Genomic DNA, 66,752 nt, shown 5'->3' with positions numbered 1-66,752 from the left:
GTGTATCCGAAAACTGTCTTTGGTAAGCAGTTTTCTGCACATCCAATACACACTAAAATGGCAATCCCAAAGGGTCTAGGAAGAATAATATGCTTAAAAGAAAATTACTATGTAAAACAAAGAAATGTATTAAAAACAAAAAGAGGATACAAAGAAAGAATTATAGACACAGAGTTAAGAAAAGTGGATAAACTAAAAAGATGATCTACTAGATTATAAAAATAGAGATAAAAAGGTCAAAAGAGCCCCATTAGTAATGACTTACTCTGAACTATTTCTAAGATAGTTTGGAAACACTTGCGGACTCTACATAATTCAGAAAAATTGAAAAAAAAGTATTTCTTAAGGCCCCAGTTGTAGCATTCAAAAGAGAAGCTAATTTAGGTGATATTTTAGTTCACAGCAAACATAAAAGAATAATTGATAGAATAGATTCTACAAATACTTGCACTAGTACATGTAAAGTGTGTAAATACATGGACAAAAGTAAAAATATAATTAAACATAAGAACAACACATATCCACTAAAAACTAATACCTACTTTAAAAATAGCAATGTTGTTTGTGGAATAGACTGTGCAAAAATGTGATGAAATAAAAAATGTTGGAGAGACTGGAACAACTGTATATAAAAAAATTCAGAACCACCTTTAATTAATTAAAAATAAAAAAATGAACCAATAGTACAGCACTTCACCAGTCAGGGACATGACACAAATGATGTAAAGTTTGTAGTAATAGAACAGCTAAAATTAGACAATGCGACTGTGACAGGGTGGACGAGTGGTGATGTCAGGTCAGAAACCGAAAACAGTGACACCAGTACTGCAGTCAAAGGTGCTTGCGCCTTTTTATTTAAATAATACAAAAATAAATAAAAGGTTTAAACACAAAACACTTGCTCGCAGAGCAAAATAAAAAGATTAAACAAAAATAATCACAAACACAAAAATAATACGATCCCAGGTCAGGCTGGGCAGTTGCTGTCACTGTTCCTGGAATCTTTTAAGTTTTGTTTTTCTCTCTCGTCTCTCTCGTCTCTCTCCGCTCTCGCTCCTAACAACCACACTGAACTGAGAGCGCTGCAGGTTTATATGCAGGTGACCATCTCCCGATTAGCAACAAATTAATCACTTAATTATTTCGGGAGATGGCCACCTTCTGCACAAGGTTTTTAAATTACTGTTGATGGGACTGCCCATCCACGCTACTAAACAAAAACAAACATTCGGCTACAGCGTTAATACTTTTTTTAAATAAATACAAATAAACAATAACAAAACCCGCGGAGCTTCGCCATCATAAAAATACACTTACAATAATAAACAAATCATAATACAGAAATACACAATAACCCAGGGGTGGAGGGGGAGACCCCGTTCTAAAAATAAATAAACAAATCAATGTAGAGGGCTCCTCGCCCTGTTACATATCCCCCTCCTTGTGCGAAGCACACATGGCCCTACGGCCACCTTACCCCTCAGTCTCATAGTCCCGGAAGAGGGGAAAGCTAGATGTTTCTGGGGGCGGCCATGGTGGAATGTCCTCCACCCACCACTTCTTCGTGACTAGCAGCTCCCTCTTCCAGGGCTTCAGCCACACACTATCAGGCAGCGAATATGCTGTGGGGGGAGCGGGTCTCCTGACCACCCCCCCTTTCTTCCTGGCTGGCAGCTCCCCTTTTTGGGGCTCCAGCCACACGACCCTCGGCGACCCCAGGCGAAGCAGGACCCTTGGGAGGCGATGGCAGCAGCAGACCCTCGGGAGGCGAACTTGGGAGGGGAGCCCCTGGCCATGGAGGCGGCAGCAGGAGCTCCACTTCTCCCTCGTACCCTGTAACTGGTGGCTCCCCAGGCGATGCGGAGCAGCAGGCAGCCCCAGGCGATGCGGAGCAGCAGGCAGCCCCAGGTGATCCAGATGTGGCATCCCTGAGCGGAGCGGGTGTGGCATCCCTAAGCGGTGCGAGGCAGGCATCCTTGGGCGGTGTGAGGCAGGCATCCTTGGGCAGTGCGAGGCAGGCATCCCCGAGCGATGGCGAACTGGCATCCCCAGGCGATGCACGACAGGGCAGCGGCGGTCCCTCAGGAGGCGACGGCGGCAGCGGACCCTCGGGAGGCGAGGCGGCAGCGGACCCCACCTTGCAGGAGGGGAGTCAGGACCAGCGGTGGTGCTGGGGTTGGCCCTCTTCTCAGCCGCTGCGACCCGGCGGTTTTCCCCCTTGCTCTGCTTAGCAGCCTATGCAAAGGCAGCTGCGGACTGCCAGCATCTTGTCCTGGTCCATCCTGTCTTGAAGGGAGAGGCAGCTCCTGCTCCTCTCCCTCGGGTGGTGGTGGTGGAGGCAGAGGCAGCTCCTGCTGCTCTGCTCCTGAAGGCGGCAGGGGCGCCCCCCTTCTGGCTGCGAAGGCGGCAGGGGCGCCTCCCCTTCTGGTTGCGAAGGCGACAGGGGCTCCTCCCCTTCTGGCTGCAGCGGGGGAACCAGCAGGCATGCTCCCTCTTCTGGTAGAGGTGGGAGCGGCAAGTCGTCCTCCCACAATGGTGGAGGCGGAACCAGCAGGTATTCTCCCTCTGCTGGTGGATGTGGGAGCGACACACAGTCCTCCCACGGAGGTGGAGGTGGCACCAGCAGGTATCCTCCCTCTGCTTGCGGGGGTGGGAGCGACACACAGTCCTCCCACGGCGGTGGAGGCAGAACCAGCAGGTACTCTCCCTCTGCTGGCGGAGGTGGGAGCTACACACAGTCCTCCCACAGAGGAGGAACCAGCAGGTATTCTCCCTCTGCTGGCAGATACCTGGGATGTGGACATTCGGCCTTCCCCCTCTTGGGTTGTGGTACAGAAATTATTGTGTATTTCTGTACATAATACAGAAATACACAATAACCCAGGGGTGGAGGGGAGACCCCGTTCTAAAAATAAATAAACAAATCAATGTACAGGGCTCCTCGCCCTGTTACAGCGACATATAGAAGATTAAAAGAAAGTAAATGGAAAAATAGACTGAACACGATTATGCCAGCGGGACTCAACAGAAAAGAATGAACTAATTAACTTCAATAAATATATAACATTTAAATAAATAAATAAACAAATCAAGGCTGATCCCAGAGCCAGCATTGCATGATAATATAAATATAATTTTATAGAAAATAATAATTAGAATTCATACAGATTTAAAGATAGAATTAAAAATGATGTCACAATATATAGAACACCATTACATCATGTAAGAATAAATCATGGATTTGAATATAAACAATAACAAGTAGTTGTCATGCCGTCAAAAACCTATAAATACCTCCAATGTTTTGATTCAAACACATGCCTTGAGAAAGATATGTACAACATATTGAAATGTTGGGCACCTGGCTCTTTGAGCTAATATATATATATATATATATATATATATATATATATATATATATATATATATATATATATAATACTGAGTGTATTATATACCTGCTCTTTCCATCAAATAGACTGGCGAGGTGAATCCAGGTGAAAGCTATGTTCCCTTATTGATGTAACCTGTTAAATCCACTTCAATCAGTGTAGATGAAGGGGAGACAGGTTAAAGAAGGATTTTTAAGCCTTGACACAATTGAGACATGGATTGTGTATGTGTGCCATTCAGAGGGTAAATGGGCAAGACAAAAGATTTAAGTGCCTTTGAACGGGGTATGATAGTAGGTGCCAGGCGCGCCGGTTTGATTGTGTCAAGAACTGCAACGCTGCTGGGTTTTTCACACTCAACAGTTTCCCTTATTTGAGTGTAAAAATGACCATTGAATTGTTTTTCCTTTGATCGTCATTTTTACACTCAAATAAGGGGTGTTAGCATGGGAACTAAAATTGGACCATCATATGCTTGCCTTTTTGTGGGATCGGTTGAAAACAAATTTTTACAGCAATACAATGGAAACACACCTAAACTATATCTTAGGTACATTGATGACATCTTTGGAATTTTCACCAACTCCAGTGAGGATTTAATTCAGTCAGTAACACATTTCCACCCAGCCCTGGATTTCACATGGAACATATCAGAAACTGGAAATAGTGTATCTTTGTTAGACATTTCCATCACTGTTTTGAATTCCACCATTAACACCACTGTGTACTACAAACCAACTGATTCTCATTCATATCTGCAGTATGACTCCTCACACCCTATGGCTTGCCGTGACTCGATTCCCTATTCTCAATTTGCAGCGACGATCAAGATTTCTTTGCCAAAAGTGAGGAAATGTGTGTGTTTTTTTGGAAATTTTGGCTTTCCGAAAAAGATCATCACTAAAGCTAAATCCTGCATTTCAGACGCCCTGGATAAGAGCGTCTGCTAAGAAACAAATAATAATAAAATAGAAAAAATGCTTTATATAATAACAATATACAACACACAGATGATAGAATCCCTCTGGTCCTCACTTACCACCCTACCAACAGAAAGATACAGGCAATTGTGCAAAGAAACTTTACAATTTTACAACAAGACCCATCTACAGCGCCTATTTTCAAGACTCCCCCCTTGATGTCATATAGAAGAGACAAGAATATAAGAGAATATGTGGTACACAGTGCTATTTGTCCTTCTGGGGAACCTCTGAAAGGCACATATCCATGTAATAGACCACGATGTAATACCTGTAAATACATTCATTCTGAAACAGAGATTAGAGGCATTAAATATTAATTCAACATTCATGATCATTTTACATGTACCTCTAAAGGAATAGTCTACTGCATATCTGCAAGAAATGCAACAAATTGTATATTGGGCAAACTAAAAGGCGTTTAGCAGTCCGGTTTATAGAATACTTAAGAAGCATTTGCATTAACACCACTGCATTTCCAGTAGCTTATCACTTCACAGTGATGATCACACTGCTGAAGACATCACAGTGGCGGTGTTTACATGCAAGTTTTAATCGCGCTACTATAGTGCATTCATTACGTGTCATGGGCAAATGACGCATGATTGTGCTCGTTCGGTAAAGTGCGCGCTAATTGGCCTCATTAGTCCCATAGCAACAAACTCCACAGTCGTGCAAAATACTTAACGATAGACTTTCATGAAATAACACGATACCTCCTCCACTTCCACTATGTAAAATAACGCTCTTCTCTGGGATACGGTCTTTCTGTCCTCCGCTGTAGCGTAAGTAAGATTTTCCTTATCCCAGTCTTACTAATACAAATCAGTTAAATATCCATCCATCCATTATTATCAATCCGCTTCTCCTGATGAGGGTCGCGGCTAAATTATATATAAATTGCATATAGAGATGTTGATTTATACCATTATTTATTCATTTCGGTGTATTATGAACGATGCATGAGAACTACTAGATCGTTATGACCAGCATTATTATCATAATAATAATACTACGAATAATGTAGCTTTTTTCCCGCAGGATGTTTCAAGCTTCCACCCCTTCTGACAGCAGCAACACCAGCTCCGCTGGACGGATAAGGAAACTCGTTCCCCCCTCCAAACTATTGCGGACCTGGGGGATATGGATGAACTCGATCGACCTCGCCAAAGAAATGCCACCCTTTTCACCAGTATTACCGGTGCTCTGGTTGAACTTGGTATAAATAGAACGCTCCTGCAGGTATGAGATAAATTCAAGAAACTGAAATATCTGTACCTGCAGGAGAGAAAATGCCTGCAGTCCTGCGGTCAAAGCTCGAGGTCCCAATTTCGGTTCTGGGAGGAAATGCACAGGTTAATGGGTGACCGGCCAGTGGCAGTGGCATCGGACCATTTGCTGGAATCCTCATCCTCACAGACGTCCTGTGAAATACCAGCCCCATCAATACAATATGGTAACTGCGCCAGCCATCATTTACTTTTCTAAACTAAAATATGCTACCGCGGTAAAGTTAGCTTGACGTTTGATATTCATTTGATATTCGACTCAAGCTAACCCGACATTAATGAAAATTAATGTATCTCGCCAACCACAGAAGCTAGAGTGCTCAAACCAACTTTAATTTAAAGGAGACCAATTGTGAATTGTTTCACAGTCTCTGTTTTACATGTGAATCCTAAGAATAATTTCTGGAAAATAATAACATACCGCACATACGCACACTTAGCCTCACCAAGCGTAAAATGGCTTTATCTCCTCAACCACAGTAGCTAGAGCGTCCAAACCAACTTTAATTTAAAGGATGCCAAATGTGAATTGTTTCACTCACAGTCTGTGTTTTACCTGTGAAGCCTAAGAATAATTTGTGAATACAATAAAATATAGCATATACACACCACCGTCCCAGCGTCAATTAAGTGTGATTGATATCCCCAACCACAGCAGCTAGCATTTTCAAAACAACTTTAATTTAAAGAAGACCAGTTGTGAATTGTTTCACAGCTTCTGTTTACATGTGAATCCTAAGAAAAATTTGTGAAAAAACAAATGGTTGGGGATATCAAGCCATTTTACGCATGTCGGGCTAAGTGTGTGCGCATATGCGGTATGTTTTGTTTTTCACATATTATTCTTAGGATTCACATTTAAAACAAAAGCTGTGAAGCAATTCACAACTGTTCTTCTTTAAATTAAAGTTGGTTTGAACGCTGTAGTTGCTGATCCAGGAGCATCGTCTGATGCGCCTGGAGTACAGAAGGATGTACCGTCTGATTGCACGCACCGCAGCCAGGCAGGATCTTTACAGCCACCTTTTGGAAAGGCTGGACCACGCTGATCAACAGCACCAAGAGGTGGTTGCGTTGCACACCGAATTTCTGCGCACAATACGATTCCTTTCCTGCAAACGCATTGCATGGGACTGAAGGAGTTCTTCCCATAAAAGACTTAATCTAGCCAGTGTTTGTCTGCGTCTTCTCCATCCATCAATTTTTGTCGCAACTACGTTGTAAGTAGGCCTATGATTTTATATACCCTTATAACTAATTAGCAAATACACACAAATTATGTATTTATTATATTAACAGCGTTTGTGTAAGTTTCCACATTTTCTGCATAATTAATTTTAATATTTCAACAAAGTACCTGTGTTTGAAACCAACACATCATGAGTTGTTTTTAATATATTTGTTCCACATTAACGCATATTTGTGATTATTGAACGCATAATCCTTTTGTTTAACACAGTTACGCAGTTGGCTAAGACTAATATATATGGGTGTGTGAAAGGACATCAGTAGCCTAAGAAGCATAAGAAAAGCAGTAATGGGAATTGGTGAGTGCTGTCGGTTTTTGTACACATGATACGTCTACCATTTCTAGAACAACTAATTCTAAACAGTAATACTAATAACTATTATTATTTTCTTCTTCTTGGCAGCATGAACCGTTTTAACTGCAAGCGTTTTGCATTCTAGACAAATGGGGGGTAACTTTCTCTTCATCTCTGCCTAGCGCGTAAAGCCTCATGTAAACCCCTATGCATTATTTGAACAATATCCTTTATCGCGCAGCATCTCTTTTCAGCGCGTTTGGTGATATTTCAATAAACCCTCCCATTATTGTATTATTAATGAGGTCGTTTGCATTTGGACGACTAAATTCTCTCTCTAAAATAAACTCTCATGTAAACGTGGAAGCAGAACTGTCATGACCATAAAAGCGCGAGAGATCTGTTGTCACGCGTTTCAGTTTATGCTTGTAAACTGCCCCAGTCTGTGTGATCAATCAGTGCTATGGAACAAATGTTGCTCGGAAACAAAAGGAACGAGAGTTTACCTTCAAACGGGGAACTTTGGAACCTCTGGGAATGAACATTCTATTCTAATAATCATGACATCATCCACAGAATTTTGGTATAATTACAATTCTTGAGTAACAACAAGTTTACTGCACTGCGTTTACTTTTCTTTTTAAAAAGCTGAAAATGGGCTTTTGCCCAAAACGTCCTGAAAATATATATTTTTTAATCTTTTAAACTGTTTGTACACATCTATATATATATATATATAGAACACCATTACATCATGTAAGAATAAATCATGGATTTGAATGTAAACAATAACAAGTAGTTGTCATGCCGTCAAAAACCTATAAATACCTCCAATGTTTTGATTCAAACATAGGCTCCCTTGAGAAAGATATGTACAACATATCGAAACGTTGGGCAGCTGGCTCTTTGAGCTAATATAGGGCAGCTGGCTCTTTGAGCTAATATATATATATATATATATATATATATATATATATATATATATATATATATATATATATATATATATATATAACATACACACATCTGTACAGTGGAGAGTCAATTATCTGATCTTTGATCAACCCTACTGTCTAATCAACCAAACGCACCTGTAATCACGTGATGAATTACGTGTGGTGTATTACACACACAGCTTCTGCTGCTAAAACAGCTACGAGATTTAGCTGCCAAAAAAGCACCAGCAGACTGAGGCAAATGAAAGTTACAGAATTATTCAAACCACCAAAACCTTCGGTGTAGCATTGTGTGCTTTAATTGTTGCAGTTAAGCAAATTAAAATAGTCACCTCGTTCTTGATTTTTCATGCATTTTGTCAGTAAGGGCTGGAGATCATGTCTATGTTTTTTAGCAGCTAAGAACTTTTATTGTATTCATTTCAATTGCACGTTATTACAATGCCTTAACAGCAAGTATCAAAGTATAGAAATATTTTACTGAATTTTTGAAGTTTAATGATTCCTAAAGTTTTGTAACTTGTCAAAGTTGTACTGAATTGTATTCTTTGAAGTTTTGTGTATGGTACGTTTAATTACAGTATTTCTTTGCCTTAACTGTAAAGCATTTAATGATTTTTTTTTAATGTGATAGAATAGGTTACTAGCTCTATATCATCAGAGCTTGTGTACTAAGTACATGGGTATGATAACTTTATTCTATACATTATTAAACGTTTAGTAATTGGTATTAATACCTGTTCGATTATCCATACAAATCAATTATGCAAACTAGCATCGGTCCCAATTAGTTCAGATAATTGACTCTCTACTATGTGTGTGTATATATACAGTGCCTATAGAAAGTCTACACCCCCTTTCAAAATGTTCACCTTTTGTTGCCTTATAGCCTGGAATTAAAATGCATTAAAATAGTTTTTTTTTTTCATTTATCTACACATCCTACCCCACAACTTCCAAGTGAAAAAAAATATTCTAGAAATTTGTAGAAAATTAATTAAAAATAAAAACTGAAACAACTTGGTTGGATAAGTGTCCACTCCCCTTGTAATAGCAATCCTAAATTAGCTCAGGTGTAACCAATCACCTTCAAAATCACACACCAAGTTAAATGGCCTCCACCTGTGTTAAATTGTAGTGATTCACATGATTTCAGGATAAATTCAGCAGTTACTGTAGGTTCCCTCTGCTGGGTAGTGCATTTCAAAGCAAAGACTCAACCATGAGCACCAAAGAGCTTTCAAAAGAACTCTGGGACAAAGTTGTTGAAAGGCACAGATCAAGGGATGGGTATAAAAAAAAAACATCAAAGGCCTTGAATATCCCTTGGAGCACGGTCAAGCCGATTATTAAGAAGTGGCAGGTGTATGGCACCACCAAGGCCCTGCCTAGATCAGGCTGTCCCTCCAAACTGGATGACCAAGCAAGAAGGAGACTGATCAGAGAGGCTACCAAGAGGCCAATGGCAACTTTGCAAATTTGTAGTTTTTAAATGTGCACACATTTGTTTTAACCCTTTGCGGTCCATTTATTAAGTGCCTGTCAGGTGCATCAGGTCCAATTTATTTTCACACACGCTGTTTAAAAGTAATTTTATTCACAGTAAAACAGGTTTAAAAGGCACTGCATATCAACAGGACACTCAGTACTGCATCTCCAGCCCTGCCCCACTCCTTGTTCGCTGTATTTATCACATAGCTCTTCATAGTAGTGCATACTGATTCCTCTCCTGATCACTTGTTTTATCACCAAACTCCTTAATAATCTTATCCAAGTCATTATTTTATTACTATAACATCTCAGAAAGCTTGGCAAATGTCCATGACATTCTTTGAGCGCTGGATGTGGAAGCAGCTATCTTGTTTGTTTATGTCCGTTATGTCTGTGTGGAAGGGACTATGCGTATTGCTCAGGCAATTGAAAGCTTTTCTCGACATTTTTTCCGGAGAAAAAATGACCAGGGACCTGTGCCTGTGACGTCTTTTTGATGATGTCGGACCGGAAAGGAAAAACTGTAATGTCGGACCTGGTCCAACATAGGACCGCAAAGGGTTAATACATTTGCAGGTTCTACAGATCTTTTCATAATGAAAAGTGTGACTGTCCATCTTGAGCTTCTGTCTAATCCCATGGGACACCTGAAGTCAGGTTTATTTCAAGACTGAAGAACACAATAGTGATTTAACACAGTGTAATCATTAGGGTGCATTTAAATGTACAGGCCACTCCATTACCATTGATAAAACTTGATGTTAGGGTAGTATTGCCTTGGATGAAGGCATCTGCCAAATCAATCAATCAATAAATAAATAAATAAATACATACTATTAGACAGCCTGATGTGTCATTGTATATATTAATATTCCAAAAGTGTGTTTCTGTTTTACTTTTTTTTTTTACTTTATTAATATTTACCCAGAACTTATGAACAGGTCTTTAAATAACCGTCAATTGAATTAAACAAATAACAATGCAAAATTTAAATAACATAAACCCTAATAACCCTTTACATGAAAATCTGATTTCACTTCTACGGTTTGATTAATACAACAATCACCAATACAACAAATATGTGGTACTTGGAAATATGTAATACTGTTAACATTCTCTGAATGCTGGGAGTTTATGAAGGATAAATTAAAGTTTCCATAACACTGAAAATATAAAGTCAGTAAGTTTACATTGCAAATATTATACAGTGAAAGGATAAACAGGAGGGATCCTCCAACATGTTAATTTAATTGTAGCTTTCAATAAATACCCTGTTCACAATGACTTCTACTTTACCACCCCCATGAGAGTACAAATCAAGAAGAAAAAACAGATTTTTATCCTCCAATGTGGTTGCTGTCTTCATGATGTGATCTACAAGAAAAAATAAATAAGTGAATACCGGTATACATACTGTAGGTGGTGTCTAGTACCAATATCATCTAAATCTAACTTAAATTCAATATTAATAATCAAGGTATGTTTTCCATGTAAAAAGCATTGTGACAAAAGGCCAGTTATATTTAATCAACCATGGTGTACCTTTACCCTTTACCCTGCAACCCTTACCACAAACCCTCAGCTCTATACAGATTATTAATATACCTACTTCACAATGGACAACTATCAATCTGATCATGTAAACACTCCATCTCTCTACCTACCTGGCTCCGAGTAAGTTGTGAAAAGTTCTCTATAGCCTGATGTTGGAGTTCCTAGGATCTGCGCTGCTGGTGAAGTGTACAGTGGTGTGTCTGTGTCATAGACTCTGTTGTTTGGTAAACAGGCTGGTGACAGACAAACAACATCTAGTGCACACTTTTGACTTAGGTCTGTACAAAAAAGAAAAAAGGCAAACTAAGTATGAGAAGAAATAAACTATTAAAATATTGCTATTCATTTGTGCAGTCTTGCATATTTTGCTGATATTGCAGCTTTATATACATCTGTATTTTTCACTAATTTAAGTACTTAATAACAGCAGCATGTTGTTGATGACTACATATCTTTCCAGCTTTCTGTTTAGTAAAACTAAAAGTACATGAACACAACTAATGATATATATATATATATATATATATATATATATATATATATATATATATATATATATATTAGCTCAAAGAGCCAGCTGCCCAACGTTTCGATATGTTGTACATATCTTTCTCAAGGGAGCCTGTGGTTGAATCAAAACATTGGAGGTATTTATAGGTTTTTGACGGCATGACAACTACTTGTTATTGTTTACATTCAAATCCATGATTTATTCTTACATGATGTAATGGTGTTCTATATATTGTGACATCATTTTTACTTCTATCTTTGAATCTGTATTAATTCTAATTAACACTACTTTATATAAACTTATATTTTTATTATATCATGCAATACTGGCTCTGAGGATCAGTCTAGATTTGGCCTCCCCAGCGCATCAGCATGCACAACTTTTGAATGAATTTTGTTTATTTATTTAAATGTTATATATTTATTGAAGTTAATTAGTTCATTCTTTTCTGTTGAGTCCCGCTGGCATAATCATGTTCAGTCTATTTATCCATTTACTTTCTTTTATTCTTCTATATGTCGTATTGTCTAATTTGAGCTGTTCTAATACTACAAACTTTACATAATTTATGTCATGTCCCTGACTGGTGAAGTGCTGTACTATTGGTTCATTCATTTTTTTATTTCTAATTAATGAAAGGTGGTTCTGAATTCTTTTATATAAAGTAGTTCCAGTCTCTCCAACATATTTGATTTCATCACATTTTTCACAGGCTATTCCATAAACAACATTGCTATTTTTACAGTAGGTATTAGTTTTTAGTGGATATGTGGTGTTCTTATGTTTAATTATATTTTTACTTTTGTCTATGTATTTACACACTTTACATTTACTGGTGCACATGTTCGTAGAACCTATTTTGTCAATTATTCTTTTATGTTTACTGTGAACTAAAATATCACCTAAATTAGCTTCTCTTTTGAATGCTACAACTGGGGCCTTGAGAAATACTTTTTTTAATTTTTCTTGAATTATGTAGAATCCGCAAGTGTTTCCAAACTATCTTAGAAATATTGGGCAAAAGTTTAGAGTAAGTCATTACTAATGGGACTCTTTTGACCTTTTTTTATCTCTATTTTTATAATCTAGTAGATCATCTCTTTTTAGTTTATCCACTTTTCTTAACTCCATCTCTATAATTCTTTCTTTGTATCCTCTTTTTTAAAGATTTGTTTTTAATACATTTCTTTGTTTTACATAGTCACTTTCTTTAGAGCATATTCTTCGTATTCTCATTTCTAGACCCTTTGGGATTGCCCTTTTAGTGTGTATCGGATGTGCAGAGGACATGTGTAAATACTGGTGCACGTCAGTAGGTTACAGAAGAGGTCAGTCTCAATTGAACCTTCGTCAAGTTTTACTATGGTATCTAAAAATTCTATTTCTTTCCTTGTCCATCGAAGGTCCACCTTAATATTACTGTGTATTTCATTTGCCATTTTATGAAACTGGAAAAGACTCTTCTCCATGTGTCCAAACCCCAAAAATATCATCTACAAATCTAATGTATTCTAAAGGTTCTCTTTCTGATTTTCTAAGTAATTGTTCTTCCCATTTCCCCATGTATGTACTGGCAAAATGCATTCCTAATTTAGATCCTATTGCTGTACCATCGTTTTGTTTGTAATTCTTCTCAACAAATGTAAAATAACTGTTTTCTAAAACTATGTTGATCATGTTCAGCACCTCTGCTGTAGGTATTGATTTATCTAGTCTATTATCTAGTGGTTTTTGACAAGCTTCTAAAGTTTCTTTACGAGGGACACTTGGGTACAAGGATTTTACATCCATGCAAAATAAAATTGTATTCTCTGGAAGGTTGTGTTTTATTGATTCAAGTCTTTTTAAAAATTGTGTTGTATCCTTAACATAGCTTGGTAATTTCTCAACGTGCGACCTAAGTTGTTTTTCTGCTATTTCAGCTATTATGTGTGTTGGATTATCAATTGTACTGACTATCATTCACATAGGGTGATTTTCTTTGTGCATTTTAGGATTTCCTCTTGCTAGGCCTGTTCTTGCATTATGTGGCTGCATGTATTTTTTTAATTCTTTTGATATAATGCCTTTATTGTATAGTCTCTCCGCAATTTCCTTAACCTCTTTTACCGATTTTTTGATCTTATTGCTTTTAACTTCTTCATATGTATCTGTATTATTTAATTCACATTCTACAGATTTCATATAGTCATCTGTGTTCATTATCACTATTCCTGAGCCTTTATCTGCTGGTCTTATTATTATATCATCATCATTTAACAACTCAGTCATAGCTTGTTCTTCACTATTGGTTAAATTAAGTTTACATCTTTTCTTTAGTCCTACTATTATTTCTTGTTTAACTACTTCAATATACATATCTAACCATTTATCTCTTCCATCCGGAGGAGTCCATGTGCTTGTACTATTAACCTTAATCCCATGCTCATAATTACCCTCTGAATCTGAGATATTTTCATTGAAAAAATATTCTGCTAATCTCATGCGTCTCTCCCACTCCTTTAATTCAGTGGCCAGTTTATCTTTATTGATGTATCCTTTAGTCGGTATAAACTTAAGTCCTTTACTCAGTACCACTTTCTGGGATGTGGTTAAAGTTTTACTTGATAAATTAAATACTATGTCTTCTATCTTCTCTTTTGTGTATTTGGTACCATTTCTATTTTTGGGTCTCCTATCTTTCTGTTTTGAATTCTCTGTCTTAGTCATGTTTAATTCTCTATTTTGCATTTTATTATTTACTTTAACCTGGTTTATTTTTACTGTTTTAGATTTATTTTGATTATCTTTCTTAATTATGCCACAGTATTCAGATTTTCTTCCGGTTTCATTGTCTTTAAATACAATAACTGAGAAATGGTTATTGTTGTATAAAAGATTAATTGGATCGTTCTTATTTTTAATATATTCTATTGTGCCTTCGTATTTAAAACAGTCCTTATTCTTTAAGTCTATGTATACGTGTATGGGCCTATTTAGGAGGTCTACAGCTGCCATAACTTCTGCCTCTGTAGCCCAAGAATCTATACTCCCATCACTTAATTTCATTTTTTCAATATGGGTCACTGAGTCGATGTACATTTCATATTGTTGTATATTGCTTTCCATTAATTCTGTTATATCATGTCTAATTGTTCGATGGTCATTTTGTGAACTGTATAAAACTACACCTAAACATCTAAAGAAACAGTTCCCGTCCTTCTCTATTTGAACTATGTTGTAGTCGTCATAACTCTTATACTCGCATTGCTTAAGCATTCTATTCGAAAGTTTTTCAGCATTGTTTTCCTTATTCTCGGAATTGTTATGATTTGAAATTTTAATTTTTTCTAGACCTATTCTATTTTGTAATCCCGGTTGACCTATTAATTTATGTAATTTCATTATCTTTTTGTTGTTCAAATGTTCTAGTGTTTTGTTCTCAAGGTTGTCTACTTTACAAAGTAACTGTCTCATTTCTGATGGAGGGAACATGCAATTTATGTCATTTATTACTATCTCTATTTCATTACTTATTTCTCTCATTCGTCTTGCCGATGTCAATTTAGCTTCCTGCATTACCTTAAACGAAGTCTCTTTTAATATCTGATTTACATTTAATCTTTCTGCTTCACTAGTAGTCTTCATGTTTACGTATATATATATATATATATATATATATATATATATATATATATATATATACTTTTATGTTTTCAGGAAGCCTTACAGAAGAAGTTTGCACAGATATTTTCAGGAAAGGTAAGACATACCGGTACATTACATTTGACTTTTTTACTCTGAGAACAGCTGCTTCCTCTCTGCTCATGCCAGCAGTCAGGAATATAACATAAGGGACACACTAAAATCAGTGTATCGCAAACACGTTTTTTTGGTGGCCTCATATGAAAAATAAAGAAAATAGACATCTGCACCTCTAAACCAAAGTGTTTCTCATTAAAAAATATGCAGCAGCCCACCTGAACACTCTACTGGATCTTAATTCCCAGACTGCATGTAAAACAGTAGTTAAAGTTACACATTTTGTCTTGTGTGTATTTCAGGCAGAAACAGTACAAAAGTAGACATCACGTTTATATTATTATTTTTCCTGCCACTGTAATTTCTGCACAGTAAACAAAGTGGCAAAAGACACATTTTCATAAAGTAATACCTTTTTTTATAGCTGAAAACTCAAATTGAACATAGAGTAAATAGCGTTACATGTACCCAGGTGTTGCTACAACTGTTTAAATAACGTACCGGCCATTTTTCTTTTCATTGTTAACATCCTGACAAGTTTTTACACTTATAACTTTAAAGTCTGTTTCAAAGCTCTTTTCAAAATGGCCGCTCTAGTGCACTGATAGTGTAAGGATTATTGCCCACATTGTCAGAGGTAACACAGCAATAACAATCCATGATGTGGTATGGAACAGAAAAGGCAGACCACTTGTGTTTTTTTTTTTTTTTTTTGTAATCACTTCCTGCAGTCTCAACCTCTCTAATGCACTGGGGGTTTAAGATCTGTCCTCCGAATTCACATGCAGCAATGTTTGTTCAAATATTCAGATAGTTTCTCTGCACTAAGGAAAACAATATTACTCCATACATGCTGTTTTCAAGTCACACTACTAAAGCCTTCTCTTGTTGATCAACCAATGAGCACTGTCATTAAGCGAAATGGCCGGAGATTTGTGATGCATGCCAAAATAAAATCTGATCAGAATGAAAGCTCGGACAATCAACGTGCAAATGATTACACTGACATTAATGCTGGCCAATATCAGCTAATAGAAACAGAAGCAGTATGAGGAATCAGAATGCAAGCAACATGGACTGTGCTGAATGAAAGCTGGATAGCGACGCTGTTTAAGATAAACATTGATTGAGAGGATTGCTGGGGCCTACTGGGGTTTGGCTGCACAAAATCCTGCTGGTGGCCGCATTTGATATATGCTGCACTAAATACATGACTTTCATATGTCATTTTGTAATCGGCTGCCAAGTGTTCCTAACTTTCTGCCTTTAATGAGGTTGTTTAACCCTTAGCGGTCCATTTATTCAGCTTGTCTCAGGTGCGTCAGGTGGTCCATTTATTCAGCTTGTCTCAGGCGCGTCAGGTCCAATTTATTTTCACACACGCAGTTTATTTTAGACACACTGTTTAAAAGTATTTTTTTTTACAGTAAAACAGGTTTAAAAGGCATTGCATATCAACAGTACTGCATCTCCAGCCTCGTCCCACCCATTGTTCGCTGTATTTTTCACATCCCTAGTAGTGCATACTGATAAATCATCTCCTGATCACTCGTTTTATCACCAAACTCCTCAATAATATGATCCAAGTCATTATTTTATTACTGTAACATCTAAAAAAAGCTCTGCAAATGTCTGTGATATTCTTTGAGCGCTGGATGCAGAAGCAGCTATCTTGTTTGCTTACGTCCGTGTTATCTAGCCCATGTTCCTATACCAATTTGGAAAAACACCTACCTGTGATTGTTAGAGAGAAGTACCCTGAAACAGTCTCTTTGCTCTCAAATAAACGATAAAGGTCCCGGCTATACTTGGAAGGCTGGAGGTTGTACAACTTCAGTTGAGCATCCAAGCAGGAGTAATCAAATTTCTGAGGATGGCTTTCAGGTAAAAGATGTCCAAACTTTAAGTGCTCTTGTAGCTGTCCTGACAACTTTGACCAGTTTTTATACTCCCATGCAAAGGAAAAGTTGCTGCCTTCAGGCTCAACAGCAGTAGGTATTGACAATTCAGGAAAATCTGTAGTGCATTCACAAAAAACATTATTTATAGAGAATAAAGATGATTTTACAGGTATCTTGTATGTAGAACACTGCATAACAATCTCCAAAATTCAGGCAAATGATTCTCATGATATGGCCTTAATTAGCCCAACCAAGCAGAAGTAGGTTACCATTACCTATAGTCTAATCAAGGAATGTCCATACCAGATTTCAACATGAGTGGTTCAACTAAACTACTGCTAGATTATATGAAATGTATGTATAGGTGCTTGCATTTTATTACTGGGATATACAACCCCACAGTCATAATAAACCCTTAGCAGCTTACAATTGATACATTTTAAATTCTCCCCCTTTCTGATGTCTGCATCTGCCTGAACAATTTGTTTAAGTCTCAAACTGTCCTCAATTCTTATGGTGATGTACTTTTATGCTAGTGGTATTTTTGGATCTTGTTTACTACAAATATGGAATAGTAAAATAAAGGATTTGTTTGAAAACAATGGTTTCTGAGTTCTGTTGGCTCTAGCTTTCTCTAATTAGTTATACACTTCTAAAAACATATTTGGCTTCCTCATACCAGAAAGACTTAAAGCAATAGCAGCAATGGTGGAAAATGATTACAATTTAACAGAATGATTGAAAACATAAAAATAGCATTTATGCCACTGAATGAAAACATTTATTTAGTTAGTGTTACAGAACCTCCTGCAATGTTTACAAGAAACACATTTCTTTACCTTTGCTGTATCCTGTGTTGTGCATATCACAAGAAGATATTTTTCAACATAATCCAGAGAAATAAATCAATTAGAGAATTATTTTACTCAGGAACGTTCATTAGGAGAAAGATAATTTTTCTTCTAAATATTGCAGTGTACCCAAATCATGCTCCCTGTTGAAATCATGTTGGTCTGTGGTCTGATTGAAATGAGTGGTGTATTGTGGGAACAGAAAAACAGCATTGCTGCAGGAGGGAGCATGATCTGCATACACTCTGTTCCTTATTAGAGAAATTCTTTCTCTTGGCAAATGCTCCCTAGTAAATGTTGAGAAATCTATTTGCAGTTGACTTATGACCATGATTAAAGCTGGGATTTTGTCATGAAAAAATCACAAAGCAGTCACTGTAAATTTGTTCAAAATCACAGAGGAAGGGGGAAATGCTGTGCTAAGTAACGGGAATGAAAATTCAACTATATATTCTTTTTAAAACAATATACCTACAGAAAGATAAAATTAGTCTGTCTATATAAGTAGGAAAAAACGAAAATTAATATCAATATTAATTTATTATGGTTTATTTATTTATTATGTTTAAATCCTGTAAATTAGGTTTCACAGCATATACATCTATAAACAAAAATGTTCATTTACATAATATTTGGTGGGTTTTCTACAGGACTGCAAACAAAAACTATAGGTTTTACATACCTTTAAAAACTAACGTTTGAAGTTCAAAATGACTGTCACTTTGTCTGCATCTGTTGCTTCTGCTGTGGTACAGTTTGCAGTTATTTTATGTTTTCTTTGGTTTGTTTGTTTTACATAATATTCTGATACAGCATGTTGTGCATTGAGAGGTTTGATGCCTTTATGGAGCGCCGGTCATCCCGTTTGTGACACAATGTCTCCAAATGTTTATCACAGCTTGCTTTACAACTGTAATCTACTGGTACGTTGTACGTTGCACGCTGAACAAAACAATAAACCTCTGCTTTCATGAAATACATTTTTGGGGTATTGTGCAGCTCATAAGTGGGCGCTTGTTTTTGCTGTTTTGCTAATTTTAAAAATGTTTGCAATGTGGCAAAGTGGTTACCACTGTGCAGGTGCAGGTGTGCAGCGGTGACAAATAAACAGACAGACAACGATAATCCAGGTGCAATGGTGTTTTATTTTTAAATCCAAGTGTCTGATGACACTAAACATGCAGTAAATAACAATGATAACACCGTGTAACAATTTTTTTTTCCTGGGTAGTAAGTGTTATTTCCTAATTGCTTATGCCACAAAAGTATATAAAATGGCTATTATTCCCCACAAACTTTGCTTTTGTGACCAGGACAGTGATATTTTGAAATTTACCTATTTTCCAGAACATTCCAGATAGATTCAGTGCTGAGTAAACTTGGAGTAACTTTCCAGTAATAGAAATAGTAGTATAAATACAGGGGCCTTAAGCCCACCAGTTTAGTTCCAGCTGCCTAAGTGGATACATATCTGCATTTTTCTGAGATGGCATCAAGGTCATAGGAGACTTCAAAATGGTGGCATTCCTGATGGGTCTCCAAGGCGGTTTTACCAAGTTTCCCTGCTATCTTTGCCTTTGGGACAGCAGGGACACCAAGGCGCACTACCACAGGCGGGACTGGCCACAGCGGACCGAGTTCTCTGTGGGGAGGAACAACGTCAAGTGGGAGCCACTGGTGGGCCCCCGGAAGGTGCTGATGCCACCACTGCACATCAAATTGGGCCTTATGAAACAATTTGTCAGAGCTCTAGATAAGGAGTCGGCAGCCTTCAAGTACCTTCAAGACTTCTTCCCTAAGCTGTCTGAGGCAAAGGTCAAAGCCGGTGTCTTCGTTGGACCACAGATAAAGAAGATCCTGGAGTGCAATGAATTCCCCAAGAAGCTCACTAGTAAGGAGAAAGCGGCTTGGAACAGCTTTGTCGCAGTGGTTCGGGGCTTCCTGGGCAATCACAAGGCTGAAAACTATGTGGAGCTGGTTGAGACTCTGGTGAAGAACTACGGTACAATGGGCTGTAGGATGTCCCTCAAAGTCCATATCCTTGATGCTCATCTTGATAAATTCAAGGAGAACATGGGAGCGTACTCGGAGGAGCAAGGCGAGCGCTTCCACCAGGATATACTGGACTTTGAACGCCACTACCAAGGACAGTATAACGAGAACATGATGGGAGACTACAATTGGGGGCTGATTCGTGAAAGTGATTTATAGTATAATCGTAAATCTCGAAAAACTACTCACTTCTAAATCTTTTGCAGTCACTTTTGTATTACTTTAGTTTAAATACATGTTAATTTGGATTCATATGTTGTTTTTTTCTGACTTTATGTGAACGAAAAGACACAAATTCATCCGTTTTCTCATTGGAAATAGGTAAATTTCAATATATCACTGTCCTGGTCACAAAAGCAAAGTTTGTGGGGAATAATAGCCATTTTCTATACTTTTGAGGCATAAGCAATTAGGAAATAACACTTACTACCCAGGAACAAAAATCGTGTTACATAGTGTAAGCAATACAGCGGCGTGTATTGCTTTACTGTAATCTGCGGGTTGGTCCTGAAATAATAAACAGTCCCATTCTTTAAACACCCACATGAAACACAAACACAGTCCACAGTGAGTGAGTTAGTGCTTGTGGTGTAATTACAGTTTATTGTGAACAAAGGTGCAGTGTTGTCCAGATTCGTGCTGGCCTTAAGCGACAGCTCCTGGATCGTTTTTAGCCATCTAATAAATCAATAACAAGCACAGTATTAGACACAACAAAAACAAACAAACACTCACGGTATCACAAGACATTTTTCCTTTCGGTTAGCATTAACCATAGCAAAAGGAACAGATCACCTCGCTCCGTCCCCTTTTGTACCGTCTATCATGACCCCTTGGTTAATGAGTGCAACGGCTCCTCCAATCCGCGGCTGCCACATCATTTCCCTTCCGAGTTGATGATTTAGTATACTGGAGCTCCGCCCCCTTTCTGGATGACCAACTTCCGCCTAACCCTGGGAATGAATTGTCTGGCCATCCAGTCCAGGGCACTCTGTTCCCTTTACACAGCTCCCTCACAGGTCGGGAGGGAGATGTATCACCAAGAATAATTTTGTCTCTGTCACAGGCAAATTATTGAGTTAAAGTGTGAACGGCTACATTACAAAGTAAGGCACCTGAGCTAGTTCAACATTGTGACAGAATACCGAGTGGTGACGTCAGGCCAGAATGCAGGAAGCAGCAGTCAACCCCAGGCGATGTGGAGCAGCAGGCAACCCCAGGCAATGCGGACGTGGCATCCCTGAGCAGAGCGGGGGCGTGGCATCCCTGGGCGGTGACGACGGCAGCAGACCCTCAGGAGGCGATGGCGGGAGGGGAGACCCTGGCCATGAAGGCAGCAGCGGGAGCTCCACTTCTCTCCCTGGTGAAGGTGGAGGCAGCTCCTGCTCCTCTCCTCCAGGTGGTGGTGGTAGAGGAGGCAGAGGCACCTCCCCTTCTGACGGCGAAGGCGGCAGGGGCTCCTCCCCTTCTGGCGGCGAAGGCGGCAGGGGCTCTTCCCCTTCTGGCGGCGAAGGCGGCAGGGGCTCCTCCCCTTCTGGCGGCGAAGGCGGCAGGGGCTCCTCCCCTTCTGGCGGCAAAGGCGGCAGGGGCAGCTCCTGCTGTTCTTCTCCTTCCGTTGGAGGTGGTGGAGGCAGAGGCAGCTCCTGCTGCTCTGCTCCTGGCAGTGGAGGTGGTGGAGGCAGAGGCAGCAGGCATTCTCCCTCTGGTAAGAATACGGCGAAGGAATAAAAATAAGCCTGTCTATAGAAGGAAGATACGTAGTTTGCGTCGCTTGCATTGTGCAGTAGTTCATTTAAACAAGGTTTCTTTTTTTTCTCTCCGTATTTCTCCAGTATGCATTGGCCCCTAAAAGAGGTTAATTTCGCGGTGACCCCTCAATTTCCCGATTTCTGCAAAATCGCGATTTTAGGTAGACCTCTACCCATGATATGTGATTAAAATGTTAAATAGAGATGGCAATATGTTTACAAATATAGCACTGCGATACAGACAACACAGGACACACTGCATGGTGTTCTGTAACACTAAGCATAATTGGAAAGACAGTTTCAGACAAACCAGTATCAAAGTATTACATTACCTTCTTGGGCAGAATAGTATTCTGAGTCTTGGGTGGAGGATAGAGTATGTTGTGGTGAAGAGCACGCCTCTTTGTCTAACTCACTGAAATTATAATTTAGAAATGTAATTATAAGTCCTATTCATAAAATCAGAATATATTGGACTGCAACATTTTCAACAGCAAGATAATACTATGTGACTCACTCATTGTTTTTCTTGATATCTGGAAAGGAGTCATGTTTTACATATGAGATGGGACACATTTGTAATTATTAGCACCCACATCATGCAAATAAACTGTCTCTACATGACTGATACAAACATTTTAAATAGGCAGGAATAATATTTATTACATAATGGAACACAATAGCAAATTCAATTATGATACAGAACATGGGGGGGGGGGGGGGACTAACACTACCTGAAGCTATAGTAAGAAGTGTGTGGACTGTCAGTGTCTGATGTAGGTCTGGTACCAAAGTACGATCCCACTTCATCTGAAAGTTCAGTAGAGTTACCATCTCTACTTCCAGTACTCAGCTTCCAAGCATTTTCCATTGCCTGCAAAACAAAACACACTAGTGCTAGATTCTCAAAGCTTTTTATACCAAATGTTTTTCAAAAAGGAAAAAAAACACCCACTAAAGTCACCAAACAAAAAAGAACCCAAGGCATTTAATGTAAAGTACATAGTGTGCTACTACAATTTCAAGTAAAAAGATTTGAGAATGTCACCCAAGTTAACAGAATATAATCTGTACTGTGCTAAACAGCTTCTATAGTCTTTGTTTATGTTTTTGTAAGTGCTTTACAGATTTATCATATAAATTGTCGTGGAAATTATTCTAAGTGGCTATCGGGCGCATGTAAGAGCCTGTGGGGGGTGGTCATAAGCTCGGTTTGACCCGCCTGCCAATCATGGCATTGACACAGAGAGGTTGAGCGAGGGTGTGTTGCGTGGACCCCTTTGATTGGTCGGAGGGGGGGGGGGGCTGGCAGGGCAGAGAAAAAAAAAAAAAAGTTCTTGTAACAGGGTGAAGGAATATGAGCGTGGAAAAGCTGGCCTCCCGACAGACGGAGCGCTAGATGGACCGAATGACGTGACCTCAACAAGATGGCACATACGGTAGGTATAGTCCAGTTGCAAACGGCCATCTTGGGGAGGTCAGCTGCTAAGGTGTACTGAGTTCCTGACAAATTAATACCGCGATTACTGGTCGAGTAGCGAGTGGCTCTGGCAGATTAATGATGAGGGGACTAGTATATATAAGGGAACTGTGTAGTTGAGTCGTTTGGTCCGTTTGGGGAGTGTTTGGTGCGGGAGTGAGACAGAAACAAAAAAGAACAAACAAACCACGCAGAGTGCTGAGTCTAACTGCCTGCCTTTTCAGGAGAACTAAAAGAGCTCCTGCGGAGATCCAGCCAGAGAAGAGGTTTGAGGTACAGATGCGGAGCTCCAGTCAACGAGCAAGGAAACTGAAGGTGGGCTGCGGGGCAGCTATTGTGAATACTTGTGAGGGTGCTGTGTAAAGGGAACAGAGTGCCCTGGACTGGATGGCCAGACAATTCATTCCCAAGGTTAGGCGGAAGTTGGCCATCTAAAGGGGGCGGAGCTACGGTACACTAAATCATCGACCCGGAAGTAAAACAATGTGGCTGCCGCGGATTGGAGGAGCAGTTGCAATCGTTAACCAAGGGGGTGTGATTGACGGTATATAAGGGGGCGTAGCGAAGTGATCTGTTCCTTTGTATGGTTAAATGCTGAACTGGAAGGAGAACGTAAAATATATTGTGAGTGTTTTGTTTGTCTAAAATCTACTTGTTTGTTATTATTAGATGGCTAACACGATCCAGAGCTGTTGCTACAGGCCAGCACAAACCCAACACAAACACAAATTGTATTTACACCACGAGCACTACAGCACTCACTTTGGACTTGTAACCGTGTTTTGTGTATTCGTGTGTGTTTGAAAATACTTTGTATTATTTCGAGACTGAACTCGTGGATTTAACGGAGCAATACACATTGCTGTGTATTGCCTCTTCTCTTTATTGTTTACTGTTGTCATCAGACTTATCAGACTTTGGATTATAAATAAACCATAATTTCACCAGTACTTTGTTTGTCCTTGTCTTGAGCACTGCATCACCTCTACACCTGCGCACTGCAAACCACTTTGCCACATGTGGCGTCAGAAATAAGGGATGGATCACCCTTCACTGTCGGCGCTGTTGGAGGCGCTGGATGGCAGACGGGAGATCGAGGAGAGACCGAGAGAGGAAAGGTACACGGCACTGATCGAGAGGGTCGGTCTGGCAACAGAGGATGACCCGGAAGCTTACCCGCTTACCCGCTTTTGAGCAGCTGGCTACCACCACGTCACAGCCACAGGAGTTCTGGGCGAGCCAGCTGGGACCCTGCCTGATCGGGAGGCTCAGGCAGCATACCAGGCCATGACGGACAACGAAGCTACCCAATACGACCTGGTAAAGCTAGCTATCCTCCGCAGTCTCAATATCACGGGTGAAACACACCGTGTACGGTTCAGGGAGTACCTAAGATCCCCGGATACACGCCCCAGGTGGTTGCGCAGAAGTTCTGTGACCACATGGTACAGTGGCTGAACCCCACCAAGAAGACGAGCTTACAGATGGGCAAGGAAATGGTGGTGGAACAGTTTTGCCATATGGTCGGCCCCGGAACACAAGTGTGGATACGGCGCCACAACCCCGACACACTGGAAGCTGCAGTGAAACTGGCAGAGGACTTTGAAGACTCCCTGGTCTCCGCCAGGACCGACCTACTCACCGCCGCTCCAGTACCGCAGAGCAGCCAAGTACCGCCTCCTCTCCCAGTACAACCAGTCTCCGTACCACCTCCCGGACCCGGATGGAGACCTCAGAGACCGCCGACCCCAATGGGCAACCTTGCCTCCCCTCCATGGAGGCCAAGGATGGCCCCCAGCTGGGGTAGTTGCCATACCAGCAAAGGGAAGGTCATACCCATCTGCGATGGAGTGTGACGTGGCGACTTGCAATTGGGCATCAGAAGCAGGTAAGTGAGGGAAAAATTGCCAGGAGGGGCCTTGTATTGTTGACGTGGATTTGGGAAAATGTGAAAACCCACGCATTAGTGGACACAGGGTGTTGGCAAACCTTAACACTAGAAGCCCCGCGGCAGTCATTTTGGCGGTTTTTAGTTTTAAAATGTAATTTTCTTCATTTGTGTAAAACATATAGGGCAGCGCGTTCATGTACCTTTCTGTCCGTATGTATTAAATAATCTCACAAAGCATGAAATGCGCGAGTGCAGAAATAAAGGAGATACATTACATTATACCTAAAAGCCCCGGGAGCAATCACATTGACAGCCACACAGAAAACAATTGTATTTTGATTATACGGAACGGTATTCTACTTTATTATTTTTATTTACCAGTCCATAATGTGTTTAGCTGTAATTAGATTAGTCTCTTCTCTGCCTGAGTGAATGGCTGACAGTCTATTGTTTTTAAATCAGCCTTTTCAAAGGCTGGCGCCAGCTTGCCAGGTGCGCTTTCTTGGTCAGTCAATTAGCATCTGGACTCGTGAAAAAAAAATACCAGAGACCGTAGTGTTTTACAGCATAAGAAAATAAGGACTTGATGTTTTGGATCAGATGGCATGGAAGTATTCTGTGAAAGCTGGCTCCCGACGGTGGTCTGTTCAGGTGTTTTACAATGTATTGTACCTAGCAGCCATCAACTCCTGGGTACTTTACAAAGAATGCACGGAGAAGAATTTACCAAGGAGAGAATATACTTTACAGCTAGCACAGGAACTTCACAAGAAGCATTTAGAACAGCGGGAGACTGCCAAGTGTGTACCCACAGCTGAAGCTGGCAAACCCACTGAGGGCCGCAAGAGACGCCAATGCCAGGTTGGCAAGTGCAATAAAAATAAAACTTCGGACAGCACATGTGGAGAAGCACATTATCTGTATTTAATGTGAACAGCCTTAGACTCAAGGTAAAGGAATACCTTTTTGTTGAAAAAAAGAAAAGAAAAATAAATTAGACTTTTCTTATAACTTCTTGTGCTGCTGCGCTTCTGTAAAGTTTTCTTCTAAGTTTATTTACATTGTTCAGTTGCTTTTGCGCATCTGATAATAAACCAATTTGTGTTGAAAAGTTAAAAATGTATTGCTATCGTTTCAGTTTTATAAATATTTATGTTGTAAACCGATGTCTGTTCAGATGTTTATTTATTTACATTTTCTTGTTTTGATTTGTAAATGTTCATATTATATATATATATATATATATATATATATACAGTACTGTGCAAAAGTTTTAGGCAGGTGTGAAAAAATTCTGTAAAGTAAGATATGTTAATAGTTTATATTTATCAATTAACTAAATGCAAAGTGAGTGAACAGAAGAAAAATCTACATCAAATCAATATTTGGTATGACCACCCTTTGCCTTCAAAACAGCATCAATTCTTCTAGGTACACTTGCACACAGTTTTTGAAGGAACTCGGCAGGTAGGTTGGCCCAAACATCTTGGAGAACTAACCACAGTTCTTCTGTGGATTTAGGCAGCCTCAGTTGCTTCTCTCTATTCATGTAATCCCAGACAGACTCGATGATGTTGAGATCAGGGCTCTGTGGGGGCCATACCATCACTTCCAGGACTCCTTGTTCTTCTTTACACTGAAGATAGTTCTTAATGACTTTCGCTGTATGTTTGGGGTCATTGTCATGCAGCAGAATAAATTTGGGGCCAATCAGATGCCTCCCTGATGGTATTGCATGATGGATAAGTATCTGCCTCTACTTCTCAGCATTGAGGAGACCATTAATTCTGACCAAATCCCCAACTCCATTTGCAGAAATGTAGCCCCAAACTTGCAAGGAACCTCCACCATGCTTCACTGTTGCCTGCAGACACTCATTCGTGTACCGCTCTCCAGCCCTTCGGCGAACAAACTGCCTTCTGCTACATATTTCTAATTTTGACTCATCAGTCCAGAGCACCTGCTGCCATTTTTCTGCACCCCAGTTCCTGTGTTTTCGTGCATAGTTGAGTCGCTTGGCCTTGTTTCCACGTCGGAGGTATGGCTTTTTGGCCGCAAGTCTTCCATGAAGGCCACTTCTGACCAGACTTCTCCGGACAGTAGATGGGTGTACCAGGGTCCCACTCTTTTCTGCCAATTCTGAGCTGATGGCACTGCTGGACATCTTCCGATTGCAAAGGGAAGTAAGCATGATGTGTCTTTCATCTGCTGCAGTAAGTTTCCTTGGCCGACCACTGCGTCTACGGTCCTCAACATTGCCCGTTTCTTTGTGCTTCTTCAAAAGAGCTTGGACAGCACATCTGGAAACCCCTGCTGATGCAGTATAACTACCTTGTGTCTTGTTGCTGTGCTCAGTCTTGACACTGGGCAGTACGTTTCACTCCAGAATGCCTTGATAGTCTTGAGATTTCATTGTGCCCTGCACAGATTCAAGGCACCCTGTGCCAGGCGCAGCAAAGCAGCCCCAAAACATAACCGAGCCTCCTCCATGTTTCACTGTAGGTATGGTGTTCTTTTCTTTGAAAGCTTCATTTTTTCATCTGTGAACATAGAACTGATGTGACTTGCCAGAAAGCTCCAGTTTTGACTCATCTGTCCAAAGGACATTCTCCCAGAAGCATTGTGGCTTGTCAAAATGCATTTTAGCAAATTCCAGTCTGGCTTTTTTATGTTTTTCTTTCAAAAGTGGAGTCCTCCTGGGTCTTCTTCCATGGAGCCCACTTTCGCTCAAAAAGCGACGGATGGTGCGATCAGAAACTGATGTACCTTCACCTTGGAGTTCAGCTTGTATCTCTTTGGCAGTTATCCTTGGTTCTTTTTCTAGCATTCGCACTATCCTTCTGTTCAATCTGGGGTCGATTTTCCTCTTGCTGCCGCGCCCAGGGAGGTGGCTACAGTTCCATGGTCTTGTAGCCTTTACCTTTACCATGCTTGTCTATTATTTTCTTTCTGATCTCTCTTCTTTGCTTTCTCTGGTCCATGTTCAGTGTGGTGCACACAATGATACCAAACAGCACAGTGACTACTTTTCTCCATTTAAATAGGCTGAATGACTGATTACAAGATTGGAGACATGTGTGATACTAATTAAAGAAACTAATTAGTTTGAAATATCACTATAATCCAATTATTTATTATCTTTTTCTAAGGGGTACCAACAAATGTGTCCAGGCCATTTTAGAATATCTTTGTAGAATAAGCAATAATTCATCTCTTTTCACAGCTTCTTTGCTTTATTCTATGACATACCAAAGGCATGCAAGTATACATGATAGGATGAGCCCGTGCATCCAGCGCCCAGAGGGGGGGAGCCGGTGTGGCCACAGCCCAGGAAGGGGAGGCCCACAGGTCCAGAACCCAGGTCTCCAGCAGCAGAGGAAGGGTGTTTGCTGTTCCCGCCTCAGCCAGCAGAGGGAGGATGCCTGCTGGTTCGGCCCCCATCGCCAGAGGGAGAGCAGCAGGAGCTGCCTCTGCCTCCGCCACCTCCACCTCCAGGAGCAGAGCAGCTGCCTTTGCCTCCAACACCGCCAGGAGCAGAGCAGCAGGAGCTGCCTCTGCCGCTTCCACCTCCACCAGCAGAGGGTGACTACCTGCTGGTTCCTCCTCCACCACCGGCCAAAGATTACCTGCCACTCCCTCCTCCACCTCCGTGGGAGGACTGTTTATCGCTTCGACCTCCACCACCGTGGGAGGACTACCTGCCGCTCCCACCTCCACCACCATGGGAGGGACTGCTCCTGCCCTGCCTCACTCCGCCCAAGGATGCCTGCTGCTCCGCAACGCCTCGGGGGCAATCAGGAAGTACGAGGGAGAAGTGGAGCTCCTGCTGCTGCCTTCATGGCCAGGGGCTCCCCTCCCGAGTTCGTCGCCAGTGGTTGCTGCCGGTTCCGCTGCGCCTGGGGTGGCTGCCAGCTCCGCTTCACCTGGGGTCGCTGCCAGCCCTGCTTTGCCGCAGGAAATTCGGTGGCCGGAGCCCCAGAAAAGGGAGCTGCCGGCTACAGAGAAGGGGGGGGGGGGGGGGGGGGGAGGTCAGGAGACCACCCCCACAGGGTTGGGTTTTTAAGGGGGAGATGGCCTTTAACCCTTTGCGGTCCATTTATTAATCGCGCGTCAGGCACGCCAGGAATAATTAATTTTCACACGCGCAGTTAATTTTATACGCGCTGTTTAAAAGTATTTTTTTTCACAGTCAAACGGGTTTAAATGGCCCTGCATATCAACAAAGCACACACTAGGCATCTCCAGCCCCTCCCCAGCCTTTTGTTTGCTATAGCGTTCAGCTGTGTAAGAAATAAATAATAATAATAATAATAGTCGTACATACCGATCGATCATCTCCAGATCACTCGTTTTATCACCAAACTCCTCAATAATGCGATCAAAGTCATTATTTTATTACTATAACATCTGAAAAAAGCTCTGCAAATGTCCATGATAGTCTCAGTGCGCTGACGCACTTAGCCAGCTTGTTTATTATGGACGCCCATTATCTGATACCTGATACCATGTATGACTATTCATGAAATACGCCTTTTTTTTTTTTTTTTTTTTTTTTCCGACTTGTCTCGGCTCCTGTCGCTACCACTCGGCAATTGAATGGTTTTCTCGGCTTTTTCCGGAGAAAAAACGACTAAACACCCGTTTATTGCGTTGCTATAATGATGTCGGACCCAGTCCGACAAAGGACCTGTGAGGAATAATTGCAATGTCGGACCCAGTCCGACAATGGACCGCAAAGGGTTAAGGCCATGTGTGCTGTGCACAAGGAGGGGCATGTGTGGTGGAGTGTCCCATCCCTATATATATACATATATATATATATAAATATAAATATAAATATAATGTGCGGTTGTTTATTATTTATATTATTATTGTTTGCGGCGCGGACGTAAAGTCGCCACCATTATGTGTTATTGTTTTGTATTTGATTTTAAAACCTCGTGAGGATGCATGACTGATCAGCTACTGATTGTTTAACTAGCTGATAGTCAGGCATCCTTGTTAAACTCGTGCAGACTATGGCCAGAATATAAAAGCCTGCAGCTTTCTTTGTTCGGTGAAGGGTTCAGAGTGGAGATCGAGTGTGGAGAGGAGGTAATGGTAAAACACACGAGAAATAACAATTGCTAAACGTGCCGGTTAATAAACCAGAACAATACTTGTTATTGTTTGTTTGTTTGGCCAACGTGCCCTTTTCTTTTGTATTTATTTAAATCTTTTGTTTGTTTTATTATTTAATAAAATAACTGAACGCCGTAGCGTTTCAGTTTTGCCCTGCTACTTCCTGGAGTTGAGTCTGTGTTTCTGGTCTGACGTCACCCCTGCAAAGCCATCCTGTTCACACTTCCCCTTTGAGCTCTTGTACGGCAGACAGATTCGCAGCATCCTCGACCTGTTGAGACAGGGGTCGGAAGAGCACAAAGACTCGTCCAAAAATGTAGTGCAGTATGTGCTCCTACTGAGGGATTGTCTGGATTTGGTTGATCGTTTGGCCCAGGACAATCTCAAATGGGCTCAGCACCGGCAACAGCAGCATTACTTCTTCCCTCGTCGGAATCAAAACTATGTGCTAACTGGCAGGGACCATATGAGGTGATCTGGGCAATAGGAAAGGTGAATGATTATTATGATTTCCATTACACGAGAGTAGATGTTAAAACTTCATGCTGATTTGAACTCGGCTCTCGCCAAGATAAGCACCAACTAAGACGTAGCTTTACAGTAAACTAATGTGATCCATATGTGTCTCCATCCATATGATGATGTAGATATCCTTCTGCCTGGTGTTAATGGCTGAAGTGTAATGCTGGCTCCAGGGATCAGCTTATTTTGCCTCCCTGGCGCATCAGCACACACAACGGCTGCAATGCTGGCTCCGGGGATCAACCACAGTGCGGCCCCAGCGCATCAGCATGACAACCGTCTGGATTGAGCTAAGTAGGGTACATCTCTGGGGTCTTCCAAGTGGGCACCTTCCATCCTCTGGGTTTCGTCGACTAGCCCACGACACCTCAAGAGGGCTCGACGGTGATTCTGGCGTCCCAGCATCACCCCCCTCCGTCCCCCACTCAACTCAGCCCAGCTTACTTACCCGTACATCAGCGTTTCTTTCTTTCTATTGTGCTTGAGATCCCCAGCCAGAATCTTTCTGTCTCAACCACAGCCAGTTGCTGCTCCTCTCTGCTGCTTCAGATAAGTTCTTCACTGTGCGACGCAACTCTTGGCCACTGTATCCGACGTCTCTGAGAAACCGGGTTGTAGAGTGTGCCACAAATCCTCGACAACCCACCTCCACTGGGTAAACCCGGACTCTCCATCCTCGCTGTTCCGCTTCAGTGGCTAGTTGAGCATACCGCAGTTTCTTCCTCTCATACGCCTCATCTACAGCATCCTCCCATGGCACTGTTAACTCTACCAGGTGAACAAGGCGTGCTGATCCAGACCACAAGACAATATCTGGTCGAAGGTTAGTGGTGGCAATCTCAGGTGGAAAAATAAGCCGTTGACCAACATCTGCCAGCATTTTCCAGTCTCTAGCAGCTTCCAGTTGTCCTGGGCAATGATGGGTTTTAACACCTTTTTTTGGTGGTTGCTCTCTTGGGCGGAGGAATGTTGTCTTTTGTGTGTAATGTTTTGATGGAACTGGTGGCAAATTATTGGTCATGTTACGCTTGTCTTCCAATGCTAAGGCCAAACATTGCAGCACCTGGTCATGCCGCCAAGTAAACCGTCCTTGGCTAAGAGCCACCTTACATCCTGTCAAAATGTGCCTTAATGTTGCAGGTGATGAACACAAAGGACATGAGGGATCCTCTCCTACCCAGAGGTTTAGGTTCTGTGGTGATGGGAGAACATCATATGTTGACCTGATGAGGAAACTGATCCTGCTATGTTCCATTGACCATAGGTCTTGCCAGCCAATCTTGCGTTGTTCCACACTCTCCCATCTCATCCATTCTCCTTGCTTGGCCTGGGAAATGGCCTTTATACACCTCATCCTCTCCTCCTGCTTTTGCACCTCGTTGACTACAAGCTTCCTCCTTTGAGCTGGGGCTGCCTTGTGCCATGTAGGAGGAGCTGAACTGAGACCAAGACCCCCTCTTCCATGCTGAACTTGCCCCATGATATCACCTATTCGAAGGACAGCCATTTGCCTCCCTTACGCATTTGTCGCGTGACTCTACTAATGTCATTTCCAGTCTGACCTTGGCGCACTTAAACTCCTCGGTTAGAGCGGAGACTGGTAGCTGCAGTATTCCTTTACCATAAAGTCCCACTCTGCTGAGGCAGCGTGGAACTCCCAACCATTTCCTGATGTATGAACTGATTAAAGCTTCCAGCTTCTCTACTGTTGTCAAAGAAACCTTGTACACAGTCAGTGGCCACAGCAACCTCGGCAGCAGACCAAACTGAAAGCACCAGAGTTTTAGTTTGCCTGGTAGAGTGCTGCTGTCTATGCTCTTCAACCCTTCCACTGCTTGTTGTCTAACTTCTCCCACATGAACTGTGTCCTTTATATCCCCGTCGTACCATCTCCCAAGACTCTTCACTGGCTTCTCAGACACTGTTGGTATTGCCTCACCATTAATGAAGAATGTTTTATCTACTACTTTACCTTTAATTATAGAGATGCTCCTTGATTTAGTGGGCTTGAATTGCATTCGTGCCCATTCAATGTTATTGGTTAATTTGCACAATAACCGATTCGTGCAGGCTACTGTTGTAGTCATGGTTGTCAAATCATCCATGTATGCTCGAATTGGTGGTAGTCGCATTCCAGAAGCCAAGCGCTCTCCTCCTACTACCCATTTTGATGCCCTAATGATTACTTCCATTGCCATGGTAAAAGCCAGTGGAGAAATGGTGCATCCTGCCATAATTCCAACTTCTAGGCATTGCCATGTAGTGCTGAATTCAGAAGTTGAAAAACTAAATTGCAAATCTCCAAAGTAGGCTTTTACTAAATTTGTTATTGTAATCGGTACACTGAAAAAATCAAATGCTGCCCAAAGAAGTTCATGTGGTACTGAACCATATGCATTAGCCAAATCCAGGAATGTCACATGGAGCTCCTTCCTCTCCTTTTTAGCTGATTGAATTTGTTGCCAGATCACATTGATGTGATCTAAGCATCCTGGGAAACCTGGATTGCCCGCTTTTTGTATTGAACTGTCAATGAAGCAGTTCTTTAATAGGTAAGTTGACAATCTCTGAGCAATAATGCTGAAGAAAATCTTGCCTTCTACATTTAATAGGGAAATAGGACGAAACTGACTGATGCTTGTAGAATCTTTTTCTTTAGGTATAAAGACTCCACCTGCTCGGTGCCATGCTCTTGGTACAACCTGTTTTTCCCATGCCACTTTCATCAATTTCCACAGAATTCATAGAACTCCTGAAGCACTCTTGTACACCCTGTACTGAACTCCATTAGGCCCTGGAGATGATGAAGCCCTTGCTTTTTTCACAGCTTGCTCTACTTCTTTCCACTTAGGTGCACAGTCCTCCATTTGTTATTCTGGTGGATTGATAGGTGGGATGTCTGACGGAATTGACATAGGCTCCTGCCTTTTTGAATCTGTATGTGTTTCCTCCAAATATCTCTCCAGCTCAAACTTAGATGCTTTTAGTGTGCCATTCTTCTCACTGGTGAATAACTTCTTTAAAAATTTGAATGGGTCTTTATAAAAGTTAGCTCTCGCATGCTCCTTTTTGTAGCGTTTCCGTAGGCGCTCAGCTCTGCGCAATGTTGCAAGCTTATCTTTTATGACCCTTTGTAAGAGATTGAGTCCCTCCTTCTGACTTTGTTCTGCTCTTCTCCACTGCTTCCTCAGCTGTCTCCTTTCTCTAACTAAGCGTTCAATCTCCTGCTGCCATCTAGACTTTCCAGGAATAGTTTGTACTTTTTCCTTCCTTTTTTCAACTCCAAACCTCTCACTTCCATATGTGCAGATGATGTCCCCAAATTTATCCAGCTTCTTTTCAACTGTTCCACTTAATCTTTCCAATGCAAAGCAGAGATATGTGTTTACTGTGTCCCATGCAGTTTTCTCACAAGCTCTTGGCCATTTAAATCCAGGCTTGTGCCCGTTGAGGTTCTTTTCTCTCTTATGCTGATTTGTCTGACCGGGTTCACAAGGATCATTAGGTTCATCACTAACTGTGTCCATGCAAGTCCTCCTCACGTCTATGACAGGGGTGCTGATATCCTGCGAACTGTGGTTTGCATCCTGTCGCTGGATTTCATTCGACTGACTTGACTGACTTCGTAAGAAGTACTGATCAATGCGAGGACCTTGTCCCTTCTCCCTCAAGCATTTCATTCTCCCTTGATGAATCTTCAAACCCGACCATTGTCGCCTTGCTCCAGCCGCAGACACAAACCTGGAGTTCCATGTCTTTGCTAACAGCAGATCTTGAACTAGCCTTTTGTGAAGTACTCTCCATACTCATATCCGTTTCTGTTCCTAAGTCGTTAACCGTGTTGTCCAACGTTGAGTCATCTTCCGCCCCCGCTCTCGCAGACTCTAGGGGTATTTTTCTCTTTAATTTCTTAGAAGCCTTGGGCGGGTGTTTCCAGCATCCTCTAAACACAGAGCTGGATACTGCCGACAAGGGTAGCTAACCCTTACCAGCCCCAATGGGGTCTCTTTCCTCCTGTCAGCTGTCTCTCCAGGCTGTCACAATGTCTTTCCCTTGTTGCCAGCTGTACTATTCACAGCAGTCACTGATTATGAAATTAGATAGCCTGATCGCCGTAATGAACAGGAAATTTATCACGTATATTTATTATAGCTCTGGCAGGCAAGGGAGGCCTCATTTATAACCCCAGGCGAAGTAGAGGATGATTTAGGCCCCTGTCTAAAGACCCCTAGCACTAGAGATATTTCGATGGGGGAACAGTTGCTTCCAGATCAGCAATGAGAGCTGCGTAAGTTAATTGAGGAGTTTAATGTCTTTCTGACTTGCCCGGTATAACTAACCTTGTTGAATATGCCATGATCTCTCCCCCAGGTGTCACAGTGCGAGAGAGACCTTACCGGATGTCAGGAAGTCGACGAAGTGGTGTTAGCAAAGAGGCATGGGCGATGCTCTGACTTGGGGTGATTGAGCATTCCAGGTGCGAGTGGTGCAGTCCGATTGTGATAGTGGCCAAAAGGGACGGCACCAACCGCTTCTGCGTTGATTTCCGTAAGGTAAACGCTATTGCCAAGTTCAATGCCTACCCCATGCCTCGGGTCGACGAGCTTCTCGATAGACTGGGAACGGCTAAGTTTATCTCCACTCTGGACCTGACTAAGGGATACTGGCATATCCCCTTAACCCGCAGTTCTAGACAGAAAGTCGTATTTTCAACTCCTGAAGGGCTGTTCCATTTAATAACCATGCCGTTTGGGCAACATGGTGTGCCCGCTGCCTTTCAGAGACTGATGGACTAGGTCTTACGTCCACATCATGACTATGCAGCAGCATGTATTGACGCTGTGGTCATTTACAGCTCCATCTGGCAAGAGCATTTGGCTAGGATTACAGCGCTTCAGGTACCATATGATCCACCGTGTAGGAAAAAAACACCAAAATGCGGAGCTGTCGCTACAGGCCAGCACAAACCCGGACAACACTGCACCTTGATCACGATAAATTGTATTTACACCACGAGCACTACAGCACTCACTTTGGACTTGTGACCGTGTTTTGTGTATTAGTGTGCATTTAAAAATACTGTGTATATTATTTCGGGACTGAACCCGTGGATTTAACGGAGCAATACGCATCGCTGTGTATTGCCTGTTCTCTTTATTGTTTACTGTTGTCATCAGACTTTGGATTATAAATAGGGCTTCTGATTTTCAGTTTTATACGATAAAACCCGATAAAACATCCCAGATACCAAAAAAATGAAATCGGTGGATAGCCAATAAACACCGGAAAAACTGTGGAAATGGTTCAATTCATGTTGACTTTATCCTTTTCCCATTTTAAAAATAAAACCTACTACAATAATAATAATAATAATAAATACATTTATTATTGGGGAAGCGACAGCGTGGGAGAAGTACAGTCGTGGAAAAGTACAGAGCAGTTAGAAGCAGTTTGAAAGCAAGTTGACAGCTGCAGAAGCTAAATTAAACTTCTAAAAAAAAAATCAACATGGTCTTCAAGCCAATAATCTGTGACACCTGCATGATGTGGGAAATCCGAGAAAACCCAGCAGAGCTAAACCAAGTGTGTGTAAAATGCCGCACGATCCAGGACTTGCTTAACCCTTTGCGGTCCATTGTCGGACTGGGTCCGACATTGCAATTATTCCTCACAGGTCCTTTGTCGGACTGGGTCCGACATCATTATAGCAACGCAATAAACGGGTGTTTAGTCGTTTTTTCTCCGGAAAAAGCCGAGAAAACCAATCAATTGCCGAGTGGTAGCGACAGGAGCCGAGACAAGTCGGAAAAAAAAAAAAAAAAAAAAAGGCGTATTTCATGAATAGTCATACATGGTATCAGGTATCAGATAATGGGCGTCCATAGTAAACAAGCTGGCTAAGTGCGTCAGCGCACTGAGACTATCATGGACATTTGCAGAGCTTTTTTCAGATGTTACAGTAATAAAATAATGACTTGGATCGCATTATTGAGGAGTTTGGTGATAAAACGAGTGATCTGGAGATGATCGATCGGTATGTACGACTATTATTATTATTATTATTTATTTCTTACACAGCTGAACGCTATAGCAAACAAAAGGCTGGGGAGGGGCTGGAGATGCCTAGTGTGTGCTTTGTTGATATGCAGGGCCATTTAAACCCGTTTGACTGTGAAAAAAAATACTTTTAAACAGCGCGTATAAAATTAACTGCGCGTGTGAAAATTAATTAGACCTGGTGTGCCTGACGCGCGATTAATAAATGGACCGCAAAGGGTTAAACCCACCCCAACTACTGAGTGACAGCACATTCCTACATTTCTATTGGAGACTCCGCTTGCAAGATTTAAAACAAGATTATAATCAGGAATGGAGGCTTGTTAGCTGGATTTAAAGCTGTATTACAGTTAAAATACAGAGGATTTAAAACAGAATTGTGCGAAAATGTAAAAAAATGCCTACACACAAAAACCCCAGAAGAATGTGCCTGTGACCATACGGATTTCATTGTGGAAGACAGCAAAGGAAAGAAGGTACAACTGAAGTGTGCAAGTACTGTCGAGTTACTACTATACATATTTTGACAGAAAAAAAACGCTCAAACATTTTGGAAAGTAACCGAAAACACTAGTTTCATACAGTATCCCTTGTGGAAAAAACATATTTTTAATATATGGTAGAAAAGTATGATCCTTATATTTTTCATATATAGAAATTGGCCCCTTTTATATATACTTAAAATATATGGGATATATTTTAAATATATTTTAGTCAGTAATCCATATATTTATTTTATATATGTTGAAAATATATGGTGCACCATATATTTGCACTAGTCTGTAATAAGAAAATGGGCCCATTTTTATATATGAAAATTATAAGGATCATACTTTTCTACCATATAATAAAAATATATGTTTGTTCCATAACAGGTATTTCATTATCAAAAACGAAATACCCGAAAAAACGATTTACATAAAACTAAAAAATAAGCACCGAAAAATACAATTAATAAAAACCGAAAAACAGAAGCCCTAATTATAAATAAACCATTTCACCAGTACCAGTTGTTGTTTGTCCTTGTCTTGAGCACTGCATCACCTCTACACCTGCGCACTGCAAACTACTTTGCCACAGTAAAAAAAATAAAAATAAAACAGTGCATCTGTGGGGTGTTTCAACGAAAATACCTGACTCCGCTTCTACCCCCCCCCCCCCCCCATGAGGTATGGTTATAAGCTAGATCCTGTTTCCCTATACCAGGCTGAACACAAATACCAAAAACTATAGTACCTGAAACATAGCTTTTCATATGTCATGCCCAACTGAATTTTTCATGCTATGTTTAGAATAGTAGAATTTAGTTCACAAGGTTCCAACATCCCTATTACATACCAGATGAAAGCCAAATGTTTTACTTCAGGTGTTGCAGCTGGTACAAAAGCACAGGTACATTACTAGTGAATTAAAAAAACTGGACAGCAGCCCTGGACCAGAATGGCAGGGAGTGAGACTTTTATTGACCCTCTTACTTCACTCAGACCCCTTATTTACTAAATATCTTGGTATCACTTTCTTAAAAAATAGTTGACAGATTGTAATATGCAAGACATCCCATAAGTGCAGTGGCACCCTGAATGTAATCCCTTTACCACCTATAACTGGATGGGATATTTGCTTTCTGTTCCCCAAAATAATGTATTTCTGCAATGATGACTGCATTCAGTGTGACACCTGTATTGGCAGTCACCACTGAGGTTAAAAGAAGTGACATTGTAACATTGTATTGCCTATGCTTTTGCTATGCTTTAGTAGATTTTGTTATACTACTGTATAGAACAAAGCTGTCTAAACTTTTTGGCTCACCATGTTAACCAAAATGCATATTCCTGCCACTAATCTTTCAGCATAAAGAGGTTATAAATGTCATTTTCCAGCTTTCTTACAGCTGAAGAAAATTAGAACTGTAAACACAAATGTTGTTTTAGATATTCTGACAACATTTTTTCTAACAGTTGTTTACCCTATGTATCTACAAGGAGCGACTGAGCAGTTAGTTATTCATGAATTACCTGTAAGATGGTGCTGCCTGTGTCACTCATATGTCTGTTAACATATTTGATGGCCGTAATAACTCCTGAGATGAGTATGCGTTTATGCTCTCGGTACTGGAGCATTTCCAACTCTTTCTTAATGTCACAAACTGCTCCAGGAGCCTCCCCTGCTGATGAAATCAAAGTATAAGCAAACTCATCCCACTCAGATAGATTCTATGTTGGCTTAATGATCCTTTAGATAACCTGCTAAGGCACATATTAGACATACTATAGCTAACAACTCCTGATAGATCCAGCTACTTCATAGTTGTATAATATAAATCTTAGATACCGAGTTTAAACTGCTACGTCGCTGTACCTAACTACTTCCTGTGCTGTAGGACACATGACCTGCTGGTAGTTGGAGTGTCCCAAGGCACAGGAAGTTACTGGGTACCAGGAAAATAAACAAACAGAGAAAGAACAAAGCTGTCTTCAACACAAAAAAAAGGAGAGAGCAGTTAACATGCTTCTAATGCTAAGTAAAAACATGGACTGTTCGTTTAGCATAATGCTTGATGTGTGAAGGGTTTATTTATACCGTTTTCACAGAAATCCTCAAGGGCTGGATGAAGTGGAGGGCCTGGGAAATATCCTCCAACTACTGCTATATCCAGATAATATTCTTCTTTCTGGCACTTTACCCACTGAATAAACATCTGTACCACTGGATCGTGTCTGTATGGATTCCCTTTGTGATAACCTGATATTAAAACACAAATAAAGCTCCATACATTTTAGGTGAATCTTATTGTAATAACTGATGTTAACAGATATGGTATTATATGTAAGATCTACAAGTTCATATCTAAATTTCAAATTGTTTTTAATGGCATGCAGAGGCACTACAATGTCAATGCAAGGGCTGCAACACAGGTTTGATGAGCAGTGGTAGAATGGTACCACAGTAGTTTCACATACCAATGTCATAACTATGATACCATATCAGTACAGACGCTTGTTTATTGGTTATTTCAAGCTTTTTAAGATAAATCTTTTGTTTTCTTTTTAGAAAAGAATGGTGTTAACTTACAGTAGCAGAGTGAAAAATACTTCCTGGAAATACCCACAATGTTTTATCATATGGGGAAGTTGGAGCAGCTAAAACACTGATATATTTCAACAAATAATTAGATGCAGCCCTGGGGCTAACTGAGTGGTATCAAATGAAAATCCTTAAAGGGCCAAACCGTTGATGAATATCTGACTGTTGGATGTTGTGGTCAGGTAAGAAAAGATGGCTCCGTTTGGAATGATGTTCTGCACCACCCTCATCTGAGTGCAAACCAGGTAAGTCACTTCAAATGAAAGTGGACATATATTTAACATTTTTAGTAAAGGAAAATAGCTGGTGATCAGAAGTATTGATAACAAACTTGTGGATTTTCTGTGTACATTCATGCTGACACAAAATAAGAATCACTTAAATAAACAAGCACATCAGTAGCATACAGTATCCCCACAATGGCTGTAAATCTGACAACGATTTCATTAAAAGAAAAAATCAAGATTGTATTGTATTTTAGGGGGGTTGTGGCACTTAAGGCAGAATAGGTAATAAAGTTCAAACAACATAATACTATACCCTAAAGATGTAATATAAGCAATGTAAATTACCATACATAATGATTTTAAAAATACAACAGATAAGTAAACATGCTACAAGCAAACACTGCTTACATGGGTGAAGCTTTTCATGAATTTCTGGCTGGGATGTACAATAAACTTCCAACAACAAGTGTTTGTGACTTGTGCCATCGACCATGTGAATCCATCGACGAACCCAAAACTCACTGCTGTCTTCTTCATAGAGGAAGACATCATCAGTTACCCAGAAAATGCTTAAAATGAACAGTATTCAATACTGAAATACTACAAGTTACCTGACTTTCTAATTCTTTCACATCGGCCAACAAAGGTCACCAGACCTATTACATCACAGGTAAGGCCGTTTGGCACACGTTCAATTTCTCTCCTAAAAAAATGTTTACAACTTGTTATGGTCTGTCATTTTTAAAATAAAACAATAAGGAAGCTGACTACTCGCAAACTATTTAAATCGACTTTCGAAAAAGATCTGAGTGCACATAAATGTATAATTCTGTTGACAACTCCTAAGCCTACCCTTATAAAAGTTAATATTAAAACATAACAAAGTGTAATAAAGCATCAGCATTGTAAAGAATAGCAAGGATTGATAAAACAAATTAATAAATATGACAAACCTGGGTAAACTATGGTAAATGCATAGTATAATCATGGGAAAAGCATGGCAAACTACAAAAATACAGTGGTAAATGAATTATTTTAATTTTAGGTGAAACATTTCTTGCCACAAAACTAGAAATTTAATTCCTCGGTCACACGTAATGGGACAAGAATGTCCTATTCCTACATTCTGTACTGCACACAGGGTGAGGTTCCAGTAACTTTAGCACTTCAAGTGAAAGGGGTGAGGAAACCAAGTGTTTTTACCAAACGTATAGTGTTGTGGCAGAATAAATGGCTTCCACCTGAAAATACTGGCTAGACAATAAAAAGCAATAGCAAAACAATAAGACTGTTGTTTTGAAAGTAAATAGTTTTAAAGCCTTGGTTATAGTGCACTAAACAGAATGATTAACATACTGAACAACTGTTCTATGTTGCAACAGATCAATACCTGGTGATGAACCTGTACTTAATTTTTGGCAGATTCCACTCTTTCTGAACACGGCTTAGAGAAATGACCTTGATACTGGAGGCTGATTTCTCTGGAATTAAACAAATATCTGTAACATACAAAAACGTGAAAGTTGTATATTACAATAGTAGTTGAAATCTGATATGAAAGGGATGTTAATATTAATATAATTTGCTTATAACTTGAAATCTTACGCTTATGACTGAAAATTAAACCACATATTGCTTTCACTGAAGACCCAATAGTGATTTATTTTGTATCCAACCAATTGTTTAATATGGAGAATAAATGTATTAGATTTGCTGAATGTATGAAAATGCATGTAAACTATCACTGCTACGCCTAATTAACGCACCTATATTCTTGCAGAATTCTATTTCTGGATAGTAGGATGCTGGTCTCGTATTTTGCTGAAAAGCTTCCTTTACAACATAATTCTGCAGAAGGATTACTGCTCCAACTTTCAGAGCTCTATAGAAATCTGGACACAAGGAGTTTCCCAGCACCAAGGTTGCCATCCTGGTGTGATCTGCCACCTCCAGATAGGCCTTAAAAAAACCAATGTATATCAGTCAAATACCAAAGCACTGCTATGGGTATAAATGAGACAATACAGGTGTCAGTATCATCCGTACATTAACATGCATTCACAACATGCAGAACTGCAATCAAACTAAGCTGATGGATTCTAATAGAATATAATAAATGTATTTAAAATGTGTGATGAAATTGGGCTGTACTAAAGATAAAAGCTTCCTTTGTATAGCCCACCCAATCACATGCCCAAATTAATGCTCCTCAGTAGTGCATGCCAAGTAACCTTAACTAGATGGAACAATTATAGATGTACATTATATATATATATATATATATATATATATATATATATATATATATATATATATATATCACACACACACACACAGTTGCAGTCAAAAATTTACATACCCCAATGGAAATTTATAATTTCTAGAAATTTCTTGAAAAGATTAGGAAAATCTTTTGTAGCAAAAGTTTTGCTTTTGTGCATGAGGAAAAAAAAGTTACAAGAAATAGATGTCTACACATTTATTTCAGCAATTTTTTTGCAAAACTCCAAAAATGCTAATTCAAAAGTATTCATATGCTTCAGGGCTTGAATTTCAACACAGGACAGCAGGAATCGCGCATTTTCCAAGTTGCTCCCGCATATCTGCAAATTTCAGTGAGGGAAAATTCCGCAGAGATAATTTAAGACACCAAGCTACTGTATTTTTCACCCAATTTAGAATGCCTGAAACACTACAACAATCTATAAGGAAGTTGGTGTCAGTGACGAAATCACTATTCTGAGTAGTTCTGGTTAAAATAAATAAATAAAGTAGTGTTGGATATTTTAAGTGCCGCAAGACTTTATTCTCTTGTACGTGGTTCTCAGCCGCTATCTTTAAGGTAGAAACTCAGTACACTGCAGTAAGTAAACAGTTTTGAAAAAACAAAATACGATATTAAGTCTATCTAGGTGTTGTTTTGCAAGTGGTGACTTTCGCTTTAACTCTTAAAACTCAGCCCCATTCATTTTGGGGCACCAGCGCACCGAAGGTTACGCACATATGACTCACTGTGACAAAGAGAGAGTGAATTCTTGTTTTAGATCTCCCTTCCGACCGGTGAGGGCACTGGGGAGGAGGAGCAGGCGGAGCCGCGGTGCGCAACGTCACAGACCCGGTCGGGAAGCGCAGTGGCAATCACGCATTGGCTGACAGCGATTGCCCTCGTTGACCAATTGGGACGGGACGGGGCGTACAAAAGGGGGCGTGGCCCGGGGTTCTGTTCCTTCTGGCAAGGTACAGTGCGTAAGAGAGAGAGAGAGAGAGAGAGAGAGAGAGAGAGAGAGAGAGAGAGAGAAAGAAACAGAAATACAAACAGGGAATTAAAGAGGGAGTCGGGAAACAAGGAAGCGGGTGGTTGTGATTGCGCATACCTGCTAACCCGTGTCTTTTTTTTGTGTATTTTGTAAAGCACTAACGGGACGCTCCGGGAACACGTCGGAGGAGCGAGAACCCGGAAGTGCTGGTTTTTCATTCCCGGATCAAAGGGAAGGATTGTATTTATTTTTTTGTGTTTCTCCTTGTTTGGGACTGCAACCCTCGTTCTTGTTATTTTGTCGGGTTACACATTGCTGTGTACCCCGGCTTCCCTTTATTTTGTTTATTCTCCTTGACTGTTTGGTGCCCATCTGACGTGGGTTTTATGTTTAATAAAACCCGGGGCTTGTTAAGGAAACCTGATTACTTTTTTTGTCATTCTTTTACACCACATACTGCCATCCTGGTCACACGTGGTGTCATCGTGGGATGGACCCAACCACTTTGTTGGCGATCCTGGAGGCGTTGGACAGCCGGAGGGAGGCTGAGGAACGGAGGAGGGAGGAGAGATACACGGCTTTTATCGAGAGGGTAGGGATGGGGATGACGTCAGCGGCGACGGGCCCCGTGCTGGTTGCCCCGAAGGCCCGGGCCCAGAAAATGACGGCGGAGGATGACCCGGAGGCCTACCTTGTAGCCTTTGAACGGTTGGCTACCACTGCAGCATGGCCCCGGGAGTACTGGGCGAGCCAACTTGGTCCCTGCTTGATCGGGGAAGCACAAGCAGCGTACCGGGCCATGACTGACGACGATGCCGCCCAGTATGACCTGGTTAAGCAGGCTATCCTCCGCCGTCTCAATATCACGGGGGAGACTCATCGGGTCAGATTCCGGGAGTTCCGGCGACCCCCCAACACCCGGCCCAGGGTGGTAGCCCAGCAATTATGCGACCACATGGCGCAATGGCTGAACCCCAGTCAGAAAACCGGGATTCAGATGGGGGAGACCATTGTGATGGAACAATTCTGCCATGTGGTCGGGGCTGAGACGCAGGCATGGGTACGCCAGCATAACCCCACGGCGCTGGAGCAGGCCGTGGCGTTAGCCGAAAACTATGAGGACTCCCTGGTGTCCGCCCGAACCACCCTGCTGGACTGCCCCCCTCCCTCCGCTGCCAAAGGACCACCATCGAACCCTTTCCCCGGACCCAGGGCCGTCAGATCACCGGCCCCGTTGGGCCATCCGGCCCCCTTACAATGGAGGCAGAGGTTGGCCCCCAGCTGGGGTAGAATGGTTCCCCCTGCCCCACTGTCATACCAGCAGCAGGACAAATATGTACCGCCCTTACCCTCTGCCCCACCCGTCTGTTTTAGGTGCCAGCAGCCGGGACACATTGCCAGATACTGCCCGGCGGCCATGGAGTGCGACGTGGCTGCGTGTCACCTGGCGTTTGAGACAGGTAGGAAATGGGGAAATGGTCGGGAGGGCCCGTGTATGGTTGATGTTGTATTGGGGAATGTGAACACCCACGCGTAAGTGGACACAGGGTGTGAGCAAACTTTAATTCGAACAGCTCTCCTTGGCGGTATGTCGTGGCAGCCACAAGGCCAGGTGGCAATCTCCTGTATCCATGGGGATACGGCGACATACCCCACTCTAAAAGTATATTTATCGGTAGGCCCGATAAAGCGCCACCTAGTAGTGGGGGTGGCCGAAAAGTTGCCACATCCAGTTATTCTGGGTCGAGACTGGCCGCAATATAAAGATTTAGTAAAAATATCGGCAGCCTCGACCACACGTGTAGACACGGCAGACCCCCGGGGAAGGGAAGTAATTGGTACTGTTTTTCCCTTCCATACAGAGCTGTTTTCTCCACTTTTTCATCCTAGAAAAACACGTAAGGAGAGACGGAAGGAAAAGTGGGAAGGCGCATCGATAAGACACGGTTGGGGTCTGGCGGGAGAAGGTGCTGATGGTCCCAAACGTCAATCGAAGGGAGTCGGAACGCAGTGTGACCGGGCGGGCGAGGTTACTGGACCCTCGAGGGTAGAGACTGCTCCAGCCCCTGTCAATATCCTGGACGTGTGGGCCTCAAGCGCTGACCTAGTGTGGGAGCAGAACAATGACCCCACACTGGTGCACGCTTGGGAGCAGGTCCGGTCTATTGAGGGTAAGGATGTTGACGGCATTGGGACGCTGGTATATCCCCATTTCGTGGTAGAGAGGCACTTGCTTTATAGAGTAAACCCAACCCCGGGCAAAGGACAGCCTGTCAAACAGTTGATGGTTCCCCCGTCCTGTCGACCAGAGGTCATGAGGCTGGTGCATGACGTCCCCTTTGCTGGACATCTTGGCGTGGACAAGACGAGGGACTGAATACTGGCTCAATTTTACTGGGCAGGGCTCTACACCGAAGTGGCGAAATATGTAGCTAGCTGCCCAGAGAGTAGCACCGGGTCGAGTGCGCCCCGCCCCTCTGGTCCCACTGCCTATTATCTCCACTCCCTTTGAACACGTTGCAATGGACATAGTTTGGCCAGTGCTGCCTTCTGATTCCGGGTACACGCACATATTAGTGATGGTGGATTATGCAACGCGGTACCCGGAAGCAGTTCCGTTGCGGTCCACTAGTGCCACTGCAATTGCGAAGGAGTTAAGTCAGATTATGGCTAGGGTAGGGATCCCACAAGAAATACTGACTGATCATGGAACAAACTTCTTGTCGAAAACGCTACAGCAGGTGTACAAAATTCTAAAAATACGTCCCATTAGGACGTCCGTTTATCATCCCCAAACGGATGGGCTGGTGGAACGTTTTAACCAAACATTGAAGCAAATGTTGAAACGGTTTGTGAGTCAGGAGCAGAAACATTGGGCTACCCTTCTTCCTTACCTAGTCTTCGCAGTGAGAGAGGTGCCTCAGAGCTCAACGGGATTTTCCCCCTTCAAGCTATTATATGGCCGGCAGCCACAGGGCATCCTCAACCTGTTGAGTTTAAGGTTGGGAAGAACACAAGGGCTCCTCTAAAAATGTAGTGCAGCATGTGCTCCTACTGCGTGATTTAATTGGTCGACTGGCTCAGGACAATCTCAGATCGGCTCAACATCGGCAACAGCGGCATTACAATACCAATGCACGAATTCGAACCTTTCGGCCAGGAGATAAAGTAATGCCGCTTCTTCCATCATTGGAATCGAAACTGTGTGCTAAATGGCAGGGGCCATATGAGGTGATACGGGCCATAGGATTAGTGAATTATGAAATTAGACAGCCCGATCGCCGAAATAAAACAGAAATCTATCATGTCAATTTGTTAAAGCCCTGGAAGGCAAGGGAGGCCTTATTCATAGTCCCAGGCGAGATGGAGGATGACTTAGGACCCTGTATAGAGACCCCTAGCCCCAGCCAGATTTCAATGGGGAAACAGTTACTTCCAGATCAGCAAGTAGAATTGCGTAAGTTGATTGGGAAATTTGGGGATGTGTTTTCTGACGTGCCCGGCAGAACTAACCTTACCAAATATGCTGTTATTACTCCGCCAGGGGTCACTGTTCGGGAGAGGCCCTACCGGATCCCAGAAAGCCAGCGGAGTGGCGTCCACAACGAGGTGAGGGCGATGCTTGAACTTGGGGTCATTGAGCCTTCCAGAAGCGAATGGTGCAGTCCTATTGTTATAGTGGCCAAGAAGGACGGCACTAATCGCTTCTGTGTCGATTTTCGAAAGGTCAATGCTATCACCAAGTTCGACGCCTACCCCATGCCTCGGATCGACGAACTTCTCGACCGACTGGGGACGGCCAGGTTTATCTCAACTTTGACCTGACGAAGGGATATTGGCAGATCCCTTTAACCCGCGATTCATGTGAAAAAACGGCATTTTCAACTCCGGATGGTCTGTTCCATTTTAAAACCATGCCGTTTGGGCTACATGGTGCGCCCGCCGCCTTTCAGAGACTGATGGACGAGGTGTTACATCCCCATCGTGAGTATGCAGCAGCTTATATTGACGATGTGGTGATATATAGCTCCACCTGGAGAGAGCATGTAATTCGACTTACAGCCGTCCTTCAGTCTCTAAGGGCTGCCCGGCTGACAGCCAACCTAAAAAAATGTGTGCTTGCGAAATCTGAAACTCAGTACTTAGGATTAACTGTGCCAGGCTCCTGCGCTAATATTACCAGACTTTAGCAAGAGATTCCTCCTCCATACTGACGCGTCAGAGGTTGGTTTGGGGGCGGTCTTGTCCCAGAGGGTTAACGGGGTGGAGCACCCCATTCTTTACATCAGTAAAAAAATGCTTCCTAGGGAGCGCAATTACTCGGTTGTAGAGAAGGAGTGCTTGGCCATTAAATGGGCGACTCACTCCCTCAGATATTACTTACTGGGACATTCATTTGATCTAGTCACGGACCATGCCCCACTCAGATGGTTAAGCACTATGAAGGATAGCAATGCCCGGATAACTCGGTGGTATTTGGCATTGCAGCCTTACATGTATTGTATGGTACATCGTGCAGGGAAAGATCACCAAAATGCGGATTATTTTTCCCGGGAGGGGGGAGTAATGGGGTTGGTAGGTTTGGCCGAGTGTTCCTTCGGCTCCACTCTGAGCGGTGGGATATGACAAAGAGAGAGTGAATTCTTGTTTTAGATCTCCCTTCTGACCGGTGAGGGCACTGGGGAGGAGGAGCAGGCGGAGCCGCGGTGCGCAACGTCACAGACCCGGACGGGAAGCGCAGTGGCAATCACGCATTGGCTAACGGCGGTTGCCCTCGCTGACCAATGGGGACAGGACGGGGCAAACAAAAGGGGGCGTGGCCCGGGGTTTAATAAAACCCAGGGCTTGTTAAGGAAACCTGATTACTTTTTTTGTCATTCTTTTACACCACATACTCCCATCCTGGTCACACGCATGCACCGTAAAAACCACCTACCTGGTTCATAGCTTGTTTAAAAGTATAGACTCGGGGCTTTCCAAAGACGTACTCCTAGCCGGAACTACGATCGCCTGAAGTTAAGCCTCTCATCATGTGACAGAGTTCACAGCTTAGGCTAGCAGCTAGACTGAAAGGGGCGGTATCGTTGGACAGCTTACAAGCTCAGCTTCCCCTCCCCATGTTCATTTCATATTGAGGTGCAATGGTGCAGTGTTTTTTTATTACAATATATATAGCAGTGATAAGAAATGATTTTTTTGGAAAGGCGTGTTTTTTATATGCAAAAGTGTCTTTTCTTTTGCCATTCCCCCCCTAAAATTTTGGAATCCCTCCATTGGCTGCAGCATTGGGGGGAAATCCCCCCAGCACACAAAAATGAAATTCAAGCCCTGCCGTTTGATGCTATTATAGTATTTAGGGATGTGCTTTTGGTAAATTATAAATGTTTAAATGCTTTGCAGTGTCCGCGTTTAAACCATATCTACATACACAAACACTGTTTATACTACATTTTGATACTGCCAGCCCTGGTTAGTATTTTCTAAACAAATAAACCCTAAATAAGCAAATAACGTTTTAACATCGCAACGACTTAACTACAAAGTAAATAAATAAATAAATAAATAAATAAATAAAAATAAATAAATAAAACCATGTACACATCAAAGTATATATTGAAATGCTTATATTTATGGTTGTAACTATATACATATTGAACACATTTTCGGATAGTATAATGTTTTTAGAATAGTGTGTTTCTTAAAGGTTCTTTAACAACAAAAATACAGGAACCTATTCCATTTTTTTGTTGTTGTTTTTTTTTTTTTTATAAGTAACTTTGCCCAAAATTATATGGTTTAAAAAAAAAAAGACGATCACCCATGTACAGCACTAATGCAAAATGGCTACAGGAAAGCAAAAGCGAGTTGTGTTTACAATTGAAAAAAAGTTGGAAATACTTTCACTTCTGGAAAAGGTAATTACCAGGGATAAAAGCACTGTGACTGATATTAAAAAGCCTCAGAGATTTAAAAGCTTGCAGTCTTCGATAGTAGGGGTGGGATTATTGAGATCTATTGCTCAAAACGAGTACTCGGATCAAATGCCACTCCTCTACATAAACCTCCCAAACATTGCCACAAGTCATATTTTAAATGCCAAACTAACACACAATCAAGTAATATATTAAGTAATTAATGTAATGTTTGCCTTCTTGCGCAATTAATTGTATATGGTCAAGTATTACTAAATAGCGTAAAATATTCAAATTTACGTATCCACACAACTTTACATTAAATTGTAAAAAGAAATGCCTGGCCTACCTGTTTGAAGTGTGTCTCAGGGGTCCTTTACTTTAGTGCTGTAGTTCCAACATACAAATAAAAATTGTACTAAATGTAAACGGCTGTTCGGTCCAAAAGCTTACAGAACAATTTCAAGTGAAAAAAGCCTTCCACCTATGGGAAGACTGGGGAATGGGGTCCACGAGTCTGTGGTAATTGCAACTTTTTTTCCCTTTTAAAGTTTTGTATGAACAGCTGCAGTGCGATTTTTTAAAGTTTTGTCCAGCCTCGCTGTTATTGTTTTATGGGTCATCACAGTATTGGGATAATCTTACATTGATTTCAAAACTGCAGCACTCACGATTCACACACACTGTCCTGTCATAGGGGATAACGTGATCACGCCCTGTTCGGCCAAATCTATAGCATGTTTGCTTTTTATTGCCATCAGCTCCAGCCACAATAATTCTGAATGTTTTCATTTCAAATGGTGAAGCATTGCACTTGTGTTTTTGTGGTACGGCAATTTTGTTTGGCATAATTATTAGCAAAATACTTACAAAGGTGGCTTCCTTTGTTTAGAGATGCCATTTTAAATATAAAACAAACTCAGAAAAAACACTTGTCATTAACGTTATTACCCCGCCGTGGAATTGATACCATACCACGCCTACTACAGGCATGAACACACACACAGTGCACCAATGAAGCACAAGCTCAACCGAGAATAAAACCCGCCCCAGTGTCAATCTTTCTGTTGCACCAATTAGAAAAGCTACTTGGAGGCAATTGCCAAACCCCTTACTTTTTATAATATCCACCCTTACTGTGGCACTAGAGCAGTCTGATACGCGACAGACTACTGATGATAAATTACTAAAATTAATGCATAAAAAAATATGGGTCTTGTGACATTTGTCACATGACATGTTATACGTCTAGCATATTTAAACGTTTTACCACTTCTTTAGAATTTATACGTTTTAAAACGTATAAAAACTTTTAAAATTCCCATCCCTAATAGTATTGCCTACAAGGTGCTAGAAATTTCAATATGATAATGCAGAACCTAATTCTAGAAAAAGTCTAGAAAATGCTGGATTGTAGGTGACCATTCTTAGAGAGTATAAAAGGGTTAGGCATAGGATGATTGCAGAAATAAATAATTCTAGAAATCCATTTCTTGTAACTTTTTTCCTCATCTACTAAAGCAAATTTTTTTGCTACAAAAGATTTCTTATAATTCTTTGTTTTTTCGAGAAATTTCTAGAAATTATACATTTCTGTTGGGGTATGTAAACTTTTCACTACAACTATATATATATATATATATATATATATATATATATATATATATATATATAGATAGCTGGATAGATAGATAGATAGATAGATAGATAGATAGATATACAGTACTGTGCAAAAGTTTTAGGCAGGTGTGAAAAAATGCTGTAAAGTAAGAATGCTTTCAAAAATAGACATGTTAGTAGTTTATATTTATCAATTAACAAAATGAGTGAACAGAAGAAAAATCTAAATCAAATCAATATTTGGTGTGACCACCCTTTGCCTTCAAAACAGCATCAATTCTTCTAGGTACACTTGCACAGTTTTTGAAGGAACTCGGCAGGTAGGTTGGCCCAAACATCTTGGAGGACTAACCACAGTTCTTCTGTGGATTTAGGCAGCCTCAGTTTCTTCTCTCTCTTCATGTAATCCCAGACAGACTCGATGATGTTGAGATCAGGGCTCTGTGGGGGCCATACCATCACTTCCAGGACTCCTTGTTCTTCTTTACGCTGAAGATAGTTCTTAATGACTTTCGCTGAATGTTTGGGGTCGTTGTCATGCTGCAGAATAAATTTGGGGCCAATCAGATGCCTCCCTGATGGTATTGCATGATGGATAAGTATCTGCCTGTACTTCTCAGCACTGAGGAGACCATTAATTCTGACCAAATCCCCAACTCCATTTGCAGAAATGCAGCCCCAAACTTGCAAGGAACCTCCACCATGCTTCACTGTTGCCTGCAGACACTCATTCGTGTACCGCTCTCCAGCCCTTCGGCGAACAAACTGCCTTCTGCTACAGCCAAATATTTCAAATTTTGACTCATCAGTCCAGAGCACCTGCTGCCATTTTTCTGCACCCCAGTTCCTGTGTTTTCGTGCATAGTTGAGTCACTTGGCCTCGTTTCCACGTCGGAGGTATGGCTTTTTGGCCGCAAGTCTTCCATGAAGGCCACTTCTGACCAGACTTCTCCGGACAGTAGATGGGTGTACCAGGGTCCCACTGTTTTCTGCCAATTCTGAGCTGATGGCACTGCTGGACATCTTCCGATTGCGAAGGGAACTAAGCATGATGTGTCTTTCATCTGCTGCAGTAAGTTTCCTTGGCCGACCACTGCGTCTACGGTCCTCAACATTGCCCGTTTCTTTGTGCTTCTTCAAAAGAGCTTGGACAGCACATCTGGAAACCCCTGTCTGCCTTGAAATTTCTGCCTGGGAGAGACCTTGCTGATGCAGTATAACTACCTTGTGTCTTGTTGCTGTGCTCAGTCTTGCCATGGTGTATGACTTTTGACAGTAAACTGTCTTCAGCAACCTCACCTTGTTAGCTGAGTTTGGCTGTTCCTCACCCAGTTTTATTCCTCCTACACAGCTGTTTCTGTTTCAGTTAATGATTGTGTTTCAACCTACATATTGAATTGATGATCACTAGCACCTGTTTGGTATAATTGTTTAATCATACACCTGACTATATGCCTACAAAATCCCTGACTTTGTGCAAGTGTACCTAGAAGAATTGATGCTGTTTTGAAGGCAAAGGGTGGTCACACCAAATATGGATTTGATTTAGATTTTTCTTCTGTTCACTCACTTTGCATTTAGTTAATTGATAAATATAATCTATTAACATGTCTATTTTTGAAAGCATTCTTACTTTACAGCATTTTTTCACACCTGCCTAAAACTTTTGCACAGTACTGTGTATATATATATATATATATATATATATATATATATATATATATATATATTACAAATTCTCAAAGCTGTGATACCAGTTTTTATTAATGCAACACAAATTGCGTGTCTGTATGGGTGTCAGTGGGACTAATGTAAGTGTAATATTCACCCATTATAGATAACTGTGTATGTATACAAGTTGGGTTAGTTGATTATAATGATCCTGTTATTATAATTTATTAATATCAATATTATTCAATCTTGCTAGCTGTTATTACAAATTAGTAGAACTACTTAATGATATGTCACAATAAATTAAAAACAAGTGAAACAATCGTGTGATACAGTAAGAACTTGAACTTCAAATGCCATGAAACAATTGTATTGTTTAATGGTATAAAAATTATAATCGTGTTTGTCTTTCAAAAGCTTTTTTTTCAATATTATACTAATGAGATTGACTTACCTGGTAGGCCCATTCTTGAGTGCTGCTATATTTTCCATTGTGCCACAATGTGGACTTGAACATAACTCTCACAAGCAGTGCTGGCAAGCTTGATTTATACTCCACGGTCTTCTCCAATTCCGCTAGAGTAACTACATGTTCACCTATATAGACATCAGAGATCACACACTACATCAACTGATTGAATAAACCATCTAAACTCCTTGCCAGAAAGTTCCAAAAGTGAGTCTCACTCCAAAATGAGTGATTTTTCTAGATATATTGACACAGTTGCAGTACTTACTTATTGTTTTGATGTTTCTTTGCACATTATCTCTCCATTGCAACCCATAGTAATCTACATCATTCCACAGAGGTAGATAATGTTTGTTAACCCCAGCAACCATACGAATATCACCTGCTACATCTTCAAACTCGTGTTGTGGATGACATAACTGAAAATACATGGACAGTCTACTGACAACATACACGTTATTCAGCACTACACGCAGTGTTTTTCCTTCATAAACCGTCGAGATGCGGTTCACTTTCAAGTCGCACCCAGCGGTCATAACGTTTTTGTACACCATGCTGTTAAACCGCGGTTGCAGCAAGCACTTCGCGCCTTCTGAGCCGTCTGTCAAGGTTACATCATACAAATCCTGCGGGTTTGAATTATCGCTGGGCTGTGACAAGTACCGTTCTACTGCAAGCACTACAAACGCTTTGTTAACTGGCACGAAGTTGTCACTATATTTTTTCTGTTTGTTCAGCACACGCCAAGGGTCATTCAGTAACCTCACGTCGTCTTTTGAGGCCCACATTTTTCTCAAGAACGCATTAGTTAGTTGTTATAGTGTGAGACGTTCAAGTCCCAAGAAACAGAAGACAGAAAATTACAATTTTTCGAGACTTTGCTGAAAACTGAAATTGAATTATTACGGCAGGGATGCACGCGTTACCGTCTTAACCAACATAATTAGAAAACGATTCCAGCTCGAGCAGGTTGGGTATATATCTGCAGAACGAAAGCTCCCACAGCATAGCTCTCTCGTATGGCAAGCCATCAGGGCCAAAAACGTATTGACTCAATGCGTAAGGAATGTTGGTAACGCGTTGGCACATACCCAATCAGTGTATAGTTTTTAAATTACGTGGTACTTTGTAACCCTGCCCACAGTGCGTTGTGGAATTTCAGGCACAGCCAACTGCCCTTATAGGTCAGCATAATACATTCTAAAAACACGGACCTGCTCACAGAGTAGTAAGAAGATTGACTTTATAACCAGAAAATATATAATGTGCGTGTGCGTGTCTGTATATGCATCTTAACCGTTCGTATTTATTAATTCTCACGCAAACAAGACAGTTTAAGATTTTTTTTAATGTATTTTGTTTTTTAATAATACAACGGAAATGTTTACATTACGGTGTCTTGTATGGTGTTTTATTTATAAGTATTATTTTTAATAACACTGAATATATTCTTGTATGAAATGTAATTAGTAATGTAGCGGGGTTGCTCACGTTACCTTGAATAGGCACGTTTGACTTAACTATTGTATTATTCACTTTTTATTGATTTTTTTTTTTATCACTTAATTTAAGCACGTTTATTTTGGCACATTATTTTCTGTTAGTTAATGCTCTCCTGTTCGCAGCTCCCGTACGTGTAAATTCATTGATTTTGGAGAAGCTGAGCACTTGGTATAAATGTTCCTGATTTCATGATTCCAGAGATAGAGTTGTCCAGTGTGATGTGAACCTGGGTTTGTTTGGAGTGGAGGCTGACGCGCTGCCAGCAGGAGTATTAGAAACCGGACCATGCGCTTTTGGTCTTCATTCTGTCGTGTGTGTTTTTAAACAATTCTAGTATTTTAAAAGGCATTGGGTTTAGAGGAGTGCTGGAGACGGGGGCGTATTGGTTTTATTGTTGTTTTTAGTGAGCCCCGTCTCCGTGATCGTACTGAGCCGCACTGCCCTTTAATTTTAAATTGAAATCTTGTATTTTATTGTTTTAATTAAAAGACAGTGCAAACCCAATGTCGTGACTGTGTATTTTAGATCTGCCCTGTTTGTTAAGTATAGTTATTACCTGTATTTAATAAAACGATGTTCATTCCCCGACATAATATTGTGGTCTAGCTGATTTAATTTCTAGTATTCTGCCTGGCTGATCCCATCCCGATCAGAAAGAATCGGTCTCCCTCACGGGTACTATAACTTCAATTTTTATATTTCTGTTTCGGGTAACACTTCTTTCTTGTGCGACATCTTTTTAACACTGTACATTGCCAGCGATGTATTAATAATATCATTTGGTTGCGTTACCAGCTATGAGATGGACTATATATATATATATATATATATATATATATATATATATATATATATATATATATATATATATATATATATATTCAACTGTTTGTTGTGTTACAGTACATTTCTGTCTCCACTTAGGTTGTCTACGCCCCCTCCCCGGATAAATTTGGAATTTACGCTAATGAGCTATTAAAAAATAAACATTATTTAGGTTGCAGTATCATTAATTAATTAGTAAATTGGGCCTATTTTATGCATGAGACAAGTTCATTACCTTATCTACCGACAAAGTAAAAAAAGCCTTGATTGGCTGTTGCATGACTCATTACGCCCCCTAAACGATACTATCCCCCCATTGGCTCTTTATGCAACGCGTAGCAAAAATTTAATTGCGCGTTGGGTTTTAACTTTTTTTTTTCAATGCAGCTATCTGCAACAGTAATTTCTCCTCTTTCAATGCGTAGATCCGCATTTTCAATGTGTGCTCTTTATGAGCCATCATCAGGAGGACTGGGCCAGAGTCAGCTGATTCCCTTCTATGCTTTGTTACAGGTGGCGAAGTGACAGTGGGCGACCCTTGTTCGACCGGAGGCGAGGTAGTGGCTGAGCTAGTAGCAGTACAGACAGCGGCAGCCGCGATATCTGGTAGATCATCAACTACGTAAGAAAATGTGTTGTAAATAAATAAATGTTTTAGTTAATTCAGTTCTTGATTGGTTATTCTAATTAATAACACACACATAAATGAGTTTTTTTATTTTACTTTTTAATTTCTATAATTTCTTTGTAATTTTTGTTATCAAGAATAACATTTGATAACAGTTTTTTCTCAAATAAAGAAAACACACAGTTTTACTGGTTGTAGCCATGGTTATGCCCTAATGTACCACTTCACGAGACGATGTACGTAATCAACCAGCGACACAGACACTGTGAATCCTGGATTAACAGGTGAGTTTTAGACTCAGTCTTGGATTCGCAGATCTGTGACCAGTCTTGATGTGCGCAACAGAAATGAATCCAGGATTCAATCCCGGATCAATCAATCCTAGATTGGGTCGAATCTTGATCTCGATGTGCGCAATCACGACTGCGATACACTATGCTTTCTGTTTTGTTAACTACACATACAATTTTTACTATATGTATACATTTGGGCCAACAAGTTCTTTAGAAATGAAATAAGAGCCAATGAATTTAAAGAAAATTGTACGTGTACTAAATGATCCAATGAAAAGTCGCCCCACATTTTTCATGCTCTTCCAAAAGTGATCAGGGAGTCTGAGCCTTTGAATATTTTTAAAAGCCGTCTCAAAACATACTTTTTTAAACTTACCTTTCCAATTTTTTTTTTAAATTCTGTTTATACAGTGTTTTTTTTTTATATGCGTTTACTTATGTTTTTTTTTTTTAATTATTATTAACAGTGGTAGATGAAATTCAGTTTTTCAATGCAGATTTGTTCTGCTGCTTGTTCATTTTCTAATGTTTTGCATATCCTTGTTTACTTTCGCTTGAACTGGGGGTGTGAAAACATGCTGCGTTTATGCAGTTGTACCGAGAGTCGATTGCTAGTCAATCATTCAATTGGAATCTCGGTACAACTGCACGTGAATTAATTAAGTGTACTCCCGTGACCACCCATTACATTTTAACCAGCTCCTGCTGCTCTGCTCCGGGCGGTGGTGGAGGCAGAGGCAGCTCCTGCTGCTCTGCTCCTAGTGGCGGAAGCGGTGGAGGTGGGAGCAGCGTGTAGTCTCCTGGCGATGGAGGTGCGAGCAGCGTGTAGTCTCCTACTGTTGCAGGGGACTGGTGCAGCTCTGCCTCTCTTGCAGGGGACTGGTGTGGCTCTCCCGCTCTTGCAGGGGACTGTGGTGGAGGCAGTGGCGATGGGGCTGATGCTGGCCACTCAGAGGGAGGCTGTGGCGGTGCTGGCTCCCTCTGCTGTGGTGGCTGGGCTGGTGTGCGCCGTGCTCCCTTCAGCAGCATAAATAGAGGCTGCTGGGGGACACCAGCATCCTGCCCTTCTCCCCCCCAGAAAAATTCAGGGGGTTGAGCCTGTAACTCCTCCCCTTTTGGCTCTCGGGATGGCAGCAGCAGGTGAACCAACAGGCATGCTTCCCCTGCTGGCAGTTTGGGTCCTTGGGCTGTGGACGCTCAGGCTCCTCCCGCTTGGGCTGTGGACGCTCAGGCTCCTCCCACTTGAGCTGTGGACGCTCAGGCTCCTCCCACTTGGGCTGTGGATGCTCAGGCTCCTCCCACTTGGGCTGTGGAGGCAAAACCAGCAGGCATTCTTCCTCTGCTGGTGGAGACGGGGACAGCAGGCATTCTTCCTCTGCTGGTGGTGATGGGGACAGCAGGTACTCCACTGCTGGTGGACCTGCTACCTGGGCTGCTGTTGTGGTTATAGCTGCCTCCAGGTAGCTGAGGACCAACTCCAAACCTTCCTCCAAGGTGTTTGGGGTGTGTTCCCTCTCATAGGCCTCCCATCGCTCCCTGTCCATCAACCACAGGATCCGGATCGCTACTGGCATAGACTGGGCCTCCAGCCCAGCATTTTCCAGGATCCAGTCCCGCAGTTTCCTGGCGTCTTCGGCCATTGTCATTTTTTTTTTTTTCATAGAAACTGCGGTACTCTTTCCAGCCTGAGTCTGGGGGGCGCTGTTATCCCGCTTCTGACAACCATATGTCACAAGGCTGGCTGAGTGGTGACACGTCAGACCCGGAAGAAACACACAGACAGACGGTGGTGATGAGTAGCTGAGTGCAAATGGTAGCACTCAGCGTTTATTAACAAAATAAAAGGTTTAAACAGAACGCAAAAACAGGACACGGTACTTCACGCCAAAATAAAGAGACAAACAAAACGGACTATACAGTAAACAGACAGTGCACGGACAGACACACAAACAAACACGGTGAGTTTTAAATAAACAAGTATCGTGCTGGTCCTACCAGCACATAATAGCAATTGATATTTAAACTTATTTCTCCTTCTCTCTCACCCGTTCTCCACTCTCGAACACCCAACCCCGAGTGAGTGAAAACATGCTGCTTTTATGCAGTTGTACCGAGAGTCGATTGCTAGTCAATCATTCAATTGGAATCTCGGTACAACTGCACGTGAATTAATTAAGTGTACTCCCGTGACCACCCATTACATTTTAACCAGCACGTGAAGTGATCTGTGCCATCCTTGTGCCTAAATACAAATCTACATTTTTAAATACACGTGAAACACAGACCCGTTTATATCCCGTGTACCAATCTCTATACACCAACATTAACACACGCAACATACAACACAGAAATGCACACAGGGGTGGAGCACATTGCCACAGTCACAAACAGGCTTTTCTGGCTCAGAAATATTTTGTAAAGGGCAGCAGTGTGGAGTAGTGGTTAGGGCTCTGGACTCTTGACCAGAGGGTCGTGGGTTCAATCCCAGGTGGGGGACACTGCTGCTGTACCCTTGAGCAAGGTACTTTACCTAGATTGCTCCAGTAAAAACCCAACTGTATAAATGGGTAACTGTATGTAAAAATAATGTTATATCTTGTAACAATTGTAAGTCACCCTGGATAAGGGCGTCGGCTAAGAAATAAATAATAATAAAAAAAACAAAAGAAACATATAGACAGGATCATTGCTTCAGAAATTGCATTGATTTACCACGGTGTTACTCATCACCACAGCTAGTTTGTCTCAGGTAAGATTAGCCTCTAACCTACCATGATATAGCTACTATTTTTCTGGCTTGTAAATTTGATTGCTAGAAATACCAAGAACACAATACTATGTATACTGCGTGATTATTGATTTGTACCGAGATCTGGTGATATTGTGTTAAACTGTATTACAGTATTGTGACAGGGAGCGTGAGGATCTGAGCTGCAAATCTCCCTCCCGACCCAAGAGGCGCTAAGCAGAGGTACTTGCACGCCTGTTCAGAGAAGGGCCGGCTTGGGGAGAGGGGCGGAAAAGGAAGTCGGCCATCTTGGTGCAGGACGGAATGACCATATTAGGGGACAAGATTACTGTGATCAGCTGTGCTGCATTAGACAACTGGCAGGTGTGCTGAGTCGCGCTGATCATGAGGTGGAGTCTCCTAGTATATAAGGGCTGTCATTCTGTAAGTGTGGGGCCTTTGAGGTAATACTAAACCTGGGTTGCTGAGCTGTGTGTTTGTTTTGTTTGTTTGTGGTCTACGTGTTTTTGATTTGTTTATCGTCAGGACCGGGGTCAGAGTGATCCCTGACGCCAAGGAGCTGCCGCACTACTGCCAGCACTTTTCACCTTGGACATCACACGCCCCGCACAACTGAACTGGACACTTCAGCACCTGAGCACCTGCACTTTTCACCACCCCAAAAGTGCACCCAAAAAGCTGAGAGGGACTTGCTCTATCAGGACTTATGATTTGGATTTTTGTTGCTTTTAATAAAGTTTGTCCCTTTTAATAAAGTTCGCCTTCTACCATTGTGGTAGAGTATTTGCACCTCTGTGACGTCTGTTCCACACCCACACCCACTGCACCGTCACAAGTATACTGCAGTTTTGATAGAGCTAGGCTGACTGAGAAATATGTCGGGGTTTGGACTGTGGAAAAGGTGGCAAGCCTATGTAGCTGGGACTAAAAAGGGACCAAGAAGGAACAATGTATTTTCAAGAATTAACGGAAATTGGACAAGTGTGTGTGTGTATATATATATATGTATATAGATACAGTGTATATATATATATATATATATATATATATATATATATATATATATATATATATAAAATGTGTGTGTGTTGTGCTATACAACTTTTCATATTTTTTTGAAGGTGTACGCCCCTCAATGGGTAATGGTTATAATAATAATAATAATAATATTATTATTATTTATTTCTTAGCAGACGCCCTTATCCAGGGCGACTTATAATTGTTACAAGATATCACATTATTTTTACATACAATTACATTATTTTTTACACATTATTTTTACCTACAATTACCCATTTATGCAGTTGGGTTTTTACTGGAGCAATCTAGGTAAAGTACCTTGCTCAAGGGTACAGCAGCAGTGTCCCCCACCTGGGATTGAAACCACGACCCTCCGGTCAAGAGTCCAGAGCCCTAACCACTACTCCACACTGCTTTATGATTATTAATAATAATAACAATAATAAAGCTGAGAGAACAACAGTCCAGTATCAGATACTGCACCGAAACCTAAAAAGTTATTTCAATACTGCTTGGGAAAAATAATATTTTGTTTTTGTACGGTCCAGGGGTGGAATGCATGAGATGAGGTCAGGTAATAAGCAATTACAATCTACAATGGCCAGAGATCGTGCCGAGAAATGGTGTAAAAAGATGACAAATATTAAAACAGCAGGAAAGGAGATGCTTGTAGAAGCGAAAGAAAACAGAGGGTCAGGTGTATATTCCACTGCCTTCCAAAGACTGCACTGTAGTGCATAAACTGTTGCCCGACACAATGAGAAATTTGGGGAAACCCTGAAATCAGAGGTAGATCTATTTTTGTGTGCAGAATATATGGTGAAAGGACTGACCAAAGTGACACGAGTCAACTTATTATTTACCATTGTTTTGTAAATGTTGAAGCAGGTTGGTTCTGAGTTTTTGAAACTAGCAAATATCTGGATGCTGTAATGCAGAACATCTGAGTGCATGCCTGACTCTTGGTGTTAGATCTCCCTCCTGACCTGTGAGGGCGCTGTGTAAAAGGAACAGAGTACCCTTAACTAAATGGCATGACAATTTATTCCTTGGGTTAGGTGGAAGTTGGTCATCTAGAAAAGGGGCGGAACTACGGTACCCAAACTCAATGACCCGGACGGGAAATGGCGCGACATCTGCAGATTGGAGGAGCGGATGCGCTCGTTAACCTAGGGGTCATGGGGGACGGTATATAAGGGGTTGTAGTGTAAGCAATCTGTTCCTTGGTAAATGGTTAGATACAACCTACAAGGAGCCTGTGTTTATTTGCTGAAAAACCGTGAGTTTTGTCTTGTGTGTGTTAGTGTTTGTTATAATTGTCTGTTTTTCTTAAACTAGACTAGTAGTCGATAAAGCATAAGTAGACCTGTGGCAGGATGGCTGCAGTGGTGACGTCACACCCGGAAGAAGACGCAAACACATGGCAGGACTGGTAGCGACCCCAGGCGAAGCAGGACCTTCGGGAAGCGACGGCAGCAGCTGCGGGCCCTCGGGAGGCGACGGCAGCAGCACCAGACCCTAGGGAGACAACAGCAGCAGCAGCGGCAGCGGACCCTCAGGAGGCGACGGTAGCAGCAGCGGACCCTCGGGAGGCGACGGCAGCAGCAGCAGCGGACCCTCGAGAGGCGACGGCAGCAGCAGCGGACCCTCGGGAGGCGAACTCGGGAGGGGAGCCCCTGGCCATGGAGGCGGCAGCGGGAGCTCCACTTCTCCCTCGTACCCTGTAACTGGTGGCTCTCCAGGCGATGCGGAGCAACAGGCAGCCCCAGGCGATGCAGAGCCACAGGAAGCCCCAGGCGATGCAGAGCCACAGGCGGCCACAGGCGATACGGAGCCACAGGCGGCCCCAGGCGATACGGAGCCACAGGCGGCCATAGGCGATACGGAGCCACAGGCGGCCCCAGGTGATGCATGGCAGGCATCTTTGGGTGGTGCGAGGCAGGCATCCTTGGGTGGTGCGAGGCAGGCATCCTTGGGCGGTGCGAGGCAGGCATCCTTGGGCAGAGCGAGGCAGGGCAGGAGCAGTCCTTCTCATGACGGTGGAGGTGGAACCAGCAGGTATTCACCCTCTGCTGGTGGAGGTAGGAGGGGCAAGCAGTCCTCCCACGGTGATGGAGACAGAACCAGCAGGCATTCACCCTCTGCTGGTGGAGGTGGGAGTGGCAAGCAGTCCTCCTACGGCGGCTGAGGTGGAACCAGCAGGCATTCACCCTCTGCTGGTGGAGCTGGGAGCGGCAAGCCGTTCTCCCACGGTGGTGGAGACAGAGGCAGCTCCTGCTGCTCTGCTCCTGGCGGTGGAGACAGAGGCAGCTCCTGCTGCTCTGCTCCTAGCGGTGGTGGAGACAGAGGTAGCTCCTGCTGCTCTGCTCCTAGCGGTGGTGGAGACAGAGGCAGCTCCTGCTGCTCTGCTCCTAGCGGTGGTGGAGTGTGGCAGTCTGGCTCGCAGTGGTGAAGTGGATGACGTCACGGACCAGGAAGTAACTGACACCAAAACAGTGGATGGGCGGGTGAAGCTGAGTGCAGTAGCACTCAGCGTATTTATTAACAAACAAAATATTTAAACAAAACACAAAACACAAAACAAAAGGGCACGAGGGCCAAACGAATCAACAAACAAACAAGTAAGTGTCGGGCTGGAGAATCCAGCACGTTTTAGCAATTGTTTTTTCCAAATGTGACTCGCTCTCTCCGCTCCCCGTACTCTCCTCTGTACACCCAACAACAAGTGCAGAGAGCTGCAGGTTTATATACTCTGGCCGAGGGATTAACTAGTTGGTAATTATCTTATTATCCCTCGGCCAGAGTCTGCACGCGTTTGGTAAGGATGCATGACTGTCAGCTAGTTAAATAATCAGTAGCTGATCAGCCATGCATCCTCACGGGGTTTTTAAATATAACAATAAAAGACGCGGCGCTTTTACCCGCGCCGCAAACAAAAATACAAATAATAATAAATAGGGGCGGGACACTCCGCCACACATGCCCCCCCTTGTGCGCAGCACACATGGCCTTTTCGGCCACCTCCCCCCTTAGTCCCCAAAGTCCCGGTTAGCAGTCCCGGCGCAGGAACAGGGGCAGCAACGGACCAAAGGTGGCGGCCACGGTGGGATGTCCTCCTCCCACCCAAACAGCCGTAGCGTTCCAAAGGCCCGCGCACCGGCCGGCTCCTCTGGCCAAAAAATTTTTGGGGGTGGTCTCCAGACCTGCCCCCCCTTCTTCATGGCCGGCCGCTCCCCTCCGTGGGGCTCCGGCCACCCTTTCTCCTGCAGCGAAATTGCTGCGGGGGAAGCTGGTCTCCTGACCTCCCCCCCCTTCTTCATGACTGGTAGCTGCTCTTCACGGGGCTCCAGCCACAGTATTTCCTGCCGCGAAAGTGCGGCTGGGGGAGCTGGTCTCCTGACCTCCCCCCCCTTTTCCATGGCCGGCAGCTCCCCTTCATGGGGATCCCTCAACACTCTATCCTGCCGCGAAAGTGCGGCTGGGGAAGCTGGTCTCCTGACCTTCCCCCTCCTCTTCACGGCCAGCAGTTCCCCTCCGTGGGGCTCTGACCACACAATCTCCTGCCGCGAAAGTGCGGCTGGGGAAGCTGGTCTCCTGACCTCCCCCCCCTTCTTCAAGGCCGGCAGTTCCCCTCCGTGGGGCTCCGACCACATGATCTCCGGCCGCGAAAGTGCGGCTGGGGGAGCTGGTCTCCTGACCTCCCCCCCCTTTCTTCATGGCCGGCAGCTCCCCTCCGTGGGGCTCCGACCACAGTGTAGTGACCCCAGGCGAAGCAGGATCCCTGGCGACCCCAGGCGAAGCAGGATCCCTGGCGACCCCAGTCGAAGCAGGATCCCTGGCGACCCCAGGCGACGGCAGCGGACCCTCGGGAGGCGACGGCAGCAGCGGACCCTCGGGAGGTGAACTCGGGAGGGGAGCCCCTGGCCATGGAGGCGGCAGCGGGAGCTCCACTTCTTCCTCATTCCCTGTAGCTGGTGGCTCTCCAGGCGATGTGGAGCAACAGGCAGCCCCAGGCGATGCGAGGCAGGCATCCCTGGGTGGTGCGAGGCAGGGCAGGAGCAGTCCTTCCCATGACGGTGGGTGTGGAACCAGCAGGTATTCACCCTCTGCTGGTGGAGGTGGGAGGGGAAAGAAGTCCTCCCACGGCGGCTGAGACGGAACCAGCAGGTATTCACCCTCTGCTGGTGGAGGTGGGAGGGGCAAGCAGTCCTCCCACGGCGGTTGAGGCAGAACCAGCAGGCATTCACCCTCTGCTGGTGGAGGTGGGAGGGGCAAGCAGTCCTCCCACGGTGGTTGAGGCAGAACCAGCAGGCATTCACCCTCTGCTGGTGGAGGTGGGAGGGGCAAGCAGTCCTCCCACGGTGGTTGAGGCAGAACCAGCAGGCATTCACCCTCTGCTGGTGGAGGTGGGAGGGGCAAGCAGTCCTCCCACGGTGGTTGAGGCAGAACCAGCAGGCATTCACCCTCTGCTGGTGGAGGTGGGAGGGGCAAGCAGTCCTCCCACGACGGTGGAGGCGGAACCAGCAGGCATTCACCCTCTGCTGGTGGAGGTGGCGGAGGCAGAGGCAGCTCTTGCAGCTCTGCTCCTGGTGATGGTGGAGACAGAAGCAGCTCCTGCTGCTCTGCTCCTGGTGGTGGTGGAGACAGAGGCAGCTCCTGCTGCTCTGCTCCTGGTGGTGGTGGAGACAGAGGCAGCTCCTGCTGCTCTGCTCCTGACGGTGGTGGAGACAGAGGCAGCTCCTGCTGCTCTGCTCCTGATGGTGGTGGAGACAGAGGCAGCTCCTGCTGCTCTGCTCCTGACTGTGGTGGAGACAGCGGCGAGGGCTCCCCACCCTCTAACGCTGGAGACGGCAGCCATGGCTCCTCTCCCTCTGGCGTTGGAGACGGCAGCAATGGCTCCTCTCCCTCGGGTGCTGGAGATGGCAGCGATGGCTCCTCTCCCTCGGGTGCTGGAAATGGCAGCGATGGCTCCTCTCCCTCGGGCGTTGGAGAAGGCAGCGATGGCTCCTCTCCCTCGGGCGCTGGAGACGGCAGCGATGGCTCCTCTCCCTCGGGCGCTGGAGACGGCAGCGATGGCTCCTCTCCCTCTGGCGCTGGAGACGGCAGCGATGGCTCCTCTCCCGCTGGCGCTGGAGACGGCAGCGATGGCTCCTCTCCCTCTGGCGCTGGAGACGGCAGCGATGGCTCCTCTCCCTCTGGCGCTGGAGACGGCAGCGATGGCTCCTCTCCCTCTGGCGCTGGAGACGGCAGCGATGGCTCCTCTCCCTCTGGCGCTGGAGACGGCAGCGATGGCTCCTCTCCCTTTGGCGTTGGAGACGGCAGCGATGGCTCCTCTCCCTTTGGCGCTGGAGACGGCAGCGATGGCTCCTCTCCCTTTGGCGCTGGAGACGGCAGCGATGGCTCCTCTCCCTCTGGCGCTGGAGATGGCAGTGGCTGGGCTTTTCCCGATGGAGCTGGAGATAGCGGTAACCCTGCCATATCTGCAGCCAGGTAGCGGATTACCATGTCCGCAACCTCCGGGAGGGACACTGGGCAGTGTTGCTTTTCCCAGGCTTCCCATCGCTCTCCATCTCTGGCCCACAGGAGGTTGATCACATCGGGGAGGGCCTCTTCAGCATTCCTCCCAGGCTCCTCTTAGCCAGCGGGCCCTCTCCCCCTGACGCCGGACGCTCAGGCTCCTCCATCTCCTGCCATGGAGGGGGTTGGTCTGGTGCCACGTGCCCGACCTCACCAACCGCGAAGCACCACTCCTCACCCTTCAGGCAGGTGAGGCAGACGTCCAGTGTGGCAAGGTAAGGCTGCTGTTGCTGCACCTCCTGCTGCTGTTGTTGCTGCTGCTGCTGCTTTCTCCTCCGGCTACTTTTCCCCATTTTTATTTTTATTTTTATTTTTTTCCAAAAAAAAAAACACACAAAAATACTTTTTGAAAAAAACAAAAAAAACGTCCTTATCCTTTCCTGGACAAACAAAATATTTAAACAAAACACAAAACACAAAACAAAAGGGCACGAGGGCCAAACGAATCAACAAACAAACAAGTAAGTGTCGTGCTGGAGAATCCAGCACGTTTTAGCAATTGTTTTTTCCAAATGTGACTCGCTCTCTCCGCTCCCCGTACTCTCCTCTGTACACCCAACAACAAGTGCAGAGAGCTGCAGGTTTATATACTCTGGCCGAGGGATTAACTAGTTGGTAATTATCTTATTATCCCTCGGCCAGAGTCTGCACGCGTTTGGTAAGGATGCATGACTGTCAGCTAGTTAAATAATCAGTAGCTGATCAGCCATGCATCCTCACAGGGTTTTTAAATATAACAATAAAAGACGCGGCGCTTTTACCCGCGCCGCTAACAAAAATACAAATAATAATAAATAGGGGCGGGACACTCCGCCACATGGAGACAGAGGTAGCTC

The 66,752-nt window shown here is 42.8% G+C and overlaps 1 protein-coding gene across 2 annotated transcripts; it reads right to left on the bottom strand.

The window, feature by feature from the left end:
* Positions 1–10,542: 10,542 nt before the first annotated feature.
* LOC117407225 (RPA-related protein RADX-like) lies at positions 10,543–54,345 on the bottom strand. 2 transcript variants are annotated; one of them, XM_059028790.1, is made up of 14 exons: positions 53,590–54,345; positions 53,307–53,449; positions 42,159–42,351; positions 41,783–41,891; positions 41,004–41,095; positions 40,801–40,923; positions 40,311–40,418; positions 39,662–39,823; positions 39,097–39,248; positions 22,745–22,884; positions 22,343–22,425; positions 17,193–17,474; positions 11,317–11,484; positions 10,543–11,026 (listed from the first exon to the last, which is right to left on the bottom strand). In XM_059028790.1, exons 1-14 carry the CDS (start codon positions 54,107–54,109, stop codon positions 10,899–10,901), a joined length of 2,403 nt encoding a protein of 800 aa, XP_058884773.1. In that variant the 5' UTR covers positions 54,110–54,345; the 3' UTR covers positions 10,543–10,898. The 2 variants fall into 2 exon arrangements, with proteins under 2 accessions (XP_058884773.1, XP_058884774.1); XM_059028791.1 differs by having other exon boundaries at positions 39,097–39,245.
* Between the last annotated feature and the right edge of the window lie 12,407 nt (positions 54,346–66,752).

This window comes from Acipenser ruthenus, chromosome 8, assembly GCF_902713425.1.
Source record: "Acipenser ruthenus chromosome 8, fAciRut3.2 maternal haplotype, whole genome shotgun sequence".
In the NCBI taxonomy this organism is placed as follows: Eukaryota; Metazoa; Chordata; class Actinopteri; order Acipenseriformes; family Acipenseridae; genus Acipenser; species Acipenser ruthenus.
Note: the sequence above shows the minus strand (reverse complement) of the source record. Positions and strands in the feature narration are given on the sequence as shown.

What these genes read in the sequence shown, in the direction of transcription:
- LOC117407225 (XM_059028790.1), bottom strand. Translation starts at nt 54,109, where the DNA reads ATGTGGGCCTCAAAAGACGACGTGAGGTTACTGAATGACCCTTGGCGT. An exon ending in AAGAAACATCAAAACAATAA is followed by an intron (nt 53,450 to 53,589) that starts GTAAGTACTGCA and finishes ATGTCTATATAG; the next exon opens with GTGAACATGTAGTTACTCTA. An exon ending in AAGTACAGGTTCATCACCAG is followed by an intron (nt 41,096 to 41,782) that starts GTATTGATCTGT and finishes ACATTTTTTTAG; the next exon opens with GAGAGAAATTGAACGTGTGC.